The 71936-nt window shown below is 47.0% G+C and overlaps 1 protein-coding gene and 2 pseudogenes across 1 annotated transcript; 1 reads left to right on the top strand and 2 right to left on the bottom strand.

Annotated features, from left to right (window-relative positions):
• Positions 1-6647: 6647 nt before the first annotated feature.
• On the bottom strand, positions 6648-20875 carry LOC138380048 (cytochrome P450 4F2-like; annotated as a pseudogene).
• Positions 20876-29346: 8471 nt separating this feature from the next.
• LOC138380046 (cytochrome P450 4F6-like) lies at positions 29347-45517 on the bottom strand. Its single transcript, XM_069464905.1, has 12 exons — positions 45305-45517; positions 42149-42293; positions 40671-40724; positions 40451-40578; positions 38755-38876; positions 37788-38058; positions 37378-37444; positions 37051-37180; positions 30746-30879; positions 30586-30650; positions 30339-30421; positions 29347-30028 (listed from the first exon to the last, which is right to left on the bottom strand). Exons 1-12 carry the CDS (start codon positions 45500-45502, stop codon positions 29851-29853), a joined length of 1575 nt encoding a protein of 524 aa, XP_069321006.1. The 5' UTR covers positions 45503-45517; the 3' UTR covers positions 29347-29850.
• Positions 45518-57046: 11529 nt separating this feature from the next.
• Positions 57047-57125, top strand: LOC138380051 (U4 spliceosomal RNA; annotated as a pseudogene).
• The last annotated feature ends 14811 nt before the right edge of the window (positions 57126-71936 follow it).

The raw sequence follows: 71936 nt of genomic DNA, 5'->3' as shown, positions 1-71936 counted from the left end.
TCTAAAGGTTTTCAACAGTAGATTTGAACAACCAGAATAAAGAATCTCCTAACATGAAGATAAAACAACTAAAATTATCTAGTCTGAAGAAAAGAGAGAAAAAAGTAAAATTAAGGGAATGAGTCTCTGGTATATGTGCCTTGCAAGAATTCTTATGAGAAGTTCTTCATAGAGAAGGAAAATGATGTAGGTTAGGAACTCATATAGTCACATATAGAAGAGTGTTAGAAAAAAATAAAATGGAGGCAAAACAAATGCTTTATTATTCTTATTCCTATCTTATCTAACAGATAAATGTTTGCTCAAAATTATCATATAAACAATGTATTGGGTGGTTATAGTTTCTGATAGGTAAAACGGATGACAGCAATTTCCTATGGCATGGGTGGAAGGAACCAGGAACATTCTGCTATACCTGCATAGCACAAACCAGTCTACAATAGTGTTATTTAAAAGTAGATTTAGATCAGTTGTAAATGGAGGGAAATAACTAAAAATAATTTAAGAAACAAGTACACTTGATATACTCATACAGGAAAGAAAACAGAATCATGTAGAAGGCTCAATTAAAATGATAAGAGAAGAAGAGGGGAAATTTTAAATAAAAAGAACTACAACGAATAGAAAACGGTTACCATATCTAACTATACCGAAACTCACTTTATTTTATTTTATTTTTTTTTGTTGAGACAGAGTCTCACTTTGTTGCCCAGGCTAGAGTGAGTGCCGTGGCGTCAGCTTAGCTCACAGCAACCTCAGACTCCTCGGCTTAAGCGATCCTACTGCCTCAGCCTCCCGAGTAGCTGGGACTACAGGCATGCGCCACTATGCCCGGCTAATTTTTTCTATATAGATTTTTAGTTGTCCATATAATGTCTTTCTATTTTTAGATCAGTTAAATGGGACAAAGACCCGCAATCTCAGGTTTGAATAAAATACCAGCAGAGTCCCTGTTTTCTTCCTGTGTTTATGTATACAGTAGAGGAAGAAAATTCTAAGATGATTTATATGGATTTAAAAAACTGGCAAATAGCTATTCCTTTGAGAAAACAAAGATGCTAGCAAAACTGTGATTTTCATGTTAACAAATTGCTCTGTAAAACAACTAATCAAACGGGAACATTCTTTTCTTCTTCTTCATCATGTCATGTTGTCACCAGGTGCTCTGTGCCTGGGGATATACATGGCCAGTTCTTTCCATTTGAAACCCTCCCTCAACCCCACCTCCACTACCATTAACCCACCCAGCTACTTCTGTAGCTAAATCCCAAGCATCGTGTAAGTAGATTTCCCTTTCAAGCAGTCTAACTGGCCTCACGTTAAATCCAGCCGTGGCTCTCTCTCTTATATCCCTTGACTTACATTATTCATTTGAAATTGTCTTCCAGGATAGACTGTGATATCCTAGGTGAGCACTTCATCCATTTTATTTACTTCTGTTCTTTCTAATCAGTCACCCCACCTGCTCATTGAGAGCACACACAGGATATTACAATATTGGGTCTTAATCCTGCGTTTCTAACTCAAGGGCTTCTAGGAACCTTGGACTCGCTCCAATGATATGACTGTCTTTTGTATGTTAATGAGATTACTCTTGGCTGAGGACATCTAGATAGCTTCAGGATAGGGGCTGGGCTGGCCACCAGAAAGACCAAGGCATGATGAGAAGGTGGGAACTTTAATAAGTTGTTTAAGTTTATTTTTAATTAACAAAGAGAGTTGGAACTTTGAACCACACCCTCTAGACATCTGGGGAGGGGAGAGGGGCTAGAGATTGAGTCAGTCACCAATGGCCAATGATCTAATCAATCGTGCCTACATAACAAAACTCAACCCCCATAAAAACCCTTAAACAAAGGGGTTGGGAGAGCTTCTAGGTCGAGGAATACATAGAGATTCTGGGAGGCTGATGCACCCAGACAAGGAATGGAAGCTCTGAGCGCTTCCTTCCCCTATACCTTGCCCTGTGCACCAATTCCGTTTGTGTGTTGATGGGTTGTATCTTTCATGATAAACTGGTCAGAGTAGGTAAAGTGTTTTCCAGAGTCCTTGAGTCATTATAGCAAATTATCAAACGTGAAGGGAGGGGGAAATTGTTTAAAACTGATTTTGTAGCCAAGTCAGACAAAAGTGTGGGTAACCTTGTTATGGAGCAAAGGGCTCACTCACCAACCTGCGTAGAACCCAATACTATGGCACCGGCTTTTGAGACAACAAAAGGCTTTATTGTGAGTCAACTTGCAAGGAGACAGGAGATGATACTCAAATCTGTCTCTTCGATCTGGGGGTGTGTCAAGATTTTATGGCATTTCTAACTAGCCCCAGGTGATGCCGGTGCAGCAGATCTGCTAGGCTGGTAGGGTTAACGATTAGGAAGTTAAAAGCCTTTTCCTCATTGCACATGCTGGGGCTACATAACTTGCAATTTTGGCTCTGCGACATCTGTAACAAAAGCAATGCTTAATTAGTTTGAGCTGTTTCCACAGTTACACTGTGGGCAGCTAATTCTTGTGACTGGTTTCTGAAGTGAGGGCAGTCTCGTAGGACTGAGCCCTTAAACATGTGAAGTCTGACACTAACTCCCGGTACTGTCAGAATTGAATTGAATTGTTAGACAACCAGTTGGTGTCTAGAGAGCCGGAGAACTGGTTGTTGATGTGGAAAGAGCCCACACATTTGGTGTCAGAAGTGTTGTGGGTAAAAACAGTTCATTCCCTTTCTCCCTTTGTCCAGTGAGAAACATTTTCCATTCCATACCTGAAATCAGTCTCAAATGTTCCCACACATGTCATTTCACAATACCCTCACCCAGCTCTCCCAGTATCCTCCTGGGTCTCCCCAAGCCCACCCTTGTGTTCTACATCCTGTTCTCCCTACAACATCCAGAAAGAACTTTCTAGAAACAAGTGATCATGTATCCCACTGTGCTTAAAACCAACCAATTGTTGCAACCACTTTAGAAAACTGTTTGCCAGTATCTATTCAAGGTGATATAGGCTTCCCTTATGACTTAGCAATTACATTCCTAGAAACAGACCTTCTATTATCCACTAAAGGACATGGATTAGACATTCATAAAAACATCATTTATAGGAACTCCAAACTGGAAACAACACAAATGTCCATGAATATGTTCACATAATGAAATATCATACAGCCATTTTCTGTATGTATTAAAAAATATGTAGAGTTCCCCATTACCCTTGGAACAAACTCTTCAAGTGAACTTCATGGTTTTGCATGCTCTTGTCCTCCCACCTGTCTGCCTTCATGTCCCAGAAACCCTCCAGCCACATCCAACTCTACAGGGCTCACTGGACATACCATTGTCCCTGAATGCACCATGCTTGTGTCACCCCGAGCCTTGCACTTGCTGTCCCCACTACCTGGAAACCCCTCCTCCACCTGGCCGTCTCATCTGGATAACACTGACTCACCTTTCAGGGAACTCACTTTAGACCATCTCCAAAAGCCTTCTGTAAGTCTCTGGCTGAGTCTTTGACTTAGCTCCTACATTTAGCTCCCCCAGGCCCCTGGGCTTCCCTTATCACACCTCTGACCACTCTTTCCTGGTTACATGACAGCATGCCCCTACTGGACCATGAGAAGCTGAAGGAAGAGATCACTCTGTCTCTGGTCATTGGTGTATGTCAGCACCTAGAATATTTCAGGGGCAACAGAACTGGAGAATTTGTCCTCCCAAGCCCATCGGTCATTGGTTAAAAACCATTCCCAAGAGAATGCAAATTCCTAGGCACTCTTGGCCCACAGGAACCAAGAAAAGTGAGTTCTAGTAGCCTCGATTCCTAAAGGTCAGTGAGAGCTCACCAGGTACTTCTGAATTAAGACACCTCCCACCACAACTCTCTCAGAAGTGAGCCCTTCCTGGGGGGTTCCCCATCCTTCACAACCATAGCACAACTCTCTCTGGCTCCAGAATGGGGTGTATGACCCCACTGGACACTTCCCATTATGGGTCTCTGCACTCCAGATCCCCAGCTCTGACCTCCACACCCTTTCTATTGTTTAAGGGCAAAGAAGGCCACTGACTGTCCCTTTAAAAAGAATCAATGGACTATGTCCAACTGCTGTTCATGCAGAACGCTTTGCCACGCTTTGCCATTTGAATATTTGCTGCTGCGACCAAGGTTTGCTACTTGCACCTGCCAAGGTACGGGGCACATGGAAGACACTGCCTGGTTTACAGGTGTAGGCTGAGCTGTGGGAAGGGTGGACGAGAGAACAGTTTACGGTCTTAGATTGTATGATCTGTTAGGATAAGGATGTCAATTCATTCCCAAATTACATCCGCAATGCAATTGCACTTAAATCCCAGTGAATCCACTGTTAATTTGATAAAAACAATTCCAAGACTCCTTCAGAGAAATAAAAGACAGTACAAAACCATACTAATCTTATAAATATGGAGCAGAGTAAAGTTATCCCTTTCCAGGTTCTGAGACACACTATAGAGTCAGAGTCATTTTATTTTTTAAAATTTTTGAAAATATTTTTCTTCCAGATTTATTGAGGGCTAATTGATAAATAAAAATTGTATATATTTAAGGTGTACCATGGAATGTTTTGATATGTGAAATGATTGCCACAATCAAGCTAGTTAGCATATCCATCTCCTCACATATTTACCTTTTCTGCCACGAGGAGAAAACACTAAAAATCTACCCTTTTAGCAAACTTCACGTATTATGTCGTAGGCTACATTATTAACTATATTCACCATGCTGTACATTAGAACTTCAGGACTTAATCATTCTGCATGATTGGAACTTTGTACCCTTTGACCAATATCTCCCTGTGTCTCTCCCCTCTGACACACATGCAACCACTATTCTACTCTCTGCTTCTATGAGTTTGACTATTTTAGATTCTCCGTATAAGTTAGATCATGTGGCATTTGTCTTTCTGTGCCAGGCTTATTTTTCTAAGCATAATGTTCTTCACGTTCATTCATGTTGTCACAAGTGGCAGGATGTCCTTTTTTAAGGCTAAATAATATTCCATTGTAGTTACTGTGTAGACCACATTTTCTTTATCCATTCATTCAATGATGGACACTTAGGTTGATTCCATATCTTGGCTATTGTGAATAATGCTGCAATGAACATGGGAGTTGAGATAGCTCTTCAAGATCCTGAGTTTGGTTCTTTTGGTAAATATTCAGAAGTGAGATTGCTGGCTCACATGGAAGTTCTACCTTTAATTTTATGAAGAACCTCCCCACTGCTTCCCTTAGCAGCTGCACCCTTTTACATTCCCACCCACAGTGTACAAATGTTCCACTTTCTCCACATCCTTGTCATAACTTGTTATCTTTTTATAAACCATTCTGCAATAGCCATTCTAACAGACGTGAAACGATATCTCATTGTGGTTTTGATTTGCATTTCCCTGATGAATACGGATGTTGTACCCTTTTCACGTAACCTGTTGGTTATTTAGGGAAATGTCTATCTAGGTGCTTTTCCCATTTTAAGTCGAGTTATTTGGTTTTTTTCTAAGAGGTTGCCTTAACTGTATATTTTGGCTATTGACTCCTTATCAGAGGTATGGTTTGCAAATATTTTCTCCCATTCCACAGGTTGCCTTTCATTTTACTGATTGTTTCCTTTGCTGTGCAAACACTGTTTCCTTTGATGTAGCCCCATTTGTTCATTTTTGCTTTTGTTGCCTGTGCTTTTGGGGTGGTATCCCAAAAATTATTGCTAAGACCAATGTCAAGGAGATTTTTCCTTATCTTTTTTTCTAGGACTTTTATGGTTTCACGTGTTATATTTAAGTCTTTCATCCATTTGGGTGGGGAAACTGGGGCCTTCTATTTTAATAAAATCTTTTTATTTTTACCAATACATTTTTGTTCATCTTTTATATTTTTATTTTATTTTTAAAACCAGTCTAGGATTTGTTCTGTAAAATTTGAATTCAGTCAGAAGGCTGTGCTTAAGGACCTAGAAGGCCACATGTTTTATTTGGTGGTTCTCTATTCTATTGCATTGGTCTAAATATCTGTTTTTATGTCAGTACCAAAGTGTTTTGATTACTATAGCTTCGTAATATTAATATATTTTGAAATCAAGACTCTCTGATGTGTTCTCAAGGAAGGATTCCCCAGGGCTTTCAGTGATGGGCACTGAGAGCTTTGGAGCGGGGCTGGAGGTGGTGGGTTCAGACAAATTCTACTTATTGCCTGATTTGGGGACCCCATGATATTATTTCAGTTGAATTCTCTGGGGGCTTCTTGTTTTCTTCGTGAAACATAGACCAGCTGGTTATCAGTGTGAATTTTTTGTTTGTCCTCAGCTTTTTAATCACATATTAATAGGGAAGAGAGATTTGTATAGTAGCCTGAATGGCTTCATGGTTCAGGATGCTGACTCACATCAGACAGAGACTAGGGTCCCAATTCTGGCGCAGCCACTTCCTGGCTGTGTTGCCTTGGTGAAGTGAATTGATCTCTCTGAGCTTCTGTCTGCAAATGGGGAAGCTAATAATGATAACACCTGCTTCATGGCATGGTACATGTAAACTTGCTGGCACTTAGTAAATGCTCAATAAACGCTAGATAGTATTATGTTCTTTCATCATTCAGTGGGAGTCTGCAAAGGCAGGCGGGCGGGGTCGGAGTGGATCTAAAGCTTGCAGTGGTGGGTCACTGCGCGCCCGCCCGCGCTCAGCGGCTCCACCCGCAGCCAGAGGCCGCCCTCGGCTCGAAGGATAATTTCTGGCTTCCTGCGCGGCTCGGTGTCTGGCAGGACGCGGAAGCGCAGCAGCGTGAGCGCCAGGGCCACCTTCATCTCGGTCATGGCGAAGGTCTGCCCAATGCAGTTCCTGGGGGCGGGGGTGGGGATGGGGCCTCTGACTGCACCCAGGACCCCCATCCGGGCCCCATTGCACCTGAACCTGGCCCGGGACCCCCACCCTCACCCTGATCAGCCTAAAGGGCAGAGGCAGTTATAACCGTGCCTGGGACCCCCATGTGGGCTCTCGTATCCCCTGAACCTGGCCCAGTTCCAGCCCCCAGCTCAGACCAGCAGACAGCAGAGGGGGTTCTGAGCACACCCTTTTCCCAAGGATCTTGTTCAAATCTCTGTCCCCCTGAAACAGCTGCCCTACAAGTCAGACCCTGGTGGCTGGGGGATATGACGAAATTGCCTCCTATGCTCTCAACACCCTCATCCAGTCTCCGCCTCAGACCCCCGCTGGCCCCACCTGGGCCTCACCGAGAAGGGAATAAAGGTCAGAGGTGACCTCTCCTGGGAATTTTCTGGGTCGAAGCGGAAGAGGTCATAGACCTGGGGACGGGGCAAGACAGAGCTGCCGAGTGGGGTCTCTCAGGAGTCACAGCCACCCCCAGAAAAGACAGATGTGGGCACAGCAGAGGGGGTGTCTGATTTCACCAGTCAGGACCCCTCCCCCTCCCCAGGTCCCAGGATGGAGAAGGGGGGAGGGGCAGCACCTCAGGGTCCGACCAGACGGGTTGTGATGAATCCCAAAGATGCTGATGGTACAGACGTTCCCTGTGGGCAGGAGGGGACAGTCAGGACAAGGTCCAAGCTGCCTGATGGGACCACCACCCTGCCCAGGAGCCTCCTCCCCCTGCCCCTGTGGGCACCTTTGGGGATGACCCAGCCGTCTGGGAGCACAATGTCCTTGGTGCAACGGCGGGAGATGGCAGTGACTGGGGGGTGCAGCCGCAGACTCTCTTTGACGCACATGGTGAGGAAGGGCACCTGGGCCAGGTCCTCCCTAAGGAGCACCCCCAACGATTATCCAGGGAGCGAACACAGTCCTAATGATGCCCTGTGACTCCCTCTCATGATCTTTCTTTGACCCTTAGACCTATAACAGAATAAATTCCAGATGAATCCAAGATTTAAGCACTAGAAAATCAAAGTCACAAAGTGCTAGAAGAAAACTTGGCCTTTAGTTTTAAAAGCATCTGTGAGCAAGATGTAACACTCAGGGGGTAGCCTTAAAAATGTGAATACATTTGCATGAAAAGATTTTTTAAAGTATATAATGAGCTAACAAAGCAGGGGGAAAAATCTCCACAGAGGATCTATAAGGTTATTTGAATAAACAAGATCCCACTTCACACTGTACAGCAAGATGATGTAATATAAAGGTGTCAATTCTTTCTAAATTAACCAATATATTCAATGCAATCTAATAAAAAACCTAACTGGATTTTTTTTTTTTGGAAATTGACAATCATATTGTAATTGGAAGAGTCGATGTTCATCAAGACGTACGTCAATTTAGAAAGGAAAGATAGAAGAAAGAAACCCAGCCTACCTGGTATTAAGATCTATTACAAAGGCATAGTGATACTAATGAAATAAAATTATTTTTAAAACCGGGGTTCTGCTGCAAGAACAGGAAAACAGACACATGGAACAGAGAGCTTAAAGTCAGGCACATAAATAGGTGAGTAATTGGCATCTGGTAAGGGAGTGTCCACACAACCCTGGGCAATGGATAGATACTTTGGTAAAAGGTATTCAAACAAGTGGTAATGTGGAAATAGAAAGAACCAGATCCTCATCTACGCCGTATACAGAATGGAATCTCTTCCTATAAGAGAAAGGCAAAACTGTACGGTCAAAAGTTGATAACAGAAGAGACATTTTTGTGATCTCAGAGTAGGAATTTTTAAAACCCCAAAAGCACAAAATGGGAGTTGAAAAAAAGGAGAAATAAATATGTATAAAATGAGAATTTCTGTGTAATAAAAGACACCATGGATGGAATCATCACTCCAACAAGAGATCTGGAGATGATGTCCACAATAAATATATAGACCTAAAACAATATCTAAATCTAGAACGATGTCTTGAATAGGTAAGGTATTCCTGAAAATCATCAAGAGAAAGGACAAGTCACCGGAGGGAAAAGTAGCGAAAGGATAAGATCTAAGAATTCAAGGAAGCTCAAACACAGGAGCTCTAACAAGGGATGCTCAAGGTTGCTGGTTATCAGAGAAGATGAAATTATCTAACAATGAGATGCCACTTCACATCTATTTGTGACAAGAATTAACAAGGTAGGTAATGCTAGGGGTTGGCTAAGGTTTGGGGTAGAGTGGCCTCATGCCCTGATAATGGTGTGGACAGGGGCTGCCATTCTGAGTGGCCACTGCCAGTATATGGTCAAGGAAACACGATGCATGTTTTACCGCCCAGCAAGCTGGCTCCCAGGTATATATCCCAGAGAGATTCTCGGACAAGCAGATAAAGAGACATGCACAAAGATTTTCCTTGTACTGGAGGGAGGGAAGCAGCCTGGGTATCTAGCACTAAGGGATGAGAGAGGAAAGGACTATATGATGGTTAAAAGCAACAAACTAAGTGTACTTAGAAGCATGGATGGCTAACAAAACCACAGTGCTCCATTTCGGAAAAAGTAAGAACCAGCACAAGATCTGGGATACAAGAGCATATTTACAATTTTAAAAGACATCCACCCCAACAACAAATTGTATGAATCCCATAAAATTCTAGAGAGACCCATCTCTCTAGAATCATATTGGTGGAGGGCTTTGAAGTGGAGAATGGGGGTAAATGGGAAGAAATAAGTACTGCATGGAAAAAGCAGGAGAACTGGCCGTGAATTGAAGAGCATGGTTAACTCAACTGAGGTCCCAAAAAGTAATTAATTAAAATTTCCAAGAGTATTTTTCAAACTAGCTAACCTGAGCGTAAAGTTTAAATGGAAAAATAAGAACTCAAAAAAATTTATAAAACAAAGTAATGAGACAGAACCAACTTTAACAAATATGAAAGTATTTTAAAAGTATGATAATAAAGACTTCTTTGTGTTTATATATGGCTAATAGATAGTGAAAAAGAACAGAGTCCAGAAATAAAGCCAACTGTATAAGTAATTTTAGCTTGCTGTAAAGCTGCTATTATTTAAAATCGTAAGACAAGTACAAAATATTCATTAGATTCTGTTGGGACAATTAGCCATTTGAAAAAAAAAAAAAGAGACTCCTACCTCAGTATTTATACAAAAAAGGATTTCGTAGAGAAAAAAGTATTAAATATTTAAAATATTAATAAACTTTAAATACATAAAATATTTGTAAATAAATAAATAAACCCTCTAAATATTTAGGGGAAAAATAAACCTGAACTATATTTTAATATCACAGTGTGAAAAGTTTTCCATGCATAATTTTAATAAAATAAAAACAGAAGCTTTAAAAGAAAGAATTAATAAAATTGCCTACAAATAAACAAACTAAACTAAAGCAAATAAACCAAAAAAAAATCAAAAATAAAGTCAAAGACAATTGGAGGAAGAATTTTGCATAACACAAAAACTAATTTTGGTGATATATAAAGAGTTCCTACAAAATCAATAAGAAAAAAACTAGAAGAACTCAAAGAAGGAAGGACAAATTATGCAAACTGACACTTCACAGAGAAAGAAATATGTGTAAGTGATCGACAGTTGAACACAATGCTTTATTTTACCCATACTTAAAGTGATCTTCAATAAAATAATGAAGAATTTCATGGCACCTATCAGATTGGCAAACATTTTACAGTTTCATTTAAGGGCAAACATTTTTCCAGTTTGTGAGGCTAAGAGAAAATTGGCACTCTCAAAATCTGAGTGTAGGAGTGATTTTTCCAATAGCTATAAAATTGTAAAAACTCAAATGGTCTTTGGTTTGGCAACCATGCTTCTAGGAATTTGTCTCGCAAAAATGTTCACATGTGTAAGCAATGGTCAGTGTACAATGATGTTCACTACACCATATTTGTTATAGAAAAAGGCTGTAGACTACACAAATGTCCACTAGCAGGGGAATGTTTTGATAAATTATGGCACATCCATATAACGGAATCCTATACAACTATTGAAAAGGAGGAATAGGTATCACTCATCCCATCATACTCTGGAGGGTAAATCACCACAGAGATGCTAGCAGGAAATTTGGCAGTATCTACTATAATTGAAAATGTTTGCATAAATGTCTCCAAGAGAGGGGAGAGTCAAATAAACTCTGGAATGCTACACAGCACTCAGAAAAAGCTCCACGATACATTGGTGAGGAAAAAGAATAAGTGACTATTTTTTATGACAAACTGATAGCTCTAGAGACCTCTCGGAAGATGGAAGAGGGGATTAAGCTTGAGGACAAGGGTGACAAAAGTGAACCTAATTTTTCCTCCAGTGTTTTGTTTTGTAAAACAAAAGTGGGGGGACTTGTTCCGATGATTCATTTTACCATTCAAAATTAATGTTTCAAAACTTTATTTTGAAAACAAGGAAAAGATCTTGAAGCTGTATTGTCAACGCGCCTGCCTGAGTGCCCTGCCTGTACTCCCACTTGTACTGAGACAGAGAGAATGAAAGATGGGCAAGAGGACAGAGAATGTGAACAGATGAATGTGGGCGTAGACTGAACTGTCTGGAAAGACACAGGAAGAGGAAAAGAATTGGGATGTTGGGATGAGAAGGAAGCCTATATTCATTGTAACCCTTTAGTACTGTTAGAATTTTTACCAAGTGCATAATTATTTTGAAGTTAGGGGAACACAAAAATGTCTCCCTACTTCACAGGATTTCTATACTAAGTGAAGCCTTGAAGTTGACATCACCCCATAACGTGTGTCCAGTCCAGCACCTCCTCCCAATCCCTCAGCCACTGGCCCAGAAACTGTTCTCTGGACCTGCATCCCCCATCTCATCCCTTCCAGTTTGCCCCCATACCCACAGAGAGATATTTCTAATACCCAGATCTGACCTGTATCTCTCCTGCTCAAACATCTCCCGTGGCTCCCCGTTGCTCTCCAATGTTAGTCATGGAACTCTCTTCAAGAAAGAGTTTGCCATCCAGCTGTAAGGATTTCGGTGGGCTGCTAGCCTCCAACTATAGGATCTTCAGACTCTGCACCATTCAAGCCAAAACCACGCTATCTTGAGCAGCCCCCAGTCAATGACTGAGCGTGGTCATTCACTAGTGTCTCACCATTTCTTCCCAGTGTCTGATTTCCCTAACAATAGCATCCCTGCCCACTTTTAGCTGTTATCTAACATCAGCTTCCCAAAGGACTTGAACTGACACACATCAGGTTAAAGTCCAATCTCTTTACGTGGTTTCCATGGCGTCCTAAGAGGGGCTTCCATTGCCAGCTCCAGCTTCCTGGGGAGCCCCTCCCTGTTCCTCACACTGTTCATAGGATTCAGACACCTTTACTGCTCCTCACCCTCCAAACACACCAGGCTCCCTGGTGCAAGCCTCCATCCTGGCCTTTGCACGGCTGTCCCCTTGAGTGGAAGCGCTGTCCTGTCCCCACGCCCGGCGTGGTGCGTTTGCATTCACTGCTTCCCTCCCCAGCCTCTCCTTTTCCTTCTGCCCCAGCGTTGACCTTGTAGGATGGACCCCAAGTTAGAAAAGATGAGGCAGTGTGGAAGTGATTACTGAACGAAGAGACAGATGACTTTTACCCACTAAGATTTTTGTAAATCAGTGGAATAGACAGTAAGGTGTGAATTAAAAGGAAGGGCAAAAATTAAGGAGAGTGAAGGTCTTGGAAAAATACAACTTTAGCCAGAAAAACAAGTGGGTAGAGGAGAAGCTTGTTGACTGAATACATGCTGGGAGGCATCTGCTCTACGTACATTGTCACTAATTCTCCAAGCAGCCCTGCGGGGTAGAAATTCGTCCACATTTACAGAGGAGAAAGTAGTTCAGAAGAGAATATTGCTTTACTAATGTCACATAGCAAGTTTTGGGACAATAAACATGGACTCCCTGATCTTTCCCGCCCCAAAGCCTGCAAGCTTTCCTTTGCTGGCCAGGCTGGGTACCAGACCCTGCTTCTGGGTTCTGCTCCTACTGCCACTAGGCAATAATGGCCCAACCAGGATAAAGATCTTCCCCTTCCCACCTGGGCAGCCAATGAGAGGGGCTCAGGAACAGGCCATGAGGACCTGCACTCACCATTCAATCTCTGTAGGCTCGCGGTCCCTCAGCAGCTCTCGCACCTCCTGCCGGCAGCGCTCCTGGTATTCTGGGTGCCTCGCAAGGTTGTACAGGACCCAAGAGAGACCACTGGCCGTGGTGTCATGGCCTGAGGGGCAGCCAGGCAGGCTTGAGTCTCTGGGCTGCTCCAGCACCAGGGTGTGGGCAGCGCCCACACATTGAGGCTCTCAGGGAGGAGGGGAGAACGAGAGGATGGGCAGAATGGAATGATCCAGGGTCCACCCACCACATCCCTGGGATGGAGAGACCCCTGTCCTCATGGCAGTGGTACACTGGAACCCTCACCTGCAGCCATGAAGGTGTCACCCTCTGCTCGTATGTCCTCATCTGACAACTCCTTCCCATCTTCATCCTGGAAACAAGGCAAAACCCCCGAATCACACCAGCTCTAAGGGCACCTGAGTCCAACTTGAAAAATTCCTGAAGACCCATCGTGCAAGCAGGATGCCGCCATTGTCTTCTCCAGAACTTCCCCACAGGCTTCCTCCCGGGTCTCCTGCCTCCCGATTGCTCTCCCCAAACACCAAACAGGAGTCACCTCAAAAACTTATCTGTGATTTGTCCCTCCCTTCCTCAAGTGCCTTCCATAGCTTCCCAGTGCCCTCTGAATCAAGTTGAAATTGTTTGAGCTGACACTTGACATCACTGTCTATTCTGCCTCATGAATTCAAATCCCAGAGAAGCCCACCTTGGCCAGCAGGAGCACATCAATGAAGTCCAAAGTCTTGGACTTGGTCCTGATCTTGAGGAAGTCATCAACACCCTGGGTGGCAAGAGTGCGGCGCCGTTGCTGGATGACGGGAACCGTGAAGTTGCGCACCAGGTTGCAGACCCTGCGGAAGCGCTTCCCACTGGGAGTGAGGTAGTCCAGGAAGTCCATGTGCAAGAAGATCTTCTTGTACCGCTTTAATATGAGAGCACTGAGCTCCAAGACAGCAGCAATGTATTCACTGGGACTCCTGCAGGACCAGGCCAGAGAGAGGAAGCAGCTCATTAACATACACAAACCCTGGGATCACTTCCCAGTCAGAATCCCAGAACCACGTTCCATCCAGAAAAAAAAGTGCCCTCGGCACCCACTTCTCTCTCTGCCTCCCACTCTCTGTGAGCTGCCTCATGCTCCAGGTTCCCAGGGCAGAGCTTGGGCATCATGTTCATTTTCTCTGTTTCTTACTCAACACAGGGTCCTGCCCATTCTTCCATGGTTTCTCCCAAATCTGTCCCATTTTCTCCACCAAGCTCAGACCTCCTCTTGTCCAGGTCTCTCTCCATTCTGTCTCTGTGTACCAGTCAATTCTCTACAGAGTCAAATGTCCAAGCTCAGCTCTGACCATGACTGTCATCTATCTGCTCCGTGGCTCCTTGGAAAACTTGAATAAAGTTTATACTCTTTTGCCTGGCTTTTCAACGTCCTTGAGATACAGCCATTGCCTACACCCCCCCCCCCCACACAACCTCCTTTCCAAGGTGTCTCCTTAATGCCTGCTGCACATGCTCTGCTTGGCCTATCCTCCTTACCTTCACACACACAGTTCCGCCTACCTGGAAGAACTGCTCATTCTCTCTCCTATTCAGGGTCCTTCAATGCCCAGTTCTGGCTCACCTCCTCCAGGAAGGTTCTTTTGGTTGCTCTGAACAGTCCTCTTTCCTCCACCTAGTCTCAAGATCCCATGCCCTGGGCAAGGACTCACTCCTGACAATTGCTGTCGAAGCTGAAGACGCATTTCTGCAGACTCCAAGGTCATGAGGCTGATGTGCTCAAACATGTCCAGACGGGCACTGCCCTCTGAGGCCAGGCGCTGCCACTTGACCTGGCCAGAGGAGGGGACAAAGCTGGAGCCAGGCCCTGGATCCCCTGAGCCCCTCCCGAACTCCCACCACCAGGATAGACTCCCTAGAACCAGACTCCTGGTCCTCTGCCCGAGGCACCCACCCCCAGGGAGGACCAGAGGTGGGTGGGAGAGGAAGCTGTTACTATTACGAGATGAAGACCCCCAAGGCTGGGAGTTAGGAGACCTGAGTTCAAGTTCCAGCACTGCCTCCTATGCTCTGAGTGTCCTTGATCAACCCATTGCCCTCCCCTAGGTCCCACCTACTCACATTTTCAGTACAAGTTAAGTTGACCTGCTTTGCTGCCAGATAAACCAGATTGGGACCCCTGCCCCTCCACTCCTAGCTCACTTACTAGCTAGTTGAACTTGGGCAAGCTCCCTGACCTTTCTGATCCTCAGTTTCATCATCCATCATGTGGCCATCACAGTCATCTCTACCTCATAGGGTTGTGAAAATTAAATCAGACAACATGTATCATGGAATTGGCATGTTTTTCTGGTATGCAGTAAGTGCTCAGTAAATGTTAGCTCTCATTATCAACCTCCACTTTAGCATAGAAGCAGGTGATGACAGAAATGTCCCCAATTTTTCATCTCTCCCTGTATCCTCAGCCTTTTTCAATGAAACTTTGCATCTCCTTCCATTGGGGGAGCAGAACCTATTTCTCCACCTCTTGAATTCCAGCTGGCCTTGGGACTTGCTCCAGCCGATAAAGGAAGGTGACATCATGACATGTCCATTCTGAATGTCTCTATGCCCTCTCTGGAACCCAGGCTCCAGCCCATGAGCAAGCTACTGGAGTATGGAGAACAAATGCAGGAGTCCAGTTGGCCCACCAAAGTCATCCTAGACCAGCCTACAGCCAGCCCCACACATGAGACAGAGCTCAGCTTGGATCTGCAGAGTGTTCTACCAGACCCACTCAGGACCACAGACATAGGACGGAGCCCAGCCGGGATGAGAAGAATGGCCCTACCTACCTGTCCTTTCACGATCAATAACAAATACTAATTCTTTCAAGCCAGTGACTTTTAAAGTGTTTAAAGAGTTTTCAAGTTATGCAGAAAGAGTTACTTTATAAGTTTCATTATTATCATCCATACTCAACAGCCCGCAAGGCTTCTGTGAGAAATACTGAAAACTAATGCCTTCTGAGCACCTACTATGTGCCAGGGACATGACTCCACTAAGTCATCTTAGCTACCCTTCAAAGGGGGAATTGTTATTTCCATTTTACATATGGGGAAACTGAGGCTGGGGGAGGACGAGCAATGGCTCCAAAATCACCCTTCACATCCAGGACTCTAGATCAGGTCTCTCTGAGGTCCCTTCGCCCCCAAGGCTCCAGCTGGGACTCTGGGTTTAAGGAACTCACATGCATGATGTTCACGCTTTTGTTGAAAATTGTAACATAGGGCTTCAGGATCTTGAAATGGAAGGCGGGTGTCAGCATGATACGGCGGTGTTTCCACTTGTCACCAATGCTCAGCAGGAGCCCCTCCCCTAGTAGGACAGCCGAGGGCAATGGGCAAAGACAGCACCTTCTCCTGGCCCTACAAGGTTGTCCCCAGCCCTGTTCACCTGCAGGTACTCACCCAGCCAGGGCTTCAGGAACTTGCTGAAGACCATGTCCTTGGGCCTGATGGTGTCTGACAGAAGAAATAGACCCTCAGAAGCCATGGAAAGGAGCAGGTGGGAACTTCAGAAGTGAGGGGTGGGCTCCCAGCCAGGGATTTCCCTTTCTCATCCTGCCTGGCATAGAAAGAGTGAGGCCAGTGGTGTCCAGAACACAGGTGACAGTGAGGTGGGGGCTGGTGAGTACATGCAGAGAAGAGGAAGGTGGCTGAGGGAGCAGAAGGAGGGAGGGACCCGGGTACTGCAGGGGCCACACAGCGGCTTGGGGCAGGAGGAGCTGGAAGCCCTCAGACGTGCCACGGGGCCACCACCACTAGCTCTGCATGGTACCTGAGGCATTGAGGACAGACCGGACGAAGTCGGGGTGGCACAAAGTGACGACGGGGAGGGTGGAGCCCAGCCACTTCATAAAGCCCTGGGGATAGGTGGCCACCAGCTGAGTCACCTCCCTCATCCCCTGCTCCGTGTTCATGACCTGCACGCAAGGCAGGGCCGTCATCTCCTGTGACAAATAATTTCAGGTGCCAACATGACTGGGCTAAGGGATGCCCAGATAGCTGGTAAACATTTTTCTGGGTGTGTCTGCGAGGGTGTTTCCATAGAGATTAGCATTTGAACTGGCGAACTTCGGAAGGAAGATCCGCCCTCCCCAGTGGGGCCAGGCACCATCCAGTCCATTGAGGGCCCAGAGAGAACAAAAAGGTGGAGGAGGGGACTTGGCTCTGTCTTCTGGAGCTGGGACATCCACCTTCTCCTTGAACATCAGAACTCCAGCTACTCTGTCTTTCAGACTCTGGGACTTATGCCAGCAGCTTCCAAGTTCTCAGACCTTTGGACTCACAGTGGATTGGTTCCTTGGTTTTCCAGTTTGCACACAAGGTACCACGGGACTTCTCGACCTTCATAATCACCTGAGCCAATTTCCACAATAAATTCCCTCTTATCTCTCTGTACCTGTATCTATATGTATATATCTTACTGATTCTGGGGGACTGTGACTAATATACTGCCCCAAGAGGAGCCACAGCAGGGCCCCCCTGCAGCCTCCAGACATGGCGCAGCCTCTGCAGTGACCGGTGAGTCCAGTTTCTGCACAGGTGGAGGGAATCTCTGCTTCCTCTTGCTCCTTCCCTATCGGGACTGTCTCAAAGTCCCAAGCGTTCATCCCAGGGCCCACAAAGAGGCCCACCTTGGATGGAAAAAATGGATTTTCTCATCTTGGGAGTGATTCCAGCCCTGGGGGCAGCCACAGAGCGAGGTCCCCAAAGGGCAGCAGTGTGACCTCAAGACTTCAGCATCAGGGCTGGTTTCCTACATCTTCCCACAGCCAATGGGTTCCCAGTTCCTCCAACCAAGAAGAAAGAGTCTTCAGACCTGGGAACTTTTTCATGCCAGCCTCAGGGAGCGTGCAAAAATGTAGGTTCAACTTAAGCCTGGCCTCAGCCAATCCCACAGGCAGCTCAATGATGCAACTCAGTTGGAAACTGTCTTCAGCCTGAGGTCACAGGGAGTTCCAGATCATGACTAATACAACAAGGGTGTGGGCTCAGCTAATGTCTGGCTGCTGCCTGAGCCCCTGGGGATCCCCCAAGGGTGCATTGCACACAGAGTCACACCACTCAGAAGCAGGGAGAGCTGGGCATTTGCATACCCCTAGCAGTCAGTTACTGGCAGCAGGATCCCACCCCACCCTGGGAGTGAGGGATTCAGCCTCCCAGATGTCACTGAGCAAACACCCATCTCTGGAAGTTCCACGAACTGAGGGTGATTCTCAGAATTAGGGGACAGCCGTGAATAGTGGGGACCACACTCACAGCGGGTGGCAAAGGGCACCCTGGCCTGTGGAGGGCTCTGGGCAGGATACCAACGGCATCTACCACAGACACATGGAGAGAGACAGAAAGAGGGACAGATGGAGGCAGACACAGACAACTGAAGGAGGACGCTGCAGTTGACAAGGCGCTTCTTCTAGACACTTTCCTCCTGGCTTCCAGGACAGCTCTGTCTCCTGGTTTCCCTTCCAGTTTTCTGGCAGCTGCTTCTCTGATACCTCACTTCTTCTCCTCCACCTGACCTCCAATGATGTTGGGGTTCCTGGGTTCAGCCCTGAGCCCTCCTCTCTCTTGGGGGTCTCTCATTCTCCCAGAACCCAGCTTCAGTCCCCTTCTCAGCCCTGGCACCCCAAAGCCCCCACTGCCAGCCACTTTCTGGGCAGCCCCCTGGACAGCCCAGACCTCCAGACTCAGGGTGGCTCAAATAGCTCTGTCATTTTCCTGCAAACTGCTGACACACCCTCCACCGCTCCCTACCGCCATCTGTATTAACCCCAATCCCCACCTCCCCAACCCCTTTTCTCTGCCCTGGTCACTCTAGTGGCACCGATTCTCTTCCATTGCTCAAAAGCCAGGTGCTCACTCTCCAGCCTGAGGCCGTGGGGCGGGCTACCCCTCCACAGGGAACACACTTTCTCTTCTTTGCTTAAAAAATTCCTATTCATCCTTCCAGACCCACTTCCAACAACCCCTCCTCCAGGAAGCCTGCGTGCCTGACCCAACAGCAGAAACCTTGATTCCCCTCGGGGCTCCCCCAGCCCCTGTCTCTCCCTGGAACCAGCCCTGACCACACAAGATTGGGGGGGGTCTCAGTCTCTCTAGACCTGGGTCCCCAAGATTGGGGGTGCCTCCAGGGCAGAGCCTGGGCTGAGTCTCCCCAGAGATCCCCACAGGGGGGTTGGCAAGTCAGTGAGAAAAAGGAAAAGGTGACCAAGGCGCCCAGAGCGGCAGGGGCCCTGGGTTCTGCAGGGGCCACGCACGAGCTGGGCAGGGAGGGGCCGTCAAGTTTCAGACTGTGTCACGGCCCCACCACCAGGTGTTCCAGGTGGGTCCTAGTGGCCTTGGCAACAGACCAGGCACCGTCGGGGTGGCACAGACTGAGGAGGAGGAAGATGGGGCCCACCAACCTCTTAAACCTTGGGGATAGGTGGACAGCAGCTGAGTCAGGACCCTCAAGCCCTGCTCTGTGGGGTGACCTGCAAGGTGGCTGTCACCTCCCCAGAAGGAGCCACAGCCCGTCCCCCCTGCAGCCTCCAGAGGCGGGTGGCCTTGGCAATGAGCTGCGTGTCTGGATTCTGCACAGATGGAGGGAATCTCTGCTTCCTCCTGCTCTCTTCCTCTGGGGACCAAGGTGCATCCAGGACAGAGGGAGAACAGGAGGTGCGGGGAAGGACGGGGCAGCCAACAGTCAGAGAGCTGCGGGAGACGGCCGAGGTGGGCCAGGAGGGATCCATGGGATCTGGGGGCCTGGAGGTTGCTGTCATTTCAAGGGAGCACAATAGGGCTGAGGAGCAGGGGAGCAGTGAGCGGGGAAATAGAGGCAGGGAGTGAACACAGCCCATTGCCCACGAGGGGACGGCAGAGCCAGCCGGTGTCAGTTTGGGTGCAGAATGAGGTGCCCTGCACAGGGGGCAGGTGGGAATTTACATGTCACCTGTCTGTCCTGTTTTGTGACTCTCTCCTGCACCCCTGCAGAGAAGCCTCAGAGGAGTTGGGTGGTTTATCGCATCCAAGGGCAAGGTTTTTCCAAAGAGCCATGAGGACAGGGGTTCCAGGCTGGGTTCTGGGACGCATCGGGACAACAGGGTGAGAGGAGGAAGCTGCCCAGGAAGGGGGTGGGGAGAGACTGCGATTTTCTCCGTGGCCCAGCTGTGCCGTGGGCAGGGGTCGCAGCCGATCCCTGGGAGGAAGCCGCTGGCCGGAGAGAGGCAGAATCTGGCCTGAGGCCGACTGGGATGGCCCAGGCAGGGGTCAGGCCCGGTCAGTGCTGCCCCTGAGGAGGCCTCAAGTCCAGTGATGAGACTATGGGTGGAGCGGGGTCCCTGCTCTGTGCAGCCCGCCCTGGAAGCCCCCAAGTAAGAGAGGGGCGCACTACTGTGGAACAGACGGGCAGAACTGGACCCGAAGCAGGCTTGAGGCGTGGAAGGGCACGAATGGGAAAGGCATGGGGCATGGGCTGGACGGAGGGAGGAAGGGATGTGGTCAGGCAGTGGGAAAGAGGGGCTCCCCTCGGCCGCCCTCGCTTCCCTGCTGTCCCAGCCCCCAGCCCACCTCCACCCCCGGCTCCCTGAGCCCCTTCCCGGCCCTGGGGACGTCCACCCACCCTGACACCCCTGTCCTGTCCTGCTGCCACACTCACCAGGCTCAGGTGACCCCAGAACCAGCTCTGTTTCGGGGGCTGCGGGAAACAGCGGAGGCGGCTGCAGGTGCCATAGAAGGCGTAGGTCCAGGCCAGGATGCGGGCCAGGAGCCAGGAGGCCCCGACCAGCAGCAGCAGCTGCCAGGGGGAGGCGGCCACCGGCCCCAGGCCCAGCCAGGACAGGCTCAGCTGCGGCATCCTGCAGGGTAGACAGGTGCAGGGGGAGTTCCTGAGGCCCAGGGGAGGGAAGGGGGCTCCAGGTCCAGTGCAGAGGAGCAGGGACTGGAGGGGTCACAATGGGGACGCAGGGACTGAGAGCAGGGAGGGAGACCCAGGGACCCCAGGGGAAGAGGCAGAGTGAGGGGACAGAGAGACAGTCAGGAGTGTCTTGTCCCCCTACAATCTCCTCTCCCCTCCTCCTGGGACTGCTATGCCCCTGGTCTGTTCTGAAGGGGGTCTGTTCTGAAGGCTGAAGGGGGATGAGCTGGGCCACCCAGACCCGGCTCCTCCCTGCCTAGCGGCCAACCAAAAACAAAGGGCATGGCGCACAGGCATTCAAACAGCCTGAGGCGTCAGATCCGGGTGAAATTGGACGGGAACCAGACTCCCATGACTCTGCAGTGCTGAATCTACAATGAGAACACTCAGATTTGGGGGTCGGACGTCGAGGAGAAAATTCTATACCTGCCAAGGCGCTTCCACAGCTGTGTGTTCACTGAGCACCTGCTCGGTGCCGGGCCCTGTTCCAGGCACTGGGGGTGCAACGTCCAAGTCCCTGCTGTCAAGGAGAAACATCTGGTAGAAAGAGGGGCCATGGCCACATAGAGAATCAAGAACACACAGTGAGAGAGACAGGAGGGCTTCCAGGAGGAAGCGTCCTTGAGTGGGAGGCAAAAGAAGAGGGGGTGAGGGCTGTGTGATTGAAAGGACCTCCTTGACCAAGGGGTGACGTGCCCAGTGGTGTGCACAAGCCAGTGTGTCCTTGCTCCTGCAACACCCATGCCCTGATGGCAGTCGGTGTCCCTGGGGAAACCAGCCAAGGAAGAAAAATTTGGCCCATTATCCAATCCAGAAGCAGGTATCAGAGATTCCTTCAAAGCCCAGCAGGTGTCTGCAGCCATGGCAAGGGGGAGGTCCAGCGCATGGATCCCAGACCAGGGGCCAGGGGGCAGAAAGCGAACCCGCTTGGGAAACAGGAAGTCTCAGGCAGGGATTTCTTCAGCCTCAGGAAGCTGGAGTCTCTCCAGTGGTTTCTCATCCAACAAGGAACTTCTCAGCTGCCAAATCACACATCCTGACCCGCCATGTCCCCAGCGAGTGCTGTGGGGAGAGGTCACCTAGGGAAGACGGAGGCTGGTGCTTCTCTCCAAGGGCCCTCCCACCCCACCCGAAAGCAGGCAGTGGGCAAGTGAGTCAGAGCAGCAGTGGAGGTCACTCTGCGTGACCAGCCTCAGCCAGGACCCATCAGCTTATAAGCCTTGGTATTCACGTCTGCAAAATGGGCCTGATGAAGCTTCACAGGGCTTAGCAAGTGTTGCACCAGCAAAGCAGAGGGAGCAGGGAAAAGCCAATCTCAAATGATACGTGAGTGATGCTCCCATCTCTATATAAAATGTGTCAGTGCCTGTGTGTGTCTGTGTGTGTACATTTGTATCAAAATTCCAGAAGAATTCACATATCACATTGGAAGGGAGGGACGTAGAACTGGAGTACACACACTTCATTTCCTACACGTCCCCGTTGCTTTATTTTCACACAGAGCTGCTATAAATTTAAACATTAAAACAAATTAAAACATTAAATTTTGTGTCGCCAAGAAGACACACCTCCCCGGAGTCAGCCTGGAGTCTCTCCAGGACAAGCGTGCGGGCTGCACGCTGGCTGCGGTTTCTCATTTCCTTTCCTCATACGTCAGGGGGGAACAAGTTCTGGATTCAGCAGAGCTGAGTTCAAATCCATGCTCTGCCACTGGCCGGCTGCGTGTCCCTGGGTAAGTTGCTTCCCCTCTCTGAGCCTCAAATCCTCCTTGCTGCGTCCTATTTCTGGCAATACAAACCAGGAGAGGTAACCGGCCCCTGAAGGCACAGCCAGGGCCAGATCCACTGGGCGAGGCTGCCAGTGTCTTGGCAGAGGTACCAGGAGACCACATGAGCTGGTTTGGGGAACAGTGGCCCAAGGAAAGGATCAGAAAAGTCCAGCAGACCCACAGTAGTTGGTCCCCACCTCCCCAGGCGGGACCCCTGGTTGGTGTCAGTGCTGAGCAGTTGGCAACAGGGCCGCCCCAGCAGCCCCAGCCCCAGAAAGGAAGGACTCAGGGTGGGGTCCACAGAGACCATCCCTGTGGAGGGGGAAAGGGTTTTTTTAATCCAAAAATTGGGAAGGAGACACCAAGAACATCATTCAAAAGGCGAAGAGGCCAGGCGTGCTGGCACACCCCTACAGTCCCAGCAACTCAGGAGGCTGAGGCAGGAGGATCGTTTGAGCCCAAGAATTTGAGTCCAGTGGGGGCAATACAGGAAGATCCTGTCTTAGTTTTTTAAAAAAGGAACAGAGGAGCCTGTGGGGTAGGAGATTAAGGGTGAGGGGACAGAATTTTGCTCCTCATTTGGGTGTCTGCCCGACCAGCAGGCAAGGGGACCACCGGGGGCAGAGGCACTGAGTGGATCCCCTCTGCAGGGGCATGCGGAGCCGGCGCCCACCACTGTGGGTGATGAGCTGCCACAGCAGCGTGTGGGCACCTGCTGCAGGCTCTCCGGTCAGATCAGGAGGTGGGGCTCTGGTCAGTGGGCACATCCAGAGGAGATCAGAGGGGACAGGGACTGATGTCTGTCCTCTGCCTTCCTCGTACAGCTACAGACACCCTCTCTGGGTTCCAGGAACTTATCCTCCCCGGACCCCCACCCTGGTGGTGGTGACATTTCTCAGGTGATGCTACCCCCAGGGTGCTGCTCCCTCCCTCATGGTTTCCCTGGACCCCGCCCACACCCTTGGAAGTGACCCCTTCTTAAGTCCCCTGCTTTAGCCCATCTGAGGTCTCTGCCGGGACCCGAATGCTACACTCCCCCAGGGGATGGGACTCCCCAGAAAATTGGTTATGTGGGTGTTGATGTTTGTATAGGGACGTACGAAAAACCACTCCCAACTGTTGGAATGGAAGGAGGAGAGGAAAGTAGAATTTTTTTCCAAAAATGTCTACACCTACCAATTGTTTCCTTTTCTTATGTGAAAGCTGTTTGCTGTTTTTAATTGTAACTACTAATCTATGTAATTATAAATTTCAGTTTTAAAGAAAGTGCTAGTGCCATGCCTGACTCCACCTGTGTGACGAGTGGGACGACGGAGAGCATCGTCGGTTACGAACCGGAACACGGGGTGCAGATGGCTTGGCTCAAACCCCATCTGCGGGCCCCTGAATGAGAGGCGCTCAGTCCTTGGACTCTGATCCCAGGGAGCCCCTACAGCAGCAAGGTGGCCAGGCCCTGTGGGCCGCTGTCCCTGGTGCTGAAAGGAATGGCCCCTTTCCCACCCCTCTGCCCTCCTCTCGCTGTTGAAAACCCACGCGACCTCCACTTCCTGGAACATCTAGATGAAAATAAAGTCTGGATCTTGTCTCTATGGCAAAAAAGTAAAAAATTATTTTTAGTTCTAAAGCCAGCTCCACACCACAGAACTTTGCAATTTCTCAGATCTAACTATGGATAGTTTGTTTTTGTTTTTATTTTCGTTTTTTAAAAAAATTTTTTTTTATTTCATCTTATTGTTATGGGGGATACAGAATTGCAGGTTACATACGTTGCCCATGTACCGCCTTTCCCCCCAAGTCAGAGCTCCAGGCGTGTCTGTTCCCCAGATAGTTCGCATTGCACCCGTCATGTAGGTATATATCTCTCCCTTCCCCACCGCCCCTTTCCGAGTCAGCACCTTCAAGAGTTACCATTCCCCAAAGGGTGCGCAATGCACTCATTGTGTAGGCATACCCCCATCCCCTCCCCCACCCCCCACCTCAGTCTGATATCCGATTGGTGTCGTTCCCAGATGTGTATTTAGGTGATGATCAGGGAAACCAATTTTCTGGTGAGTACATGTGATGCTTGTTTTTCCATTCTTGGGATACTTCACTTAATATAATGGGTTCCAACTCTCTCCAGGAGAACCATAGAGATGTTGTATCTTCATTAATCCTTATAGCTGAGTAATATTCCATGGTATACATATACCACAGCTTACTAATCCAATCATGTATTGATGAGCATTTGGGTTGTTTCCACATCTTTGCTATTGTGAATTGTGCTGCTATAAACATTCGGATACATGTGTCTTTGTTACAGAATGACCTTTTTTCCTTTGGGTATATGCCCAGTAATGGGATTGCTGAATAGAATGGCAGGTTTACTTGAATCTGTTTAAGATACCTCCATAATGCTTTCCACAGGGGTTGCACTAGTTTGCAGTCCCACCAGCAGTGTATGAGTGTTCCTGTCTCTCCACATCCACGCCAACATGTGTTGTTTTGGGATTTTTTGATAAAGGCCATTCTCACTGGGGTTAAGTGATATCTCATTGTGGTTTTGATTTGCATTTCTCTGATGATTAGGGATGTTGAGCATTTTTTCATATGTTTGTTAGCCATTCTTATATCTTCTTTCGAGAAGTTTCTATTCATGTCATTTGCCCACTTTTTGATAGGGTTGTTTGATTTTTTCTTGCTGATTTTCCTGAGTTCTAAATAGATTCTTGTTATCAGTCCTTTATCTGATGTGTAGTATGCAAATATTTTTTCCCATTCTGTAGGTGGTCTGTTTATTCTCGTGACTGTTTCTTTGGCTGTGCAGAAGCTTTTTAATTTAATCATGTCCCATTCATTAATTTTTGTTGCTGCTGTGATTGCCTTGGGGGTCTTCTTCATAAAATCTTTACCTAGGCCAATGTCTGTAAGAGTCTTTCCTACATTTTCTTCTAGAATTCTGATTGTATCACGCCTAAGGTTTAAGTCTGTTATCCACCGTGATTTGATTTTTGTGAGAGGTGAAAGCTGTGGGTCCTGTTTCAGTCTTCTACAAGTGGCTAACCAATTCTCCCAGCACCATTTATTGAATAGAGATTCTTGTCCCCAGAGTATATTCTTTCCCGCTTTGTCAAAAATTAGGTGACTATATGAGGATGGTTCTATATTTGGATTTTCTGTTGTGTTCCACTGGTCTGTGTCCCTGTACTTGTGCCAGTACCAGGCTGTTTTAAGAACCAGGGCCTTGTAGTATAGTTTGAGGTCTGGCAAATTAATACCTCCCATTTTGTTTTTGTTGCTTAAAATTGCTTTTGCTATACGAGGTCTTCTCTGGTTCCATACAAAGTGTATAATTAATTTCTCTACATCTGTGAAGAATGATGTTGGTAATTTAATAGGGATTGCATTGAATCTGTAGATCACTTTGGGTAGTATAGACATTTTAACAATGTTGATTCTTCCGATCCACGAGCATGGTATATTTTTCCATCTATTTGCAAGTTCTGCTATTTCTTTTCTCAGTGTTTCATAGTTTTCCTTATAGAGGTCCTTTACCTCTTTAGTTAGGTCTATACCTAGATATTTTATTTTCTTTGTTGCTATTTTGAAGGGTATTGAGTCTTTAACTTGGTTTTCCGATTGACTGTTATTGGCATATATAAATGCCTCTGATTTGTGTATATTAATTTTGTAGCCTGAGACTTTGCTATATTCGTTAATCAATTCCAGGAGTCTCATGGTTGAATCCTGGGGGTTTTCCAGATATAGTATCATATCATCAGCAAAAAGTGAGAGTTTGATCTCTTCCTTCTCTATTTGGACTCCCTTGATTTTGCTCTCTTGCCTGATAGCTCTCTAAGATTGACCATGTCCTAGGACATAAAGCATGTCTTAAAAAATTCAAAAAAATAGAAATTATACCATGCATCTTCTCAGATTACAGTGGAATAAAAGTAACAATGAACACAAACAGAAACCCTCACTCTTACTCAAAGTCATGCAAGCTAAATAACTTTCTCCTGAATAATTATTCTATAAAGGAAGAAATCAAGATGGAAATCAAAAGTTTCTTTGAATTAAATGACAATGGAGATACAACTTATCAAAATCTATGGGACGCAGCTAAAGCAGTCCTGAAAGGGAAATTCATATCCACAAATGCCTATATCCAAAAGACAGAAAACCTGCAAATAGACAACCTAAGGAATAGCCTCAAAGAGCTGGAGAAAGAAGAACAGAATGACCCCAAACCCAGCAGAAGGCGAGAAATTACTAAGATCAAATCAGAATTAATGAAAAGGACAACAAAGAAACTATAAGGGAAATTAATAAAATAAAAAGTTGGTTCTTTGAAAAGATAAACAAAATAGACACACCTCTGGCTAGACTAATCAAGAGCACAAAAGTAAAATCTCTAATAACCTCCATTAGGAACATGAAAGGAGAAATCACAACCGATGCTACAGAGATACAAGATATCATCTATGAATTCTACAAAAATCTTTATGCACACAAACTGGAGAATGGGGAGGAAATGGACAAATTTTTAGAAACACATAGTCTTCCCAGGCTCAACCAGGAAGAAATAGAGTACCTGAACAGACCAATATCAAGAACCAAAATCGAAACAGCAATGAAAAACCTTCCCAAAAAGAAAAGCCCTGGTCCAGATGGGTTCACACCTGAATTTTACCATACATACAAAGAAGAACTGGTGCCCATCCTACATAAAATATTCTCCAATATTGAGAAGGATGGAATTCTCCCCAACACGTTCTACCAAGCCAATATAACATTGATACCAAAACCTGGAAAGGACACGACAAAAATAGAGAACTACAGACCAATTTCTCTCATGAATATAGATGCAAAAATTTTCAATAAAATACTAGCAAATCGAATCCAAGTACTTATCAAAAAAATAATCCACCACGACCAAGTGGGCTTCATCCCAGAGATGCAGGGGTGGTTCAACATACGTAAATCTATAAATGTAATTCACCACATAAATAGAAGCAAAACCAAAAACCATATGACACTCTCATTAGATGCAGAAAAAGCATTTGACAAAATTCAACACTCTTTTATGATAAAAACACTTAACAAAATAGGCGTAGATGGAACCTACCTAAAAATGATACGAGCCATATATGACAAACCCACAGCCAACATCATACTGAATGGGGAAAAACTGAAAGCACTCCCATTTAGAACTGGAACCAGACAGGGCTGCCCATTGTCTCCATTACTTTTCAACATAGTATTGGAAGTCCTTGCGAGAGCTATCAAGCAAGAGAGCAAAATCAAGGGTTTTTTTTAAATTTTTTGTAGCGGTGGGGTCTCATTATGTTGCCCAGGATGGTCTTGAGCCTCTGGCCTCAAGCAATCCTCCCACCTGGGCCTCCCAAAGTGCTGGGATTACAGGTGTGTGCCCCCACATCCTAACTATGGATACTTTGAACTTACTGAATATTCTAATGAATGTTTTTCAACAGCAGGTTACTACATTCCCCAAAACTTAAAGTTACCTTTTGTGACTTACAACCATTGCAAAATTTAAATTGCAATGCAAAAAGGAGGGAGGGGGAGGAAATTAACCCTCAGACCTATTAATTCTTAACATATTTGGCTCCTATGTTATACATACTGGCATGTTCAGTCCTCACAACAGCCACGTAAGGTGGACACTATTAGATAGTAAAAGAACTGAAGCTTAGAGAGATAAGAAGTTTTCCCCAAGCCGAACAGCTAGTAAATACAGACTGGGATTTCGACCTCGGTAGTGCAACTCCATGGTGACGTGGATTGTCTTAGTCCACTCAGGCTGCTATAACAAGACACTGTAAACTGGGAATTTATAAACACCAGGAAGGCATTGCCCACACTTCAGGAGTCTGGGAAGTCAATATGATGGAGCGAGAGCCCGTCTCTGCTAAAAATAGAAAGGCATGATTTGGACAGCTAAAAATATATATAGAAAAAAAAATTAGCCGGGCATGGTGGCACATGCCTGTAGTCCCAGCTACTTGGGAGGCTGAGGCAGGAGGATCGCTTAAACCCAGGAGTTTGAGGTTGCTGTGAGCTAGGCTGACACCACGGCACTCTAGCCTGGGCAAAAGAGCAAGACTCTGTCTCAAAAATAAATAAATAAATGACATGAAAATAAAATGTAAAAATCACAAAGACATGATAAAAAAAGAAAAACAGAAACCTAAAATATACATAAATTATACTTTCACACGAGGAGCATGTCTCAATTAAGAAAATGTGAAACTCTGTTTTAACAGCTTCATGATGAGAGGGGAAAAATATCAAAGCCCAGGGGTGATACAAGCAGGGGAATTTGAAATAAGACCCCAGTCACTTAGGAGGAACCCTCAAAGGGCTCCGTCTCCCAGGGTGAGAGTAAACTGAAGTGGAGGAGACTGAACGTGTGATTTCAGCTTAAATTTAAACTGGCTTAGTGACCTTGCACCCCACAAGCCTTTAACTTCTTTTAACAGAATTCAAATTGTAAAAATATTATTTCAAATATGACAGCCAATACCAAGGCAAAGATAACCAGACAGACAAAAATCGCTGACCCCATGAGTGAAAACCAGCAGAAACAACAGGCAATATAATAGACACAGATACCGCAATGATCAGACACATGCTATAAAGCAACCAGGCTGATTATGTTTAATAAACATAGTATTTTAGTAACCACAGAAACACAGTGAAGAAAACTTAGGAGAGAAAAGACTGGGTGTTTTAGATCAGACACAAAGTCAGGGTAGTAGAAGTGGAATTCCTCTGTGGGTTTGCTTCTGTGACTCAAGAGCCTCAAACCTGCCTCTTATGTCCCTCTTTAATCCTGGTCCTTCTCCTGCTCAAACACCTCCCATGGCTCCCTCTGGCCCACAGAAAAAAGTCCATCCTTGGACTCTGGGAGAACCCACCATCAGTGTGGGAGCCCTGTGTTCAGCCAGAGAGTGAGTCAGGCTCCTGGGCTCAGGGACACCACCCCGCCCCCACCAGCCAGTCCCACCTGCAGGTGCCTGCAGTCCCCGCGCGCCCCCTGCTGGCTCTGGGTGAGGCGCAGACACAGGTGACAGCAGTCTTATTCCTGGGAGTCTGCAAAGGCAGGTGGGAGGGTCGGAGTGGGTCTTAAGCCTGCAGCGCTGAGTCACTGCTGGCCTGAGCTCAGCGGCTCCACCCGCAGCCAGAGGCCGCCCTCGGCTCGCAGGATCAGCTCCGGCTTCCTGCGCGGCTCCGTGTCGTGGGGCAGGACGCGGAAGCGCAGCAGCGTGAGCGCCAGGACCACCTTCATCTCGGTCATGGCGAAGGTCTGCCCGATGCAGTTCCTGGGGGTGGAGGTGGGGACAGTGACGGCACCCAGGACCCCCATGAGGGCCCCATCGCGCCTGGAACCTGGCCCGGGGCCCCCACCCTCCACCCAGATCAGCGTGGGGGGCAGAGGAGCGACCTAACGGTGCCTGGGACCCCCCTGTGGGCTGGTATATCCCCCCACGCCGGCTCAGACTCCAGCCCCCAACTCAAGCAGACGGGAGAAGGTCTGAGAACGCCACAAGTGCAGACCTGGGAGGGCGCTGATGAGGCCGCTACCCGGACCACCCTCCCCCCGTTCATGCCTCAGACCCCCGCTGGCCTCACCTGGGTCCCGCCGAGAAGGGAATAAACGCCAGAGGTGACCTCTTCTGGGGGTTTTCTGGGTCGAAGCGGAAGGGGTCATAGACCTGGGGACGGGGCAAGACAGAGCTGCCGAGTGGGGTCTCTCAGGAATCACAGCCACCCCCAGAAAAGACAGATGTGGGCACAGCAGAGGGGGTGTCTGATTTCACCAGTCAGGACCCCTCCCCCTCCCCAGGTCCCAGGATGGAGAAGGGGGGAGGGGCAGCACCTCAGGGTCCGACCAGACTGACGGGTTGTGATGAATCCCAAAGATGCTGATGGTACAGACGTTCCCTGTCGGCAGGAGGGGACAGTCAGGACAAGGTCCAAGCTGCCTGATGGGACCACCACCCTGCCCAGGAGCCTCCTCCCCCTGCCCCTGTGGGCACCTTTGGGGATGACCCGGCCGTCTGGGAGCACAATGTCCTTGGTGCAGCGGCGGGAGATGACAGTGACTGGGGGGTGCAGCCGCAGACTCTCTTTGACGCACATGGTGAGGAAGGGCAGCTGGGCCAGGTCCTCCCTAAGGAGCACCCCCAACGATTATCCAGGGAGCGAACACAGCCCTACTGCTGCCCCGTGAGACCCTCTCACCTCCCTCTGACCCTGAGTCATACAACAAAATTAACTCCGGAAGAATCAAGGATGGAAGCATCAGAAAATCAAACTCACAAAAGCACTAGAAGAAAACTTGGCCTGGTAATTTTAGCAAAATACAAGCAAAAGCAAAACACAAGTAAAGGGTATCCTTAAAAGTGTTAATGCATCTGCATGAAAACATTTTAAAAATTACAAAATAAAGTAACAAAAGCCAGGGTTGGCGGGACTCTCCAAGAGGGCTTATAAGTTTATTTGAATAAGTAAAGTCCACTTCACACTCTAGGGTGGGATGACCTAATATTATAAAAGTGTCAATTCTTTCTAAAATAATCAATATATTCAACACAATCCAGTCAATATCAGGCTGCATTTTTCTTTAGAATGTCACATCCTTATTCTGATTGGAAAGAACAAACCTTGGCTAGAGTTAGATCAATTTAAAAATAAAAGATCCAAGAAAGGAAACACAGTCCACCACATATTAAGACCTATTACAAAGGCATAGCATTATACTAAAAATGACATAAAAGTTTTTTTTTAAGTCTGTGGTACCGCTACCAGAACAGAAGAACAGGTCCATGGAACAGAGTAGAGAGCTTTCCGTCAGGCACGTGATAGGTGAAAACTTAGCATCTCGTAAAGGAGGGTCCACACACCCCTGGGCAATGGATACTTGGTGGAAGGTGCTCAGACAGTTGGCAATGCGGCCACAAAAAGACCAGACGCTTGTCTACTCTGTACACAGGGTGGAGTCTCTTCCTAGATGAGAAAGGTAAGACTACAAAGCTAAAATAAGATAACATAAGAGATATTTCTGTGACCTAGGAGTAGGAATTCTTAACACCCCAAAAGCACAAGCAGAAAGATCAAACAAAAAATATACATGAAAATTAAGAATTTCTGTGCAATAAAAGAAACCATGGAGCAAATTACATTCTGAGGAGCGATTCAGAGGAGATATTTACCATGAATATATAGCTCTAGAACAATGTCTTGAATAGGTAAGATATTCCTGCAAATCAACAAGAGAAAGGACAGGTGAACCAAGAGAAAAGTCGCCAAAGAATATGTCCCAGGAACTCACGGAAGCCCAAACAGGAGATATATCAGGAGGTGCTCAAAGTCGCTTGTTATCAGGGAAATGAAAATTGTCTAACAATGACACGTCATGTCACATGGATTCCAGCAAGAGTTAGCAAGGAAGGCAATGCTAAGGGTTAGCTGAGGATGGGGGTAGAGGAAACTCATGCACTGACGGTGGTGTGGACAGGAGCTGCCATTCTGCAGGGCAACGGCCAGTGCACGGCCAAGGACAGAGCACGTGTGTTTTATGGTCCAGCAAGCTGGCTTCCACGTACAGATCCCAGAGAGACCCTCAGACACGGAGACAAAGAGACATGTACAAAGATGTTCATTGCACTGGAGAGACGGAAGCATCCAAGGGATCCAGCGCTGAGGGGTGGGGGAGGAAAGAATCATAGGATGGTTTAAGCAATAAACTCATTGTACTTAGAACCATGAATGGCTGATAAACTCACAGTGCTCCATTTCTGAAAATTTTAAGAACCAACACAAGATCTGTGATGTAGTAACATATTTGGAATCTTAAATTACATCCACTCCAACAACAAATTTTGCAGATAAAAGGCTCTATCTCTCTAGAATCATATTGTTGCAGGGCTGGAAGTGGAGTATTGGGATAAAATTGGAAGAAATAAGAATTGCATGGAAAAATGAGTAGAACGGACCATGAACAGAGGAGTATGGTAAACTCTCTTCTTGACAGCTGAGGTCAAAAAAATAATGAATTAAAAGTTTCAAGAGTACTTTTGGAACTGGTCAGCCTGATAATAGAGTTCAAATGGAAAAGTAAGAACTCAGAAAATATTGTAAAAGCAAACTAATGAGACAGGACCAACTTGATCAAATACGAAAATGTTTTTAAAAGTGTGATAACGAAGACTTCTTGGTGCTTATGTATGACAAATAAATAAATGGAATGGACTAGAATCCAGGAGCAAACTCAAATTAATACACAAATTTACCTGTAATCCTAGCACTCTGGGAGGCCGAGGCGGGTGGATCGCTCAAGGTCAGGAGTTCGAGACCAGCCTGAGCGAGACCCCGTCTCTACTAAAAATAGAAAGACATTATATGGACAACTAAAAATCTATATATAGAAAAAAATCAGCCGGGCATAGTGGCGCATGCCTGTAGTCCCAGCTACTCAGGAGGCTGAGGCAGGAGGATCGCTTAAGCCGAGGAGTCTGAGGTTGCTGTGAGCTAAGCTGACGCCACGGCACTCACTCTAGCCTGGGCAACAAAGTGAGACTCTGTCTCAACAAAAAAAAAAAAAAAAAAAAATACACAAATTTAGCTTATTGTGAATCTGCTATTATTTAAAATCATAAGGCAAGTACAACATAGTCATTATATTCTTTTGAGATAATGCATTAGCCATTTTGAGAAAAAAATAGATTCCTTCCTCAGTACTTATTCCAAGACAGATTTCATAGGGGGAAGGTATTACATATCAATTAATAAAATATTAAATAAAATATTTTAAAAAGACATGAAAACATTACAGGGTAACACACAAGAGTTTTACACTTTACTATTAGAGTGTGAAAGCTTTTCCAAGCATGACTTTTTTAGGGGAAAAACAACGCCAGAAGCTATAAATGAAAGAATTGATAAATGTGACTATAAATAAGTGAACCAAACCAAAATAAATAAGGCAAAACCAAACAAACAAAGACAATCCAAGGAAGAATTTTGCATAATGGAGAAAATAAATAATTTTCTTAATATGTAAAGAGATTTTATAAATTGGTAAGGAAAAAAACTAGAAAACCCCAAAGTAAGGAGGGAAAATTATGCAAACTGACACTTCACAGAAAAAGAGAACTGCATGGTGAACACAATACTCAACTTGACTCATATTTAAAGTGACATTCATTAAAATAGCAAAGTCTTATATTGCACCCATTAGATTGGCAGATGTTTTTAAAGTGTCGTAGAGAAAACTGTTGTGAAGGATATGAGGAAATGGGTATTCTGAAAATCTGTGTGTAGGAGTGGATTTTCCAAGAGCTATTGAACTATGAAACTCAAGTGATCTTTGATTCAGCAACTGTACTTGTAGGAATTTGTTCTTCGATGGTGCTCACACGTGTAAGCCATGGTCAGCGTACATGGATGTTCACTGCATCGTATTTCTTAAGCAAAAGGCTCAGAACTATCCAAATGTCCATCAATGGAGAGAAGTTTTCATACATTATGCTGCACCAGTACGATGGAAATTTATACAACTAGCAGAAAGGAGGAACCAGAGATCACCAGTCCCATCACAAACTGGGGGCTAAATCAGTAGAGAGATCTAACAGGCAATTTGGCAATATCTATTATAATGGAAAATGTTTACATAATGTCCTCAACAGAGGGGTGAGCTGGGTAAACTGAGGACTGGTACGTAGCACGCAGAAAGGAGGAGCTCCCAGACACTCATTGAGAGAAAAGAACAAGTGACCGTGTATACATATATATATGTAGACTATATTGCCCAGGGAAAGGCCTAGAAGGGCTTACGACAAATGAAACAGATAAGATTAGGCTTGAAGGAGAGGATAACAACGGTGGACTTAATCTTCCCTGTAATGTTTTCTTTTGTGAAAACGGAAAATGAAACTTGTTCCTCTGATTGTCTTTTCAATTCAAAACTAATTTTTCCAACGTCATGCTGGAAAACTGAAAACATCCTAAAGCTATATTGTCAGTGCGCACCTGAGCGCTCTGTGTGTACTGCTAGCTGTGCGGAAACAGAGCGAGAGAACGAATGCACGAGGGGAGGCAGACTGAGCAGGCGCACGTGGGTAGAGACGGACACTGGAAGGACCCAGGGAGCCATGAGGCAGGACTGGGGCTGGGGGGCTGGCACAAGAGGGAGCTTATACACATCGTAGCCCTTTCGTGCTGTTTCAGTGTTTACCAAGTGCATGATTCCTTGAAGGTGAGGGCAGCACAGAAACAGGACAGCCATGCTGAGCAGAGCCTGGAGGCTCATGGCAATACTCCAAAGTGTTCGTCTGGTCCAACGCCTCCTCTCCATCCCTCAGCCCTTGGACCAGAATGTACCCCCTGGACTCACAGCTCCCAACTCATCCCCTCCACTTTTCCCCCTTGTAGCCACAGAAAGATGTTTCTTTTTTTTTTATTTTTTATTTTTTATTTTTTGAGACAGAGTCTCACTCTGTTGCCCAGGCTAGAGTGAGTGCCGTGGCGTCAGCCTAGCTCACAGCAACCTCAAACTCCTGAGCTCAAGCGATCCTCCTGTCTCAGCCTCCCGAGTAGCTGGGACTACAGGCATGCACCACCATGCCCGGCTAATTTTTTCTATATATATTTTTAGCTGTCCATATAATTTCTTTCTATTTTTGGTAGAGATGGGGTCTCGCTCTTGCTCAGGCTGGTCTCGAACTCCTGAGCTCAAACGATCCGCCCACCTCGGCCTCCCAGAGTGCTAGGATTACAGGCGTGAGCCACCGCGCCCGGCCAGAAAGATATTTCTGATACCACGATCTGACCTGGACCTCCCCTGCTCAAACATCTCCGGTGGCTCCCCATTGGCCTCCTATGTTAGTCATGGAACTCTCTTCAAGAAAAGAAAAGTTCTGTCCAGCTGCAAGAAGTGCAATGAGCTGCCAGCCCCCAGCTACAGGGTCTTCAAGTTCTGCTGCACCATTCAACCAAGGCCACAGTGTCCTGGACAGGCCCCAGCCAATGACTGAGCATGAACATTCACTAGTGCCTGACCATGTCTGACCTCCCTAACAGCAGCCTCTCTGCTCACATTTACCTTTGATCTCGTATCAACTGCTCAACAGACTAGAACTGGCACACCTCAGGATGAAGTCCAAGCTCCTTTTTTTTTTGAGGTGGAGTCTCGGTCTGTCACCCCAGCGAGAGTACAGTGACATGATCATAGCTCACCACAGCCTCGAACTCCTGGGCTCAAGTGATCCTCCTGCCTCAGCCTCCTGAGTAGCTGGGACCACAGCTGCACACCATCAAGCCTGGCTATTTTTTTCTATTTTTAGCAGAGATGGGGTCTCGCTCTTGCTCAGGCTGGTCTCGAACTCCTGACCTGGAGCGATCCTCCCACCTCGGCCTCCCAAAGTGCTAGGATTACAGGTGTGAGCCACCGTGCCAGGCCTAAATTCCAATCTCTTTACATGGTTTCCACAGCATTCCAAGAGGGGCTTCCATTGCCAGCTCCAGCCTCACCCGGAGGCCCTCTCTGTGCCTCGCACTGTGCATTTCACAAGGATTCAGACACTTTTACTTCCCCAAACACACCGGCTCCCTCAGGGATGCTTCCACCCTGGCCTTTGCACGGCTGTCCCCTGGAGTGGAAGCGCTGCCCTGTCCCCACGCCCAGCGTGGTGAGTTTGTGCTCACTGCTTTCCTCCCAGCCTCTCCTGCTTTGCCTCCTGGCCCAGCCACGCAGAATTAAGACGGGACTGGGCACCACGTCAGGAAAGGGCAGGCGATGTGGACGTGCCTACTGAAAGGAGAGATGGTGCCCTTTCCCCACTAAGATCTCCGTGAATCCGTGGAACAGACTATAACGTGGAATTAGAGGCGAGCGCAAAAACCAAAAAGAGTGAAGTCTTGGGGGAGAAATGCAACTGTAGACAGAAAAGCCAGGGGGTGGAGGAGCAGTTTCTTTACTGCATACCTGCTGGGTGGCATATGTTTTATACACATTGTCACTAAATCTCCAAGAAGCCCTGTTGGGTAGAAATGTGTCCCATTTACTAAAAAGAAAGGGGCTCAGAAAAGAGGATTGATTGTACTAACGTCACATAGCAAGTTATTGGGGCAATAAATATGCACTCCTAGAACTTTCTTCCCCAAAGCCTGCAAGCTTTCTCTTGCTAGCCAGGCGGGGTACCAGGCCCTGCTTCTGGGCTCTGCTCCTATTGCCACTAGGCAATAATGGCAGAGTCAGCAAACACCGTCTCCCCGATTCCCCACCTGCCAGCAGAGTCAATGATAACAGGCTCAGGAACAGGCCGTGAGGACCTGCACTCACCATTCAATCTCTGTAGGCTCGAGGTCCCTCAGCAGCTCTCGCACCTCCTGCCGGCAGCGCTCCTGGTGTTCCGGGTGCCTTGCAAGGTTGTACAGGACCCAGGAGAGACCACTGGCCGTGGTGTCATGGCCTGAGGGGCAGCCAGGCAGGCTTGAGTCTCTGGGCTGCTCCAGCACCCGGGTGTGGACAGCGCCCTACATTGAGGCTCTCAGGGAGGACGAGGGGTGGGGGAGGATGGGCAGAATGGAGTGATCCAGGGTCCACCCACCGCATCCCTGGGATGGAGAGACCCCTGTCCCCACTGTGGTCCCACACTGGGACGCTCACCCCCAAACATGAAGGTATCAGCCTCTGCTCGTATGTCCTCGTCTGACAACTCCTTCCCATTTTCATCCTGAAGACAGAAGGCAAAACCCCTAATCACACCAGCTCTGAGGGCACCTGAGTCTAACCTGAAACATTCCCGAAGACCCATCATCCAAGCAGGATGCCGCCATTGTCATCTCCAGATCTGCCACCCATGTTTGTTAACTGATCTCCTGCCTGCTGCTTGCCCCTCCCAGGCACCTTCTACACTACACGGTCACCTCTGCAACTTATCTCTCACTTGTCCCGCCCTTCCTCAAGTACCTTCCATGGCTCCCCAGTGCCCTGTGGATCAAGTACAAGTTCATGGATCTGATATTTGACATCAATGTCTAGTCCACCTCTTGAATTCAGGTCCCAGAGGGGCCCACCTTGGCCAGTAGGAGCACATCGATGAAGTCCAAAGTCTTGGACTTGGCCTTGGCTTTGAGGAAGTCATCAACACCCTGGCTCTGGAGAGTGCGGCGCCGTTCCTGGATGACGGCATTCGTGAAGTCGTGCACCAGGTGGCAGGCCCTGCGGAAGCGCCGTCCGTCGGGAGTGAGGTAGTGCAGGAAGTCCGTGTGCAAGATTATCTGCCGGTGCCGTTTCACTGCGAGAGCACTGAGCCCCAGGACGGCGGCGATATACTCACTGGGACTCCTGCAGGACCAGGCCGGAGAGAGGAAGCAGCTCTGTGACACACACAGAACCCCAGAAGCGCCTCCCAGACAGCATCCTCGGACCACGCTCCATCCAGAAGACGCTGCCTCACGCCCACTTCTCTCTCCACCTCCGCTCTCTGTGAGCTGCCTCATGTCCAGGTCCCCAGGGCAGAGCTTGGGCATCATGCTCATTTTCTCTCTCTCTTATGCAACATCCAATCCTGCCCATTCTTCCTCAGTTTCTCCCAAAACTTCCCCATCTTCTCCACCGAGCTCAGACCTCCTCCTCTCCACGGTCCTAATCCTCACGTCTACATGACAGTCAATCCTCTGTAGAGCCAAATGTCCAAGCTCAGCTCGGACCAAGACTCTCATCTGCTCAAACACCCTCCATGGCTCCCTGGGAACCTCAGGACAAAATTCCTACCCCTCTGCCTGGCTGTCCATGTCCTTAAGACCCAGCCAGTGCCGACCCTCCACCTCCTTTCCATGGCGTCTCCTTACCACCTGTTCCACATGCTCTGCTCGTCCTAGCCTCCCTGCCTCCCCGCACACGCCTCCACCTACCTGGAAGAACTGCTCTTTCTCTCTGCCCTTCCCTGCTTTTAATGCTTCCCGCCTCTTCTGGGAAGGCTCTGGTCCATTCTCCCTCTCCACTTAATCGCACGTCCCCACACCCTGGGCAAGGACTCACTCCTGGCAATGGCTGTCGAAGCTGAAGATGCATTTCTGCAGACTGTCCAAGGTCATGAGGCTCATGTGCTCAAACATGTCCAGACAGGCGCTGCCCTCCGAGGCCAGGCGCTGCCACTTGGCCTGGCCAGAGAAGGGCACAGAGCTGAGGCTGGTCCCTGGCTCCCTTGAGCCCCTGCCCAACCCCAACCACCAGGATAGACTCCCCCAGAAGCAGCCTCCTGGTCCTCTGCCACAGGCACCCACCCCCAGGGAGGACCAGGCTTGGGTGGGAGAGGAAGCTGTTACTGTTCGGAGATGAAGACCCCAAGGCTGGGACTCAGGAGACCTGAGTTCAAGTTCCAACTCTGTCTACTATGCTCTGAGTGCCCTTGGTCAACTCATTGCCCTCCCCCAGGTCCCACCTGTCAAATCTTCAGTAACAGTTAAGTTGACCTCCTTTGGTCCCAGATAAACCAACCCCTGCTCCACCACTCCTAGCTCACTTACTAGCTGGGTGAACTGGGGCAAGCTCCCTCACCTCTCTGACCCTCGGTTTTCTCATCTATAATGTGGCCATCACAGTCATCTCTACCTCAAAGGGTTGTGAAAATTAAATCGGAGACAACATATATCATTGACTTGCTGTATGGTCTCCGGCATACAGCAAGTGCTCAATCTATGTTAGCTCTCATTGTCATCTCATCATTAGCATAGGGCTACATGATGGCAGAAATGTCCTCAATTTTTCATCCCTCCCCCTTTGCCATGAGATTTGCAGCTCCTTCCATTAGGGGGTAGAGCCTTTGTTTCCATCCCTCGAAGCTGAGCTGGACTTGGGACCTGCCTTGGCCAGCAGAATGTGGCAAAAATGGCGGCATGCTAGCTCCGAAAGCAAGCATCAAGAGGGACTAAGTGTTTCTGATCACCCTCTTGGAACCCAGGCTCCACCATGCTAGCAAGCCCAGGCTAACCTCCTGGAACATAAGGGGCAAATGGAAGAGTCCAGTCGACCCACCAAGGCCAGTTAAGTTTAAAGTGGTTTGTCTCGGCCGGGCGCGGTGGCTCACGCCTGTAATCCTAGCTCTCTGGGAGGCCGAGGTGGGCAGATCGTTTGAGCTCAGGAGTTCGAGACCAGCCTGAGCAAGAGCGAGACCCCATCTCTACTAAAAATAGAAAGAAATTATATGGACAGCTAAAAATATATACAGAAAAAATTAGCCGGGCATGGTGGTGCATGCCTGTAGTCCCAGCTACTCGGGAGGCTGAGACAGGAGGATCGCTTGAGCCCAGGAGTTTGAGGTTGCTGTGAGCTAGGCTGACGCCATGGCACTCACTCTAGCCTGGGCAACAGAGTGAGACTCTGTCTCAAAAAAAAAAAAAAAAAAAAAATAAAGTGGTTTGTATTGCAGAAAGAGCTACCCTGCAATCTTCATCACCATTACCTTAAGTTTACAGGACTTCTGTGAGAGAGACTAGAAATCACTGCCTTCTGAGCACCCACGACATGCCAGATACAGGTCTCCATTTCATCAACTTGACCGTTCTTTAAGTAGGAATTGTTCTGCCCGTTTCACAGATGAAGAAACCAAGTCTCGAAGAGGAAAAGCAATGATCCCAAAGCCACCCAGCAGAGCCAAAATTTCAGACCAGATCTGTCCGAGGTCACTCCCACTTTCCCAAAGCTCCAGCTGGGACCCTGGGTTCAAGGGACTCACATGCATGATGTTGGCACTCTTGTTGAAAATCTTCACGTAGGGCTTCAGGATTTCAAAGTGGAAGGCGGGCGTCAGCAGGCGGCGGTGGCGGCTCCACTTGTCACCGGCACTCAGCAGGAGCCCATCCCCTATGAGGGGCAGCCAAGGACGGTGGGCCTGGGTAGCACCTTCCCCTGGCCCCCAAGAGTGCCCCCAAATCCCTTCACCTGTGGTTACTCACCCAGCCAGGGTTTCAGGAAGCCATAGAAAGTCATATCCTTGGGTGCGATGGCAGCTGATGTGAATGAGGACCATCAGGGGACACGGAGAGGGGGAGGGGAGGGGATTAGGGTGGGAGATGGAGGGTCCCAGCCAGGGCTTTGCACTGCCCCGCTCCAAGCCCAGCATAGCAGGGAGGGGGCCAAGGGCAGAGGAAGCAGGGAGGACCCGGGTAGGGGGGACCAGGCCAGGCTGCAGCTGACAGTAAGCATGACACGCCCTAACGTAGCACAGCACGCCCTATCATGCCTTGACACGGCTACTACATGGTCCAACATATTCTGCAACACCCGCGCACAGCCCAACACCCTACAAGACACCTTTAGAGGGACCTAAGACACCCTGCCTCCCTCCGCACTCCCTGGCATCTCCTGACAGGGACCTGGGACGTGGCACATGGCCTGACGTGTGTCGGCATGCTCCTGACCGTGGCCACAACATACATGACCTGCTATGACATGACACAACATGCTTTGACACGGACCCGAAATGGTCTGACGTGACCTCAACTTGACCCACAATGAGCCCCAGATGGGACCTAAATATGGACCTGCTAGTGTCCCGGGTGTGGCCCAGACATGACCCAGACTTGCTCAGTGTCCTGCTCCACTCCACACTAAGTACTAAGTGCTTATGGTCAAGGGCTCCTCTGTCCTCGAAGAGACCAGAGGATGCCACCCCCTCAGACGCTGACTCTGCCCGCCACGGTGAGCTGCCACAGCTCCCTCCAGCCCTAGAGCAGCCCCCAGGGCTGACCTGACACAGTTTACCAATCTGGGGGTCTGGCGGACCTTCCTCCGGACACCCCCTCCCTCCCAAACCACCTTTCAGCTTAGGGTCTCTCCCAGCCGAGGCAGCTGGGGCAGCAGAGAGTGCACAGGACCAAGATCGAGGCCTCGGTATGCCATGCGACCTTCAGAGGTCATTGTGCCTCCCTAAGCCTCAGTTTTCTTACCCAGGAAATGCCCATCTCAAAAGGGGGCCTGTGACCTGGGCCAGGCAAATTTAAGGGAATCCTGTAAATACAGGGAATTTTCCATGGGGGTTGAGCTTCTGAGACCCACCTTTACCAGCCTGAGAGTGAAGCCATCACAGAGAGATGCAGAACTCAGAGATGAAGACAGGATCCTGGTGGCATTGTCTAAACACCTGGATCCAGCCATGCCTGAAGGCCACCCTTCCTGGACTTTACAGTCAATAGTTTCTCTTTCTTTGCTTAGACCACATGAGGCTGAGTTTCCATTACTCACAACTGAAAGCGACCTCAGTAGCCAGAGAGAGCCGGGGACCTGCCTTGAGTCACCCAGCAGGTTGGTGGCACAGCCATGGTCTCTGTTGGTTGTTTCCGTTTCCCTGCTCAGCCTGGCCTGTCCAGGGGTGGGACGGGCTGGGAGCAGAGGCAGGGGAGAGGCCGGGGGCATAGGCTCCTGGAAGAGATACCTGAGGCCTGGAGCAGGGGTGCAACAAACTTAGGGTGGACGACTCGCACGATGGGGTAGAAGGGCCCCATCCACCAGAGGTGGACGTCACGGAAGTAGTGGCCCAGATGCTCCATCAACCGCATGCTCTCCTCGTTCCCTTGGGCCTGGGGATGGTCAAGGCTGACGCCAGGCCTGGCAGGGAGCCTCGGACGCTGCCACCGCCCACTGCAGCCCCCTGGCCACCACACACCCCCACCCCTCTCGGCCCCTCTGCCTGGATTATTGGTCTACACCTCTTGTGGAGTCAGCTTGTCTCTGTTTCTGTCTGTGTCTGTACCTATGTACCTCTTGTCTCTCACCCTCCTCTTCTGTGTGTCTTTCCCTAGATGGATACGTAGATGATGGATGGACGGATGGATGGATGGAGAGAGCAACAGGATGGACAGGTAGACATGCTAGATAGACATAAATGAGAGGTAAAGACATGGAAGTGTGGAGAAATGGGTACACAGGTGACTGGTAGGTAGATAGACGTGTGGGTATCAGTGCGTGTGTGTGTGTCTTTCACTCCCTGTTTATCTGTTCCTCGCTCTGTGGCCTCCCCTCCCGCCCCCTCTCCCCTCTGTCTCCCTCGCTCTGTCTCTGTCTCTCCCCATCCCCCCGACACCTTACCATTCAGCCCACTTACCGTTCACCCCCCAATTCACAGCTAATCTCACCCCACCCCACTTTCTCCTTTGTCCCCCAACCCCAGCACGGCCGCCTGCCACCAGCTCTGGCCAGATGCCTCCCGGCTGGGCAGCAAGTGAGCTGGGAGGAGGTGCAGCCGCGCCCCTTCCCCAGAGCCTGGCTGCACCACCCCGGGACAGGTCAGCATCCCGAGCTGGAGTTCCCCGGGGGACACTGTGTCCCCTCCCATCACCCCTACACGGTGCCCTGGCTGGATGCAGCTGGGAAGGACCTAGGAGACACTGGGATGGACAGAGAAGGAAGTGGAAGAAAACGGTGGACGCCAGTCCGGGAACAAAAGCAGAGACAGCAGGGCAGTGGGAGAGGACACTGAAGGACAAAGGGACATGATCTTAGCGCGGACTCTCCGGAAGCAAAGCCTGAATGGCAGATGCCTGTGCAAGCGCTTTACTGACGGAGGCGCCTCAGAGGGAGCTTGGAAGAAAGAGGGAGAAGCTGAATGGGCAAGAGAAGAAAACAGGCACGTGTAGGCTCAGCTGGCGTCTCCCCTCCCGAGCTCACACACTCTCCATGGCTCCCGGTGGCCCTCAGAATCCACTCCCTTCCCTATCTACCCTCCCCCTTTTTTCTGCCTCTGACCCTGATTGCTCCAGGGGCACCAAACTCCTCATTGCTCAAAAGCCAGGTGCTCGCTCTCCAGCCTGAGGCCGTGGGGCGGGCTACCCCTCCACAGGGAACACACTTTCTCTTCTTTGCTTACAAAATTCCTACTCATCCTTCCAGACCCACTTCCAACAACCCCTCCTCCAGGAAGCCTGCGTGCCTGACCCAACGGCAGAAACCTTGATTCCCCTCGGGGCTCCCCCAGCCCCTGTCTCTCCATGGAACCAGCCCTGACCACACAAGATTGGGGGGGTCTCAGTCTCTCTAGACCTGGGTCCCCAAGATTGGGGGTGCCTCCAGGGCAGAGCCTGGGCTGAGTCTCCCCAGAGATTCCCACAGGGGGGTTGGCAAGTCAGTGAGAGAAAGGAAAAGGTGACCAAGGCGCCCAGAGCGGCAGGGGCCCTGGGTTCTGCAGGGGCCACGCACGAGCTGGGCAGGGAGGGGCCGTCAAGTTTCAGACGGTGTCACGGCCCCACCACCAGGTGTTCCAGGTGGGTCCTAGTGGCGTTGGCAACAGACCAGGCACCGTCGGGGTGGCACAGACTGAGGAGGAGGAAGATGGGGCCCACCCACCTCTTAAACCTTGGGGCTAGGTGGACAGCAGCTGAGTCAGGACCCTCAAGCCCTGCTCTGTGGGGTGACCTGCAAGGTGGCCGTCACCTCCCCAGAAGGAGCCACAGCCCGTCCCCCCTGCAGCCTCCAGAGGCGAGTGGCCTTGGCAATGAGCTGCGTGTCTGGATTCTGCACAGATGGAGGGAATCTCTGCTTCCTCCTGCTCTCTTCCTCTGGGGACCAAGGTGCATCCAGGACAGAGGGAGAACAGGAGGTGCGGGGAAGGACGGGGCAGCCAACAGTCAGAGAGCTGCGGGAGACGGCCGAGGTGGGCCAGGAGGGATCCATGGGATCTAGGGGCCTGGAGGTCGCTGTCATCTCAAGGGAGCACGATAGGGCTGAGGAACAGGGGAGCAGTGAGCGGGGAAATAGAGGCAGGGAGTGAACACAGCCCGTTGCCCACGAGGGGACGGCAGAGCCAGCCGGCTGGCAGTTTGGGCGCAGAATGAGGTGCCCTGCACAGGGGGTGGGTGGGAATTTACATGTCACCCGTCTGTCCCGTTTTGTGACTCTCTCCTGCACCCCTGCAGAGAAGCCTCAGAGGAGTTGGGTGGTTTATCACATCCAAGGGCAAGGTTTTTCCAAAGAGCCATGAGGATGGGGGTTCCAGGCTGGGCTCTGGGACGCATCGGGACAACAGGGACCCTGGATGACAGGGTGAGAGGAGGAAGCTGCCCAGGAAGGGGGTGGGGAGAGACTGCGATTCTCTCCGTGGCCCAGCTGTGCCGTGGGCAGGGGTCGCAGCCGATCCCTGCGGGGAAGCCGCTGGCCGGAGAGAGGCAGAATCTGGCCTGAGGCCGACTGGGATGGCCCAGGCAGGGGTCAGGCCCGGTCAGTGCTGCCCCTGAGGAGGCCTCAAGTCCAGTGATGAGACTATGGGTGGAGCGGGGTCCCTGCTCTGTGCAGCCCGCCCTGGAAGCCCCCAAGTAAGAGAGGGGTGCACTACTGTGGAACAGACGGGCAGAACTGGACCCGAAGCAGGCTTGAGGCGTGGAAGGGCACGAACAGGAAAGGCATGGGGCATGGGCTGGACGGAGGGAGGAAGGGATGTGGTCGGGCAGTGGGAAGGAGGGGCTCCCCTCGGCCACCCTCGCTTCTCTGCCGTCCCAGCCCCCAGCCCACCTCCACCCCCGGCTCCCTGAGCCCCTTCCCAGCCCTGGGGACGTCCACCCACCCTGACACCCCAGTTCCGTCCTGCTGCCACACTCACCAGGCTCAGGTGACCCCAGAACCAGCTCTGTTTCGGGGGCTGCGGGAAACAGCGGAGGCGGCTGCAGGTGCCATAGAAGGCGTAGGTCCAGGCCAGGATGCGGGCCAGGAGCCAGGAGGCCCCGACCAGCAGCAGCAGCCGCCAGGGGGAGGCGGCCACCGGCCCCAGGCCCAGCCAGGACAGGCTCAGCTGCAGCATCTTGCAGGGCAGACAGGTGCAGGGGGAGTTCCTGAGGCCCAGGGGAGGGAAGGGGGCTCCAGGGCCAGTGCAGAGGGGCAGGGGCGGGAGGGGTCACAGATGGGGATGCAGGGGCTGAGAGCAGGGAGGGAGACCCAGGGACCCCAGGGGAAGAGGCAGAGTGAGGGGACAGAGAGACACAGTCAAGAATGTCTTCTCCCCCTACAATCTCTCCCCTCCTCCTGGGACTGCTATGCCCCTGGTCTGTTCTGAAGGGGGTCTGTTCTGAAGGCTGAAGGGGGATGAGCTGGGCCACCCAGACCCGGCTCCTCCCTGCCTAGCGGCCAACCAAAAACAAAGGGCATGGCGCACAGGCATTCAAACAGCCTGAGGCGTCAGATCCGGGTGAAATTGGACGGGAACCGGACTCCCATGACTCTGCAGTGCTGAATCTACAATGAGAACACTCAGATTTGGGGGTCGGACGTCGAGGAGAAAATTCTATACCTGCCAAGGCGCTTCCACAGCTGTGTGTTCACTGAGCACCTGCTCGGTGCCGGGCCCTGTTCCAGGCACTGGGGGTGCAACGTCCAAGTCCCTGCTGTCAAGGAGAAACATCTGGTAGAAAGAGGGGCCATGGCCACATAGAGAATCAAGAACACACAGTGAGAGAGACAGGAGGGCTTCCAGGAGGAGGCGTCCTTGAGTGGGAGGCAAAAGAAGAGGGGGTGAGGGCTGTGTGATTGAAAGGACCTCCTTGACCAAGGGGTGACGTGCCCAGTGGTGTGCACAAGCCAGTGTGTCCTTGCTCCTGCAACACCCATGCCCTGATGGCAGTCGGTGTCCCTGGGGAAACCAGCCAAGGAAGAAAAATTTGGCCCATTATCCAATCCAGAAGCAGGTATCAGAGATTCCTTCAAAGCCCAGCAGGTGTCTGCAGCCATGGCAAGGGGGAGGTCCAGCGCATGGATCCCAGACCAGGGGGCAGGAGGCAGAAAGCGAACCAGCTTGGGAAGCAGGAAGTCTCAGGCAGGGATTTCTTCAGCCTCAGGAAGCTGGAGTCTCTCCAGTGGTTTCTCATCCAACAAGGAACTTCTCAGCTGCCAAATCACACATCCTGACTGACGCCATGTCCCCAGCGAGTGCTGTGGGGGGGGGGTCACCTAGGGAAGACGGAGGCTGGTGCTTCTCTCCAAGGGCCCTCCCACCCCACCCGAAAGCAGGCAGTGGGCAAGTGAGTCAGAGCAGCAGTGGAGGTCACTCTGCGTGACCAGCCTCAGCCAGGACCCATCAGCTTATAAGCCTTGGTATTCACGTCTGCAAAATGGGCCTGATGAAGCTTCACAGGGCTTAGCAAGTGTTGCACCAGCAAAGCAGAGGGAGCAGGGAAAAGCCAATCTCAAATGATACGTGAGTGATATTCCCATCTCTATATAAAATGTGTCAGTGCCTGTGTGTGTCTGTGTGTGCACATTTGTATCAAAATTCCAGAAGAATTCACATATCACATTGGAAGGGAGGGACGTAGAACTGGAGTACACACACTTCATTTCCTACACGTCCCCGTTGCTTTGTTTTCACACTGAGCTGCTATAAATTTAAACATTAAAACATTAAATTTTGTGTCGCCAAGAAGACACACCTCCCCGGAGTCAGCCTGGAGTCTCTCCAGGACAAGCGTGCGGGCTGCACGCTGGCTGCGGTTTCTCATTTCCTTTCCTCATACGTCAGGGGGGAACAAGTTCTGGATTCAGCAGAGCTGAGTTCAAATCCATGCTCTGCCACTGGCCGGCTGTGCGTCCCTGGGTAAGTCGCTTGCCCTCTCTGAGCCTCAAATCCTCCTTGCTGCATTCTATTTCTGGCGATACAAACCAGGAGAGGTAACCAGCCCCTGAAGGCACGGCCAGGGCCAGATCCACTGGGGGAGGCTGCCAGTGTCTTGGCAGAGGTACCAGGAGACCACATGAGCTGGTTTGGGGAACCGTGGCCCAAGGAAAGCGTCAGAAAAGTCCAGCAGACCCAGAGTACTTGGTCTCCACCTCCCCAGGCGGGACCCCTGGTTGGTGTCAGTGCTGAGCAGTTGGCAACAGGGCCGCCCCAGCAGCCCCAGCCCCAGAAAGGAAGGACTCAGGGTGGGGTCCACAGAGACCATCCCTGTGGAGGGGGAAAGGGTGTTTCTCATCCAGAACTGAGGGAGGGGACCCCAAGCACGAAAGGAGCAGAGGAGCCTGCAGGAGGAGAGAGGGAATTTTCCTCTTTGTTCGAGCGTCTGCTTAGCCAGCAGCAAGGGGACCGCCCAGGGCAGAGGCGCTGAGGGAACCCCAGGCTTTGCCGGCTCTCGGAGGTGGGGCTGACCCATTGTGGGCAGTGGGACTCTGCAGGGGTCTGTGGGCACCTGCCGCAGCCTCGACTCAAATCAGGAGGGCGGGGTTTGGTCAGAGGGGGCTTCTGTCCTCTGCTTTCCTCGGAGCTACAGCGACTCTCTCTGGGTTCCAGGAACAGCTGCTCCCTGGACCCCCGGCCCTGGCGGTGGAGACAGCTCTTGGACGATGCTACCCCAGGGGGCTTCCCCCTCCCCCACGGCTTCCCTGGACGCTGCCCACAGCCTTCTTCAACCCCCTCCTTCAGCCCATTTTGAGATCCCTGCCAGGACCCCACTGCCACATTCCCCAAAGTGAGGGGACTCCCAGACAAACCAATCTTGTGGGCGTTGGCATTTGTACAGGCATAAAGGAAAAACTACTCCAGCTGTTGGAATGGGAAGGGGGAGTGGAAGGTAGAATTTTGCTTATAAAGGCCTACACTTACCAAGTGTTTCCTTTTCTTATGCAAAAGCTGTATAGCATTTTTAGTTATACTTACTGATCTACATAATTGTAAATTATATTTTTAAAGGAAATTGCTTAGCATCATGCCTGACACATGGTAGGACTCAATCTACGTGATTGGTAAGAAAGCAGAGAGGGTTGTGGTTAAAAACAAGGACTCCAGGTACAGACAGCTTGGTTCAAATTCAGAACAGCTGTGTGACTTTGGGCCAGTCTCCATACCTCTCTGTGCCTCAGTTTTCTAACTTGAAAATGGGGGCTAATAACAAGGTGACTGTGACAATTAAATGAGTTGAAATGAGGAAAGTGCTTACAACAAGCATCCCCAGCACACAGTCGGTACCCAGCGTGCTTGGCTTTATTACTCTGATGGCAGAACAGGGACATGGGCACCAGCCATGACCTTGGGACCCTCTGGCACAAACATGAGGAAACTTCCTGGCTTCGAACATCCCTCATGCATTCCTGTGGCCCTTCGCAGGGAGGAGTCTCTCAGGAGAGGAGCGAGTGCCCAGTTTGGGGACAGACAGGCCATGGTCAAAGCCGGACTCTGCCACTGGTCGGTTGTGTGACCTTGGGAAGGTGACTTGCCTACTCTGAGCATCATAGTCCTCGTCCATGAACAGGACACGATGATAGGCTGAAGGAGATTAGAGGAGAGAGCTGACGTGCGTGCCTTCCCTTGGGTTCCCTGGAAGTCGATCCTGATGCAAAGATTCGAATGCAAATATTTCATCTGGAGGTGACCCTAAGACAAGAATTCAACCGGGAGGCAATCCCAGGAAACACCAGTAGGGCAGCGGGGAAGCGAGATGGGAAGGAAAACCCAGCAGTCAGGGGGACTCATTAGAGGAACGTCCACTGTGGGCAGCAGGGGCTCGGCCCTGCCTGGTGCCTCTGGGAGACAGCACAGGACACGCACCTCGGAGTCATCCCAGAGCGAGGGGACAGAGGCATCGATCCACCGACACCCACCCGCCATTACTCAGGGCCGCTTCCAAGGGTGTTATTTCTCCAGAATGTCCTGCCCTGTCCCCAGGGTCAGACCTGGGGACAGGGCAGGGGCTCTGACATCAGCTCCAGTGGTGAGCAGGAGCACAGCCGGTGTGGCCTGTTACAGCCGCTCAGTGACACCGACACACACACACGCGTGCACACACCACAGTCACGCTCCAACACAGTATGTAAGCACACACACACATGCACACAAACACACGTGAACCCACACATGCACATATCGTACACACTAACATACACACAGGCACATGCTCACGTATGTCACAAAAACAAACACACAGACATTGAACTAATGGAGACCAGACTGCTTAGAGCCCGTTGTCCCCAAACCATCCAGCAGAAGAGGGAGCGGCCTTCACACTCAGGAGAGGAAGGAGACCCCCCGCAGGGAAGCCCCTGACGGGACCAGGCCTGGGTGTGGTTTGAGAACTGCACACTCAGGTGCGGCAGAGTCCCGGGGACCCACAGACGTCAAGTGTCCCCGCTCCCTCTCTCGTCCATTCGCCATCACTCCCCTCGGGGATCCCAAAGCCTGTCGGAGTGGGAGAGGAGAATCTGACACCCTGACGTGTAAGTGACTCTTTGAAGGAGTTTGCTGCATCGTGGAGCAAGGATGTGGAGCAGCAGCTGCTGGGAAAGTGAAGCCCATAGAAATTTCTTTGACAATGAGGAAATAGCGGCATTATCTGTAAACCAGTGGCAATGACGCAACAGAGTGCAGGACACACAGCCAACATACAAAACTCAATTCCATTTCTGTATTCCAGGGGTCAGCAAACTGTGGTCTATGGACCAAATATGGCCTACGGCCTGTGTTTTATGGTCTATGAGCTAAGAATGGTTTTTATATTTTAGAAGATTATAAAAGGAAAAGAAGGAGAAGGAACCAGAAGGGACATCCAAGGCCTAAAATATTTACATGGCCCTTTATAGGAAAAGTGTGCCAACCCCTACCATGTAAAATAGTATAAGCAATGTGAAAGTAAATGTTTGAAACTATAAATTTTTTTAGTCTCCTGCACCAGAAAAAGTGAAATTCTCAGCTGTAAATTCAACAAAATACATGCAGGATCCTCATGGTGAAAGCTTCAAGACATTGATGAAAGAAATGCAAGAAGACATAAATAAATGGAGAGGTATACAATGTTCATGGATTGGAAGACTCAATATCGTGAAGATGTTAATTCTTTTTCAATTGATCTACAGATTCAAAGAAATCTCAGCCCAAATCCCAGCAGGTCCTTTTGTAGAAATAGACCTGCTGATTATAAAATCTACATAAAAATACATACGACATAGAATAGCCAAAAATTAATTGAAAAGAAAAAACAGGCCGGGCAAGGTGGCTCATGCCTGTAATCCTAGCACTCTGGGAGGCCGAGGCAGGTGAATCGCTCAAGGTCAGGAGTTTGAGACCAGCCTGAGCAAGAGCAAGACCCTGTCTCTACTAAAAATAGAAAGAAATTATCTGGCCAACTAAAATATATATAGAAAAAATTAGCCGGGCATGGTGGCGCATGCCTGTAGTCCCAGCTACTCGGGAGGCTGAGGCAGTAGGATCGCTTAAGCCCAGGAGTTTGAGGTTGCTGTGAGCTAGGCTGATGCCACGGCACTCACTCTAGCCTGGGCAACAAAGCGACACTCTGTCTCAAAAAAAAAAAAAAAAGAAAAAACATACTTAAAGCATGCTAATTACCCCTTTCAAGGCATACTATTATATAAAGCCATAGTAACCATGACTATGCGGTATTGGCAAAAGATGGACCATAACAGGGAGTTCAGAAATACATCCACCCAAATTTGGTCAATTGATTTTTTACAAACCTGCAAGCCATTTGAACACTAAAAGAATAATCTTTTCAAAAATGAAGCTGGAATAATTGGATGCCCACATGCAATAATTAAAAACAATGAATAAACAAATAAAAATAAATATGATCAATTTAAGAAATAAAAATAAGTCAAACCTTACCTCACACCTTACACAAAATTTTACTAAATAGAGATCATAGAATTCAATGTTAATCTAAAACTATAAAACTTTTAGAAGAAAACATAGAAGAAAATGACTGTGACTGTTGGTTAGGAAAAGAGTTCTCCCATGTAACAGTGTAAACATAATTCATAAAAGGAAAAAATTGATAAATTATACTTCATACAAATTTAAAACTTTTGCTGTATGAAAGAAACTTAATGAAAAGACCAGCCACAGACTGGGAGAAAACCCTTGCAAATCACATATCTGACGAAGGGCTTGTATGCAAAATGTATACAGAAGTCTCAGAATCCAACAATAAGAAAGTAAACAACCTATGGAAAATTAATGGGCATGAGATTTGAATAGACACTTCACCAAAGAAGATATACAAGTGGCCAATAGGCACATGAAAAGGTGTTCAACACCATAATTCATCAGTAAATGCAAATTAAAGTCTCAGTGATACACCAGCGCACACGCATAAGGATGGCTGGAAAAAAACTGACACCGCCAAGTGCCAGTGAGTTCGTGGAGGAACTAGAATTTGCAGACATTATTGACAGGGATTAAAAATGACAGCACTTTAGGAATGGTTTGGCAGTTTCTTAGAATGTCAAAAGTGCATTTATAATATGATCCATCCATTCCACTATGACAGCTATGAAAACGCAAGTTCTCATGAAAATCTGCACACAAATATTCATAGCAGTTTTATTCAAAACTGAAAACAATTCACAGATCCTTTAACTGGTGAGAAAAAGTGGCCCATCTGTGCTCAGAAATGAGTACTAAATATTACAAACTTTATTTATGAAAATTTGAATATAATTATAAGATGATACAGAGGGTGATTAATTACACAGATTATTTGCCTAAATATACTATGAAAGGCTACATAAAAGTACAAGTGTTTATCTTTATGATGAAGAAGAAACTGGGCAAATGAAGGCTATATGTAGCATTCATATTTCTCACTGGGTGAATTTTATTTTGTACATGAGTGAATGTATTTCCTGTGAAATTACTACAGTTGAAAATTTAGGCACCATCTGTCAAAGGGTCCAATCTGCTAAGTGGTTCCCAGGTGATCTGATGTGCCAAGCGCTGAGACCCCCTTTGAAAACCACTTTCTCTGCAGGTTAAGGCATGACCTCTGAAGCCACACTGATCACATTCACTCCAACTCCACCTACCACTGACCTTAAGCAAGTGAGTTAATCTCTCCAATCCATAAAACCAGTGTGAGGAAGAAATCGACATATTTACCTGGGGGAGCTGGAGTATCACCTTCTCCCTTCTCAGTGGTCTACCTCTGTTAATAGAACCAAAAAGTCAGTGTCTGTGGAGTCTCCAGGCCATACCTGTTCTGTGAAATGTGTCTCACCACACCCATATCTACTATGAATATTTGTGCATCTATTGCTACAAAAATGACGTATCTACCCCAACATTATTTGATGAAGAGTAACTCAATTTGTAATTGACAAAGATATCTCAAGCCATCAGTGTGTATGCAGAGAATTCCTCAAAAGTGAGACAAAGCACTTTTAAATTGTTTCCTAACCTAATGCCATCTTTCTAAAAAATAAAGGGTGCCTTGAATACTTAACACAAATATTTTAAAGACAGCCAAATAATATTTCATAAGATGATTTAATGCCACGGAAAGATGTTTATGACATATTCCTATGTGAATGACAAGATTAACAAAAAATAAAATAGCATTTTTTTTTTGTTGAAATAAAACCACATAACATAAAACTAACCATTTTAAGCATTTTAAGATGTACAATTCCATAGCATTTAGTAAGTTCACAATGTTGTGCAACCTTCACCACTATCTAGGTCCAGGACATTCTCATCATTCCAAGAGGAAATTCTTTGCTTAGGAAGCGGTTACTTCCCATTTCCACCTCCCCAAGCTCCTGGCAACCACCAATCTGCCTTCTGTCTCTATGTATTTGCCTAGTCTGGACATTTTATATAAACAAATCATAAAGTATGTGAACTTTCATGACTGACTTCTCTCCTACAGTTTAATATGTTCAAGGTTCACCCACGTTGTAATATGAAAAATTACTTTTTTATGGCTAATTTGTGTGGATGGAGGACACTTTGTTTACCCATTTATCTCTCAGTGCCTATTTGTTTTTTTTTTTTTTTTTATATAGATGGTGAAAATCTATAACAAAATCCTGGATAGTGGTAACTTATGGGGGAAGACTGAGGGTTATGATTATGGAGGAATACACAACGGACATCAAAGGTTCTGGTAATGTTCTGTCATTACGTTGGATGGTGGGTATATAAGTGTATGTTTCATTTGTATTATTTATTCTATACATATGTTATATAGTCTTTTTTGACATATTTTTATAATGAAAATGATCAAATAATTATATATATGTATTTTTTAAGTTGAGTAAATTTAATTTAATGGAAAATTGACTGCATTGTTTTTATTTTTCCTATTTTCTAGCAGACTGGTGAAAATATCTTTTTTTTTCCAGCATATTATGGGGGTACAAATGCTTAGGTTACATATATTGCCCTTGCCCCTCCTTCCCCCTGAGTCAGAGCTTCAAGTGTGTCCATCCCCCAGACGGTGCGCATCGCACTTATTATGTATGTATATACCAATCCCCTCCTCCCCTCTCCCATCTTCCCAACGCCCAATGAATGTTATTCCTATATGTTCACTTAGGTGTTGATCAGTTAAAACCAATTTGATGGTGAGTACATGTGGTGCTTATTTTTCCATTCTTGGGATACTTCACGTAGTAGAATGGGTTCCAGCTCTATCTAGGAAAATATAAGAGGTGCTATATCACCACTGTTTCTCATAGCTGAATAGTACTCCGTGGTATACATATATCACATTTTATTAATCCACTCATGTATTGATGGGCACTTGGGTTGTTTCCACATCTTTGCAATTGTGAATTGTCCTGCCATAAACATTCAAGGGCAGATGTTTTCTTTATAGAATGTCTTTTGTTCTTTTGGGTAGATGTCCAGTAATGGGATTGCTGAATCAAATGGTATACCTACCTGTATCTCTCTGAGGTATCGCCGTATTGCTTTCCACAGAGGTTGCACCAGTTTGCAGTCCCACCAGCAGTGTATGAATGTTCCAAGAGACTCCTGGAATTGATAAATGAATTCAGTAAAGTCTCAGGATACAAAATCAATACACACTAATCAGAAGCATTCATATATGCCAAAAACAGTCAAACTGAGAACCAAATCAAAGACTCAATACCCTTCACAATAGCAACAAAGAAAATAAAGTACCTAGGAATATATTTAACTAAGGAGGTAAAAGACCTCTATAGGGAGAACTATGAAACACTAAAGAAGGAAATAGCAGAGGATGTAAACAGGTGGAAAACCATACCATGCTTGTGGATGGGAAGAATCAACATTGTTGAAATGTCTGTACTACCCAAAGTGATCTACAGATTCAATGCAATCCCTATTAAAATACCAACATCAATTTTCGCAGATATAGAAAAAATAATTTTACACTTCGTATGGAACCAGAGAAGACCCCATGTAGCAAAAGCAATCCTAGACAAAAAGAACAAAATGGGAGGCATCAATTTACCAGACTTCAAACTATACTATAAGGCAATAGTAACTAAAACAGCGTGGTACTGGCATAAGAACAGAGACATAGACCAATGGAATAGAACTGAGAACCCAGATATAAAACCATCCTCATATAGCCATCTAATCTTTGACAAAACAGACAAAAACATACACTGGGGAAAAGAATCCTTATTTAATAAATGGTGCTGGGAAAACTGGATAGCCACATGTAGAAGACTGAAACAGGATCTACACCTTTCACCTCTCACAAAAATCAACTCATGGTGGATAACAGGCTTAAACCTAAGGAGTGAAACTGTAAGAATTCTGGAGGAAAACGTTGGAAATACTCTTCTAGACATTGGCCTAGGCAAAGAATTTATGAAGAAGACCCTAAAGGCAATCACAGCAACAACAAAAATAAATAAATGAGACCTGGTCAAATTAAAAAGCTTCTGCACAGCCAAAGAAGCTATCATGAGAGCAAACAGACCACCTATAGAATGGGAGAAAATATTTGCATGCTGCACATCCGATAAAGAGCTGATAACTAGAATCTACTTAGAACTCAGGAAAATCAGCAAGAAAAAATCAAACAACCCTATCAAAAAGTGGACAAAGTACATGAACAGAAACTTTTCAAAAGAAGACAGAAAGATGGCCAACAAACGTATGAAAAAATGCTCAACATCTCTAATCATCAGGGAAATGCAAATCAAAACCACAATGAGATATCACTTATCTCCAGTGAGAATGGCCTTTATCAAAACGTCCTGAAACAATAAATATTAGCATGGATGCGGAGAGATAGGAACACTCAGTGCCTATTTGGATTGCTTCCGCCTCTTGGCAATTGTGATTAGGGCTGCCATGAACATTTGCATACAAGCTTTTTGTTTGAACACCTGTTTTCAATTCTTTTGAGTCTATACCTAGCAGTGAAATATACTGTATTCGGATAGGGTCATAGGACAGTTCTGTGCTTCACTTTTGATGAACCTCCAAACTGTTATCCACAGAACCTGCATCATTTTACGTTCCCACCAGGAAGGTGTGAGGCTTCTTATTTCTCTGCCGACACTTGTTATTTTCCCGTTTTCATAATAGATTCTAGCCGTCCTAGGGGCTGTGAAGTGGCACCACACCGTGGTTTGATCTGTGTCTCCCTAGTGACCAATGATGTTGAGCATCTTCTCGTGGCTTCTTTGTGTTTAACGTAGCATTTTAAGCAGAAAAGTACATACAAATGGAATTCATTTGGATGTCAATAAAAGTTTTCACACATAAAAAGATTACATATAAATTAAAAACCTGGAAGTGCATGTGAGAGAATGTTAACAATGTTTATTTTGACATGCTGTGATGATGTAGGATTTTCCTTTCTTACTTTTGCTTACTTGTATTTTTTCTATAAATACGCATCTTTTCAATAAAAAGTGTAAATAAGAACTCCAAAGGCAAAAAAACCAAATTTGACTTTTATCTTAGAATATACATCTAATTCCACTCTAATTAGATATATATTCTAAGATAAAAGTCCTTCCATTCTAATTAGGTCTGTGACCCCTCCCGCTTCGACCCAGAAAACATCAAGGAGAGGTCACCTCTGGCTTTTAGTCCCTTCTCCGAAGGGCCCAGGGGAGGGTGCTGTGTGGCCCAGGCAGGGATGGGGTGATGGGTGCGGGGGTTTGGGCATGACAGTGGGAAAAGGTGGGGGAAGGGAGCTGCAGATGGTCACAGATCGACTGTCCTTCCCCCTCCCACCCCTCCCCCACCTCCGCTGAGGTTAAGGGCAAAGTTCCACAGAATGGGGTCCCTGGGAGGGGACGGCGGTGTGCTCAGAGCCCCCTTCCCCTGGCTGCTGTTGTGAGTTGGGGGCTACAGTCTGGAAACTGAGCCATTGACACAGGTTTGTCCCGCTGCCCCTCGTGTGTCTACACACCCATCCATCCTTCTCTCTGCCCCCGGGGGCTTGAGAGTACGCGCCCTAGGACACACCGACATTTCAGCGCAATAGTGTGAAAAACACTTGGAGGGGAGAGACATGGCTAACTTATTATGGGCTATTTGTTACGTGTGATAATAGCTATCATACTATGGGCTATTTCTTACATGTGACAATGGCATGGTGGCTCTATCTATAAAAGTGTTAGCTTTGCATAGTGTCAGTATCACAGCCAATGAGGTTTATCCGAGGCGTGATTATTGCTACAAAAATAAACAAATAAATAAGTAAATAAATAAAATAAAGTGTCACGTGTCAGAGGTCCATACTGAAGTCATTATGGGTTAAGTAATACAGTGCTTGGGATTTTTCTCAGCAATGCTATAGCCAATTCATGGCAGGGTTATAGATGAAGCAGAACCGGTTTAGTGTTTACAACTATTGAAGCTGAGACATCAAAAATCGTTACTTTTTTTCTTCTACTTTTGTGTCTATTGGAAATTTCCACATAAAATGTAATCGATGCAATTTATCTGTTATTAACTATTTAAAAAGAAAACTACATGATGAGTGCGTTGCGCACCGTCTGGGGAATGGTCACGCTTGAAGGTGCTGACTCGGGGAGGGGGGGTGCGAGGAGGGGATGGGTGTGTACCTACATGATGGGTGCAACGTGCACTGTCTGGGGAATGGACACGCCTGGAGCTTTGACTTGGGGGGACAGGCGGTACATGGGCAACGTATGTAACCTGAACTTTTGTACCCCCCATAATAAGCTGAAATAAAAAAAAAAAAGAAAAGAAAAGAAAAACGTCATTTAAAAGGAAAATCAGTGAAGTTGGAGTACCAAGGAAATGTCTTAGCCTGTAAAAGGCAACTACTCATGAACCTTCCATAAATATCATGCTTAACAGTGAAATGTTGAGAACATTCTATTCTAAATAAGAAACAGTCTGTGCATTCCCACTGTTGTTATTTCTCTTTAACATTGTAACGTGGGATCTAGCCAAGGATGTATGAAAAAAATCAGAAATGTATTAAAGATTGAAAAGGATGATACAGAACTATCACAATTCAGAGATGTGACTAGTTTATTCAGAGATACAAAAGAATCTACCGAAACAACTTCTTTTTTTGTTTGTTTGTTTGTTTGTTTTTGTTGTTGTTGTTGTTCTATGTCAGCAGGCATGAACAAACAACTTCTTAGAATTTTTAAGTATGTACTAAGTTTTTCATTCCAAATCAGTACGCAAAGATTAATTGCATTTGAATGCAACAAGAACAAATTGAAAGAAAAAAAGAAATATATAGAAAGGTTATATTTACAACAGTGTAAAATATACATATCATAACAAATTCAGATATTTTAATGTCTGTAAGTGAAGAATTAACAAAACTGTGTACAAACACATACAAGAAGGCCCCAATAAATAGTTAGTTATAACCTGTTCCTGAATTAGAAGCTCATATTGTCAAGATGTAACTCTCAGAACTGCTGTAAGAACTTATACTGAGGGAGAGACATGAGCAGGATGGTGGAATAGGAGATCCCAGCCTTTCTGCCCTCTACAAAGAGCAACAATTTGGAGCTAGTCATGAATGAACCTAACTCTGGAAGAGCTCCGGAGTCCACTTAAGAAGGTTCAGCAACACCGTGGAAGATGTAAATGAGAATAACCACACGAAAAGGGGAGCAGGAAGCTTCATCTGGGCTGGATCACCCCATCGCCACGTCAGCCCTGCCCAGCACGAGAGGGAAGTCCCTGGCTCAAGAGTGCCCCTTGCAGGGTACAGGAGAGTCAGGTGGACAACCGGCATCCCCAGGCTTTGGAGCACTACTAGAATGACTGGCTTCACTTTCGCCCGCTGAAATTGCTGTGGGAACCAGCACAGCTGAGCGGTCTGCAGACAGTGGGGAGCAAGGAAGAGGGACAGGGGTTACCCGTGTCAGCCACGCAGTGTGAGCTACCTGGTGCCCAGGGACCTACTGGGCACAGGCCTCCAGCAAACTCCTCTGCTGAGCACCTAGTAGGACTCCAGGCTGCTGTGCACCCCCCACCTCGCAGTGCGCCAAGGACCACCAGTGCTCACCACTGCAGACCCTGGGGGGCTGAACACACAGGACCTAGCAGCTCTTGACCCTGAAGAAACCAACAGCCAGCTCAGCAGTGGCGGACCTCCTGCAGCTGTCACCACTAAGGGCCCCGTGATCTTTCCCCTTTGCAGTCTCCAGGTGCCTGAGCCAACATCCTTCCCTCCGTCCCGGCCTCTTCCTTCTCTTTCCCCGCCCTCCCACGCAAAAGCCCGGTCACCACCCTCCTCCTCCTCTTCCCTTCCTTTCCCCAGACTGTGCCCCAAATTCTGTTTTATTCCATTTCTCATACAGAACAAAAAATTTAAAGAACTCCCTGCCCACTAGCTTGCACCTTTACACCTGCTCACTCTCTCAGTCTCTCTCTCTCCCACCCCACTTGTATTCTGACATTCTTCCCTCAACTCAACTCAAAATATACTGCCCCCTCCATTAGGGTACATCTCTCCCAAAGACAGTGAGAGGAACTACAAATATTAAAGCATTTTTTTCTGAGACAAATAGATTATTTTCCTTTGTAAATGTCTTCTAATTAAAAGGATAATATTTATTAAACACTGGTCACAGTGCCTGAGACATAGAAAAGGTGCAATGCTTAGTGGCATTAATATTATCATTATGCCATTCTAGTTTTTTCTTATATTAGGGGAAAATAAAATCTTTCTTTGCTTCCCCACACAAGAAGAATCATGTGTATAAGTGCCCAGACACATCCGTGTGATGATCCCCACCTGCCCATAGAAGGAAAACATGTTTATAGACACAGGTAACGAGATGAAGTTCATCACAATGAGTCACAAACAAGAGATGATGATCGCTTGAGCCTAAGCAAGAAGTGGGGGAAACAATAGCTGGCATGTATCAGACACCCGCTGGTGTGGGTGTTTTCACACCTGAATCCTTACAACAGTCCCACGGAGACAGACACTGTCATCCCCACCCTCCTGTCATATTTCTCCACCACCTAGCTGGCCATCGGGAGACTGGGGTGGAGAATCTTCTGCAGAAGCTTTCTTTATTTTTTTTTTATTTCAGCATCTCATGGGGGTACAAAAGTTTAGGTTACGTATATTGCCCCCCCCACCCCCGAGTCAGAGCTTAAAGCATGTCCATCCCCTAGACGGTGCACATCGCACTCATTATGTATGTACACACCCATCCCCTCCCCCCCACATCTGCCCGACACCCGATTAATGTTATTCCTAAATGTGCTCTTAGGTGATGATCAGTGAAACCAATGTGATGGTGAGTCCATGTGGTGCTTATTTTTCCATTCTTGGGTTACTTCACTTATTAGAATGCGTTCCAGCTCTTTCCAAGAAAATACAACAGGTGCTAGATCACCATTATTTCTTATAGCTGAATAGTACTCCATGGTATACATATACCACATTTTACTAATCCACTCATGTATTGATGGGCACTTGGGTTGTTTCCATATCTTCGCAATTGCTAATTGTGCTGCTATAAACATTCAGGTACAGATGTCTTTGTTATAGAATGTCTTTTGTTTTTTTGGGTAGATACCCAATAATGGGATTGCTGGATTAAATGGTAGATCTACTTGTATCTCTTTGAGGTATCTCCATATTGCTTTCCATAGAGGTTGCACTAGTTTGCAGTCCCACCAGCCATGTAGGAGTGTTCCTGTCTCTCCGCATCCACGCCAACATTTGTTGTTATGGGACTTTTTGATAAAGGCCATTCTCACTGAAGTTAAGTGGTATCTCATTGTGGTTTTCATTTGCATCAGGTAAGAGAGCAGAATCAAGGGAGTCCAAATAAGGAAAGAAGAGATCAAACTCTCACTCTTTGCTGATGATATGATGTTATATCTAGAAAACCCCAAGGATTCAACCAAGAGACTCCTGGAATTGATCAATGAATTCAATAAAGTCTCAGGATACAAAATCAATACACACAAATCAGAGGCATTCATATATGCCAATAACAGTCAAACGGAGAATCAAATTAAGGACTCAATACCCTTCAAAATAGCAACAAAGAAAATAAAATACCTAGGAATATATTTAACTAAGGAGGTAAAGGACCTCTATAGGGAGAACTACGAAACACTGAGGAAGGAAATCGCAGAGCATGTAAATAGGTGGAAAACCATACCATGCTCGTGGATTGGAAGAATCAACATTGTTAAAATGTCTATACTGCCCAAAGTGATCTACAGATTCAATGCAATCCCTATTAAATTACCAACATCATTTTTCACAGATATAGAAAAAATAATTTTATGCTTTGTATGGAACCAGAGAAGACCCCATTTAGCAAAAGCAATTTTAAGCAACAAAAACAAAATGGGAGGTATTAATTTGCCAGAATTCAAACTATACTACAAGGCTGTGATTATTAAAACTGCTTGGTATTGGCACAAGTGCAGGGACACAGACCAGTGGAACAGAACAGAAAATCCAAATATAAAACCATCCTCATATAGCCACCTAATCTTTGACAAAAACATACTCTGGGGAAAAGATTCCTTATTTAATAAATGGTGCTGGGAAAACTGGATAGCCACATGTAGAAGACTAAAACAGGACACACAGCTTTCACCTCTCACAAAAATCAAATCACAGTGGATAACAGACTTAAACCTTAGGTCGGAAACTATTGAATAGAAATCTTTCAAAAGAAGATACAAAAATGGCTAACAAACATATGAAAAAATGTTCAACATCTCTAATCATCAGGGAAATGCAAATCAAAACCACAATGAGATATCACTTAACTCCAGTGAGAATGGCCTTTATCAAAAAGTCCCAAAACAATACATGTTGCTGTGGATGCAGAGAGACAGGAACACTCATGCACTGCTGGTGGGACTGCAAACTAGTGCAACCCCTGTGGAGAACAATATGGAGGTACCTTAAACAGATTCAAGTAGACCTACCATTCGATCCAGCAATCCCATTATTGGGCATCTACCCGGAAGAACAAAAGTCATTCTATAAAAAAGACACCTGCACCCAAATGTTTATAGCAGCACAATTCACAATTGCAAAGATGTGGAAAGAACCCAAATGCCCATCAATTCATGAATGGATTAGCAAAATGTGGTATATGTATACCATGTAATATTACTCAGCTATAAGAAATAACAGTGATATGGCATCTCTTTGGTTCTCCTGGAGAGAGTTGGAACCCATTCTATTAAGTGAAGTATCCCAAGAATGGAAAAATAAGCTCCACATGTACTCACCAGCAAACTGGTTTCCCTGATCATCACCTAAGTGCACATTTGGGAATAACACCAATTGGGTATCAGACAGAGGTGGGGGCTGGGGGGAAGGGATGGATGTATACCTACTTGATGAGTGTGATGCACACTGCCTGGGGAATGGACATGCTTGAAGTTCTGACTGGGGGGGATGGGGGTGGGGGGAGGGGATGGGTGCATACCTACATGATGAGTGCGATGCTCACTGTCTAGGGAATGGACACGCTTGAAGCTCAGACTCAGGGGGGGGGATGGGGGGGCATGGGCAATATGTATAACCTGGACTTTTGTACCCCCATAATGAGCTGAAATAAAAAAAAAAATAAAAATAAAAAAATAAAAAGCTTTTCAAGGCTAGCCAAGCCAAAGATTGGCCAGACTGCCTCCATTTCCTATATGAATTGGGTAAATTCCTGTCCTCTGAAGGTCCCAAAATAGCAAGTTTCTTTAATGTGTTGCAAAGTGACATTCCAACCTATTAGAACCTTGTAAAGATGAGGTACCAGGCAAGTCTTTCCATAGGGCTTTTTATCAGCTCTGTAAAGTCAGCCTTAATTCCTGAAAGCAATCTGGGCATATCTGAGAATATGCCATTCCAGTCAAAGCCTTGGTAAATAACCGGTGTCTCCAATGGTGTACTGTTATAAAAGAAAGCAGATTCCTATTGACCTTATGCAAATGACTAAATTACCATAAATTAAGAAGACTCACAAATAGTTTCTAAATTCTGGAGATACCAAGTAGAGAGAAAAATAAATGCTTCAAATTCTGCTCACAAAAACATACTTTAATAATTTGTTGTAAGCTATAAATAACCCAAAAGAAGAAAAAAAATTCATGACTTCTGGAAAACAAAACACAAAAAGAATAAAAATTATTTCAACCTATTATAAGTTTAGTTCCATGTAATTAATTTTTTGCTCTCTTTGAGGATGTATTAGCAATCCTCATGAACACATCAGCTTTTTAATTAAGTCTTGGAAGTTTTCCTAGTTCAAATTGTATAATGTCCAAAGTTATCAGAAACCTGTATTCCAGAGTACCCATCAGAATACTTTTTGTAAATTTTCTTGAAGAAGTGAATTTTGGACTGTAGCCAGTTAAAAAATTCTTTAACATAAAACAGTAATTGTCAATGAGAAAAAGTCTTAGAATCACCATGGTTAAAGAGACAATTGACAAAAAACTTGGTTATTCCTGTAGCATACAACAATTTAACATAGTGATAATTATTACTGATAACATATATCAAGACATATCAAAATTTTTAGGAATTTCATGCAATTTTGGAACACATACTTATATAAATATAACCTAAATAACGTTAAACTCCATTTCATTTTTGACAATGCTTTCTGTAACTTTGCATATCAAATAAGCCAGATATGTTTCTCTTGGACTTCTAGAGGCCCTAATATAATTTGAACTTTTGATTTTGGAATGTTTGTGAAATACCAAAGGTTTAAAACACTCCATATCACAAAATAGAATCACAAGTCATCATAAAACAAGTCATTCATTTAACAAAACAATAATTCAAAGATTTTAAAAAACAAAAATCTTTATTCTTTAGTAAAGAAGAGATTCAGTTTCCCAAACAATCATAAGACCTAATAAAGACAAACTGAAACGGAAAGCTAATGAAAAGGTAAACTGAATCTCTTTCCCCTTCTTTTTACAGTTTATTCAAAAGGTGAACAAAAATCTTTTACCACCTGTAATAATATTATATGAAAGTCTTTTTCAATTCAAATTGTATCTTTGTGTTAGTGTATTACTAATGTTAAAAGCTAATTTTTTTTTTTTTTTGAGACAGAGTCTTACTCTGTCACCCTGGCTAGCTAGTGCAGTGGCGTCATCGTAGCTCACTGCAACCTCCAACTCCTGACCTCAAGCAATCCTCCCACCATGGCCTCCCAGAGTGCTAGGTTTATGACAATTTTTTTTTTTTACCATATTTTTCTTTCCCAACTTTTTATATCTATTTAGTTTCATTTGTCATTTTTTTATTCCTTTAATTTAAAACAATTCTGAAAACCTCTTAACTGAGCAAAATTTAACCAAAATCACATCCTTTTGTCTTTTTATAACCTTTTTAAAGGTTGTATATAAAATTATTTTATTTATATCTAGTGGTTTTTAATTACATATATTAGTTTTTTTTTTTTTGTTTTTTTTTTTTTGAGACAGAGTCTCACTCTGTTGCCCAGGCTAGAGTGAGTGCCGTGGCGTCAGCCTAGCTCACAGCAACCTCAAACTCCTGGGCTTAAGTGATCCTACCGCCTCAGCCTCCCGAGTAGCTGGGACTACAGGCATGCGCCACCATGCCCGGCTAATTTTTTTTTGTATATATATATATTTTAGTTGTCCATATAATTTCTTTCTATTTTTAGTAGAGATGGGGTCTCGCTCTTGCTCAGGCTGGTCTCGAACTCCTGACCTCGAGCGATCCACCCGCCTCGGCCTCCGAGAGTGCTAGGATTACAGGCGTGAGCCACCACGCCTGGCCTACATATATTAGTTATAATAACTCTTACTGACCCTTATTTTTAGGGAAAAACCTAGGAAGTTAAGGTAACTTTGAACTCTTGTTACTCTCCAATTTTTTATTAGAAATCTGAACATAGTTACATTTCTTTTTTTTTTTTTTTGGGACAGAGTCTCACTCTGTTCCCCCAGCTAGAGTGCCGTGGCGTCAGCCTACCTCACAGCAACCTCAAACTCCTGAGCTCAAGGGATCCTCCTGCCTCAGCCTCCAGAGTAGCTGGGACTACAGGCACACGACACCATTCCCGGATAATTTTTTATACATATTTTTAGTTGTCCAGCTAATTTCTTTCTATATTTAGTAGAGATGGGGACGGGGGGGGGGGAGGTGGTGGTGGGGGGGCTCTCGCTCTTGCTCAGGCTGGTCTGGAACTCCTGAGCTCAAATGATCCACCTGTCTCGGCCTCCCAGAGCGCTAGGATTAAAGGCGTGAGCCACCATACCTGGCCTAGTTACATTTCTGTAAAAGATGCCAAAGTATACTAACTTAAACTTACGTGTCTGAAGTATATGAACTTAAACTTACATTTAATAGTTATTTCAGTATTTTAATTTGCCTAAAAATGATTCATTTTATGATTATCTATTACTTAATTTAACATGAGTTTAAGATTTCAAACTACTGCAGAAAGCAATTTTGAAACTGACCTACATACCCTCACTACTGTCTTCATCAGTCATGCTGGGTTCCAAGTAGGCACATGCACCCAGGGAATGGTATGAAGGGCTCATCTGGGTCCTGAATTTATATGTCACTGTTGATTTCAAGACTAAGGACAAAGCCATGGAGATAATGTCTAACCCTTCCCAGCCTAGCCATGAGGAACAACTGGGCCAGGGAGAATTTCACATGACCCCCGGCCTTACCCCAGCCATTTGTTTAGAGCCTAGAATCTAATGGCTCTAAGACTAATCAACCAAGTACCAAAAGTATCACAGAAGCAGCAGTTCTATGACCTTAAAACACCTACCAGATATTGTCTAAATTTACCTGACCGGACATAATGTCTAAATTAAAATTCAAAGATATTTTTATTTTACCAACAATTTTAAAACTATCTTTATTTACCAATGATTACCAAAATCACGTGAACTTGAAAAGCATGGTTTATGAGTACTCATATTTTTAAGTTAATTTGGTACCACGTGTAGGCAATATTTAAACATATATAGACATATACATCTACGTAGATACAACATAAAATATTCACATGTACACACAAAGACTTTATAGTTTTGGGTTTAGAATTTTAGCCATAAGACAGATAGAACTTACCAGTTTAAAAGAACAGTTAAATTCAAACTACGCTTTTGTGAATGAAAAAAATAGCTTTTATGTGTTTCACTTGGCCTGAAACCCTCGTGGAGTTTTAGAGAAAACAAGATAACAATTGACATCTCAAAGCACAGAGAGAGAATCTAAACCTTCTTTTTCTTTTTACAACTGCAAATTTTCTTTTTCCTCAAAAACAGGTTTGAATGTGTCAGTTAAAGCTGTGGTCCCCAACCTTTTTGGCACCAGGGACCGGATTCATGGAAGACAATTTTTCCACGGATAGAGGGAGTGGGGCGAAAATCAGGCGGTGATGCGAGTGATGGGGAGGGAGCAGCTGTAAATAGGGATGAAGCTTTGCTTGCCCCACCGCTCACTTCCTGCTGTGGTGGGGGGAACCCCCTTCCTAAATTTCATGGAAGGCCAGTTTTTCCACAGGGGAGGAGTGGGGGGCAGGGAAGGGAATTCTGCTGCCTGGTCCCTAACAGGCTGCTAGGTCCGCCGGGGACCGGGGTTGGGGACCGCAGAGTTAAAGAAAGATTAAAAATGGATATGAAGGCCAAGCACAGTGACGTAATCCTAGCACTTGGAGAGGCCCAGGCTGCAGGATCGCTTGAGCTTAGGAGTTCGAGACCAGCCTGAGCAAAAGGAGACCCCCATCTGTACAAAAAATAGAAAAATCAGCTAGGTGTGGTAGTGCACACCTGTAGTCCCGGCTATGTGGGAGGCCGAAGAAGGAGGATCCCTTGAGCCCAGGAGTGTGAGATTGCAATGAGCTATCGTGTGGCCACTGCACTCTAGCCAGGGTGACAGAATGAGATTTTGTCTCAAAAATAATGATAATAATAAATGAGTACCTGAAAAAGTCAAATGTTATATAAATATAAAACTGAAACAGATTCATTGCCTGACTGAGAATCAAACCCAGGATGTTAGGATGAAAGCACAGACTCTAACCACCAAGACAGAGGGCAAACCATGCTTTGAACTTCACCCAGCATCTGGCCACGCCCCCTACCCCCAACTGACCCTCCTGCCCCGTGCACACCTTCCCGTCCTTCCTCCCCAACTGCTCAGCCTGTACATGCTCCTTGAGGCCTCTCTGCTCCAGGCTCACATCAGCTCCGCCTGCCCTGGCCACATTCACGCCACTGCCCCTCCTCCCCCAGCCCACAGTGAGTGGGGAGAAGCCCCCCACTCACTGTGCTGCCCGTCTCAGGAGCGCCCACCTCCTTCGTTCCGGGGACCCCGGCCATAGAGCCAGATCTGCTGCAGGGCCCCCCCACCAAACTAGTTCCCCCCCCACACACCCTGCCTGGCACTGCCCCTGTGTCACTCCCGGGTTCCTCAGCTGCCCCCTTATCAGAGTATGGTTGGAAAAAGGGCAATGGAATGTTTTATGAGTTGTCTCTCGTAAAACACCCTTTTTGGGAATTAAAACTTTCATTCCATCCTAAGGCCAGTGATCAAAGGGGCAGAAAAATGTTCTTTGTTGTTTGTTCTTTGTTATCTTAAAATTATGTTATAATTCACAACACTGAGTAAATTCCAGATGACTGGAGGACATCGGGCCCTCTGTCCCGTTCCAGTCTTGCTTGGCCTGGTCTGGGCTCCCCTCCTGCTCTGAGGTGACCAGATCCCTCCACTGGACACTGAGTCTGGAATTCCCTGCACACACTCGTGACCCCATTCAGGAGGAAGAAGCAGGGACAGCCCATTAAGTGCGGAAGACCACAGTGTCCCTTCTGGCGAGTGGGGAAAGTTCCTTTGGATTGCAGACACCCAGTGAGCAGGGCCCAGGGAGGGAGCTGGGTCTGAGAGAGGCTATGGCTAGAAATTGTCAGATGTGGCTCCAGGAGTCCAAGGTTTCCAAAGCTCAGGCCTGACGGAGGGGCCTGGACGCTGTCCAGTCTGGGGCGCCGGGGGCGGGGTCTGTTCCTGAGCGCGGCGGGGGAGGGGGGAGGGGGAGGAGGAGGCGGAGGAGGGGGAGGGGGAAGAGGGGGAGGGGGAGGAGGAGAGGGAGGGGGAGGAGGGGAGGGGGAGGGGAGGAGGAGGGGAAGGAGGAGGAGGGGGGAGGGGAAGGGGAGGAGGAGGGGGGAGGAGGGGGGAGGGGAAGGGGAGGAGGAGGGGGGAGGAGGGGGGGAGGAGGCCTTTAACTTCTATGCCCTCCCCTGTGGACGGTGCCCCTGTGCTCTGGGTCCAGTCTTGGCTCCTCCGAGAGGCCCCGGGTGCCTCCGCCGCGGTTCTGTCGTGCAGTCTCCTGTGCTGCGACCTCTACTTGTGACAAGAGCCGCAGGGAGGACGCCGGGAGACCCGCAAGCCGAGAAATGGTGGATGTGCGGGGTCTGGGGTCCCCAGATACGGAGCGGGGGCCGTTTGGGACCGGCCGGAACCGGCTGTCGCTCCGGAGTCTGCGGACCCGAGTCGCCGCCGGGGCAGCTCGGCCCTCGGTCCCTCCGGCCCGCGGGGTGGGGCTGGGCCTGTCCTGTCCCCGGACTGTGTCATCAGGAGAAGATCCCAACTCCTGGGGTTGTGCGTGGGAGGGGCTGCGGTCTGTGGGGTCCCCGGTCCCTTCTCTCTCCTGTTAAAAACTAAATTAAGTCCTTGTGGTTTGTTAATGGAAAAAACCCAAACTCTCTAAAATAAATGGGCTTATTCTGGGCAGAATATGAGTGACAGGAACCCAAGAAGCTTTGAGTAAGGGGTCCCGAGGCAGTCGGATTACAGTTTGGTTTGATACATTTCAGGGAAACAGAAAGTGCAGATAAAATCATAAACCAGCAGTGGACGGCACAGTGGCCCCAAAAGGCGGGACAGCTAGAAGCAGGGACTTGCACGTTATAGGTGGGTTTAGGGATTCTTTAGCTGGCAATTGGTTGAGAGTGCTAAGCTTTGTGTAAAAATTTGGAGTCACTAGAAAGTTAAAATAAGGGTGGGTTTGCTGCGTGTCATGTGATCACACTCCAGCATTAAAAACAAACAAACCTGTTTAGGTTTCATGGCTTGTGGAGCCTGACTTGCATGTCTGTCCTCACATCTTGTTTATAATTTGGTATCTTATTGCCACAGAGAATTTTTGTTTTGTTAGTCTTGTGATCTGTATTTTAATATTATTTTTGGTCAGTTGTGTCTAAACTCAGGAGGGGTTATAACAAGTCGTCTCCCTTGCCATCAAGATGGAGAACTCATTTTTAAAGTTTTTCTGCGGTCCCTTTGGCCAAGAGGGGGTTCCGCTCAGTCAGTTGGGTGGCTTAGGATTTTATTCTTAGTTTACATCTTGAAGGAAAGGCTTTATAAGGTGCGTGATGAGTCAATCCAGATTAAATGATTGATTACGTTATGTAGTTGTCTTATTTGGACTTGTCAAGTATCACAGTCCGCTTTAAAGACTTTATTCAGTCAAGGGGCTGTGAATGGCCATTCGGGAAAACACAGACTCCAGGCAACAGAGAGAGACTCTGTCTCAAAAAAAAAAAAAAAAAAAAAAAAAAAGATAAATAAAAAACCAAAACATTTTTTTTAAATAAAGAAAAAAAAGACTCTTCTTTGCTGATTCCAGTTTTTGCCCATTATGAATAAGACTGCTAAAAGTGTTGGTCTGAAGACTTTGGTGGGGACATCAGATTGAAACTTATTATAGGTCAGTACCTCAGAGTGCAATTGCTGTCTCAACTGTTAAGACCATGCTTACCTTAAGAGCCTGCCAGACTGTCTTCCCAAGTCACTGTAATGTTTTCTATTCACATCAACAGTGAATGAGAGTTCCTGTTGCTTCCCATTTTTGCCAGCATCGGGTGGTGTCAGATTTTTGGATTTTAGTCACTCTACTGGGTTGGGTGGGACCTCATTGTGGTTTGAATTTGCCCTTCACTAATGACATGCAATGTTGAACATGTTGTCTTGTTGGTTTGCTATACCTATGTCTTCTTTGGGGAGGTATATTTTCAGAGCTTTTGCTCATTTTTTACACGGGTTGATCACCCTGCCATTCTATTAACAATGTATTTTGCAAAACAAAGTTTTCATTTGAATGAAGTTCAATTTATCAGTTTTCTCATTCACAAATCTTGCTTTTGCTGTTGTTTAGGAAAACTTCTTGCCAAATCCAAGGTCATCTTTTTTATTTTTTTGAGACAGAGTCTGGCTCTGTTGCCCTAGCTAGAGTGCCGTGGCATCAGCCTAGCTCACAGCAACCTCAAACTCCTGGGCTCAAGCGATCCTCCTGCCTCAGCCTCCCGGGTAGCTGGGATTACAGGCGTGCGCCACCATGCCCGGCTAATTTTTTCTATATATATTTTTAGTTGTCCAGATAATTTCTTTCTATTTTTAGTAGAGATGGGGTCTTGCTCTTGCTCAGGCTGGTCTCAAACTCCTGACCTTGAGCGATCCTCCTGCCTTGGCCTCCTAGAGTGCTAAGACAAGGTCATCTTGATATTCACCTGTGTTATCTTCTGGAAGTTTTGAATTTTGCATTTTCCGTTTTTTGAAACTTTTATGTTCTGTGTCTACTTCATATCTTTTGCATATTGTATTCCAGATATTCCAGTACTATATTTTGAAAAGGCTTTCCACAGAGCAAATTATGGCTCTATTTGAAAATTTTATACTTTGTTTATATAAATATTTTTCATAACAAGAAAGCACTGAATAACTAGTTGAAAGTACAATGTGTGAAATACTCATTGCCTAATGATTCATAATAATTCGTAATATTGAGCATCTTTTCATGTGCTTATTGACTATGTATATCTCTGAGAAATGTTATTCATATTTTTTCTCTATCCTTTAATCAATTTGCTTGCTTTTTGGGAACAATAACTTATTATGTTAATTATTGTAAAAAAAAAAAAAAACCACTGATAGGGCCAGGCGCGGTGACTCACACCTGTAATCCTAGCACTCTGGGAGGCCAAGGTGGGAGGATTGCTTGAGTCCAGCAGTTCAAGACCAGCCCAATCAAGAGTGAGACCCCATCTCTACTAAAAGAAAAATTGATAGGGCTTTGTGGTGAGCACGTGTAGTCCCAGCTACTCTGGAGGCTGAGGCAAGAGGATCTAAGAGGATCCTTGAGCCCAGGAGTTTGAGTTTGCAGTGAGCTACAGTGACACCACTGCAAACCACCCAGGGAAACAAAATGAGACTGTCTCAAAAAAACCCACTGATAAATTCACCAACTTAAGCATTTTTGAGTGTACAGTGAGTTTTGCTAACCATACTCATTTTGTTGTGGGACTGATCTGCAACTTTTCACCTTGTAATGTTCAAATTTTATACCCATTGAACACCACTTCCCATTTTGCCTTCCTCTCAGGCTTTGGCAACTACCATTCCACTTCCTGTTTTTTTTCATTTAATGACTTTATATAAATTATCTAAGATGAATGATATTGTATTTTTCTTTTGCTATATGGCTTTTTATAGGTGCTGTCACATTCTGAAGTGTCATGTGTGTTGTAGCATGGGACAGGATGTTTGTAAGACTCAAGAACTTCTCGGCCGGGCGCGGTGGCTCACGCCTGTAATCCTAGCACTCTGGGAGGCCGAGGTGGGCGGATCGTTTGAGCTCAGGAGTTCCAGACCAGCCTGAGCAAGAGTGAGACCCCATCTCTACTAAAAATAGAAAGAAATTGGGGGGAGGGAAAAAATAAAAAAAATAAAAAATAAAAAAAAATAGAAAGAAATTATATGGACACCTAAAAATATATATAGAAAAAATTAGCCGGGCATGGTGGTGCATGCCTGTAGTCCCAGTTACTCGGGAGGCTGAGACAGGAGGATCCTTTGAGCTCAGGAGTTTGAGGTTGCTGTGAGCTAGGCTGATGCCACGGCACTCACTCTAGCCTGGGCAACAGAGTGAGACTCTGTCTCAAAAAAAAAAAAAAAAAAGAACTTCTCACTGTATGTGTATGTACACCACAGTTTATCAATTCTTCCATCAATGGACACTTGGGT

Source organism: Eulemur rufifrons, unplaced genomic scaffold, assembly GCF_041146395.1.
Source record: "Eulemur rufifrons isolate Redbay unplaced genomic scaffold, OSU_ERuf_1 scaffold_261, whole genome shotgun sequence".
Lineage (NCBI taxonomy): Eukaryota > Metazoa > Chordata > Mammalia > Primates > Lemuridae > Eulemur > Eulemur rufifrons.
The sequence above is the reverse complement of the archived record's forward strand: the minus strand, read 5'-3'. Positions and strand labels throughout refer to the sequence as shown.

Coding starts and splice junctions, on each gene's coding strand:
- LOC138380046 (XM_069464905.1), bottom strand. CDS start 45,502: ATGCTGCAGCTGAGCCTGTCCTGGCTGGGCCTGGGGCCGGTGGCCGCC. Junction 37,181..37,377: donor TGATACCTTCATGTTTGGGG/GTGAGCGTCCCA, acceptor GCTGCCCCTCAG/GCCATGACACCACGGCCAGT. Junction 30,651..30,745: donor CGGCCGGGTCATCCCCAAAG/GTGCCCACAGGG, acceptor TCCTGCCGACAG/GGAACGTCTGTACCATCAGC.